Genomic DNA, 72,089 nt, shown 5'->3' with positions numbered 1-72,089 from the left:
AGGGCACACAGAATATTTGGGGCTTTTACAAGCATAAGTGCTTTGGGATGCCAACTCAGCCCTCTGCCTTTCCTAACTTCAGATTTATGGTCAGGAAACCTAGCCACAAATGAAGGTTCTTTCAGCCAGGCAAGTATTCACACCTGATGTCTCAGGACTAAAAAACAGCCATACTTCCAGGCTTGAATTGACTTTTGACCTCAGCTGCACAGGAGTTGCCAGCGCTACAAATCATTGGCCCTTTTGACAAAGGCAGGCTTGGTATTTTCACATTGTATATATCTGTTTTTTCCTTTCAAAAAGCTCTGGTAAAATAAGATGACAACTGAATATTTTACAAGCTGAAGAATAAAGTGAGAATATGGGATTCAAATTATCCACCACAAAACTCTATCACGCTAATAGAAATATAAAATTTACCTATCCTTAGCTGATGTCTTAAGGGAGGCATGGTTCCCAGGTTCATTCAGTCTTCTTCATTTCCTTTCCTACAGTGTTCAAGCCAGTTTTAACCTAATCTGATATTAAGATAAAGATTTCAAAAGATACTAGAATATGTTGCCAGATGTAAGAAAAAAAGATCATTGTATTGTGACTGATGATAGTCAATCTGAATTCTCCAGTGTGTAATAAAGTATAAGCTTTTTTTCCATATAACTTATTGAAACATTTAGTCAGCTGTAAGTGTACAGTGATTGGAACCTGGGCTTTCACAACTCTGGCTATTAAAAAAGAGTGTAGGTTTTTTGAGAAACTGATTAGATCAGGAAGCCATACACATAAGGTGCTGCTACACTGAGAGTTTACAGGCTGTCTGCATAGGAATCTTTGATTAAATATAACACTACTTTTTTCCTAATCCATGGTCTTATCTTATTTTTACTGATGTCCTCTGGTTTTGATCAACACTCCCCATACCATTCAGTTTGGACATGTTTTATCAAGCAAATGTTTACATTTTTCTCTTGCACTTTTCATCAATAACATAATTCAACACCAACTCCAGATTTTGACCTAAAACAATTCCAGCAGCAAACTTAAAATCTGTCATGTAAATCTGATTCCTTAATTTGCACTCTGAAATAAGTAAAAAAAAAACTATTCAGGATTTTGAGAAACAATTTTTCAAATGCAAATAATAACACAGAAACTGGCTACAAGAAGCAGAAAATACAATATAATGTCTTGTTAAAATCTCGTTTTGTTTTTCTAAAATTTTGAACAGCAATATTTGTCAGCAGAAATCTGTGAATAGATGTAGTTAATCCAAACGGTATTTTTAATTGCTAAATATCTCGTACTTTTATAATTAAGGAAGTTAAGGGTAGGAAATATTTTTCCACATTTTAAGGGGCTCATAAGGCTTTGTAATTCACAAAGACTGACAAGAATTTATGCACATTTAATTTTTATTTAGTATTTAGCCCTTTTTTCTCATTCTCCAATGTCATCACATGCTTTTAACAGTTTTTAAATTATATCACATTCTAACATTAAATCAAAGTAAATTCCTGGCCATTATAGTTGTAAACACAGAATTTTCATGACCTGATGCAAACTTAGATAAAGAAGTAGTCACTATGCAAAACTAGGTGTATTATGCCTCAGCCTAAAGATGGTTTGAATCTCTTTGTGCTTATAGTTTATCTTAAAAGCATAATCTGGTAAGTTTTGAAATTTTTTGTTTGATTTTGAAATGTCCTCCTGCTGTCTATGTTATGCAGTGGATTAGTTGCTAATAAAAATGAGTTTGACTCATCCAAGATGGTAGTGAAGTAGTGGCTGTTGAGCTGCCAGTGCAGGCTTTAATTCCCAGGCCTCCAGTCAACTCAGACTAAGCAGATTAAAGAGGTACATTGCTCAGTATTGATGGAAGATGGGGAAAGGTCACCCTATATCTTCTTTCCTCACTCTAACATAAATGCCTCATATGCAATTGATAGGTCTTCAAATGCTGAGAAATACAGTGACAGGACATCACAAACTCTTAGCTCCCCCCTAAACAAATTCATTGTCTATAACCAGGTTATGTGCAACCTTCCACCTTTAGAAGTGGCTCCCTTGTTTAGTGCACAGTATCGGTGCATCAGTCCTGTTTTGTAGGAGTGTACAGTGGCAAGGTGGAGTTTCCAAACTCCATCTGAACCTTTTCAAGCAGGAGAAACCCATGTTTTCCTCAGTGGCAGGCCTAGCATATCCTTGTGAGTACTTGGGGAGCACCAGCGGTACAGCTGTGTTGGCTGCCAACCATCAACTGCCTAATTCACAGGAGAGGCCGGATGAACTCTCTTGGATTCAGTTTAAACATGAGCTTAATCCCAGTAAAGTCAGTGGTGCTTGAACATATACAGAAAGCTTAATGTGTGTTGGCAAAACAAAATGGTTCTCCTTCTTACAGGAGAAGAACCTAATCTTTTCTACTGCCTTCTGCTTTGGCTCCTCAACATTCAATCAGGTGGGTCCAACAATAGCTTCAGAATTTTTGGCCAATCATTCCTCTCTTGGAGAAAGTTAACATTTATTTTGTTTTCATTGCCACATCAGAGTAGTCAAATTTGAAATGGCAAAGTACTACATGAAATGAAATTTCCTTCTTCTGCCGACTTCTAATAGTGACTTAGAGTTAAGTTTAAGTAAAAGACAATTATATTTTTTTAAGCTAAATGAAATTTGTTAACAACACTAAAGAGTCAGACTAGAAATTGTGTTGCTTCATGCTGCCCAAATGGGTAATAAAATGCTATTATTTCCCTTTCAAAATGCTGTGATGACTTTTTTCCCACTCATTTATGTGGTATCTCATTATATGTTCCCTGAATGTGCACAGCAGGGTCATTCTGCTGAAATATTCTTGCCATGAAATTCCATGAAAATTCACACACATAATGTAAGTATTTCTTTCCCTCTTAGCTAAAAATTCGGTATTTAGTGCTCTTCTCTGATGAAAGTAAAGAGGCCTCATGACATGAGGAGAATACGTGGTTGCTGTCGGAAATGTGTTGTCAGTTGAACTTTCCACCCTGATTAAGTAAATATATTTATGAATGAAGGCAGTAGAATAATATAACTGCATTACATTTCTCATCTTAACTGATTAGGTAAATGGTCTTCAAGAACTATTACAAAAAAAGAAAAAATATATATACATTGCTATCAAGCTGTTCTTGATCAGAATAATTTATTATAAGGTAATATTGACTCCTGATCCTCATCTTTTATACCACCCAGAATGAGGTATAGTAGCTCGTGGACTGTAGTGTAATTTAACCCAACCTTTGGTTGTTTAAATTAAGAAAAAGATTGTTCAGATTACAGGATTTTTTGTGGTGAGTGCTTGATCTTCCTTTTGGAGGGAGGGGAGGGAAGAAAGAGGAAAGATTCCTGCAACTCACGCCTTTTCTCTTTCTTCTTAAGCCCCATTGCTGCAAGATACTTTCTACCCTCAGAGCTGAATTGTAGTTAACCCTTTGGGACAGCACAAACCAGCTCCTACGGAAAGTAATGTCATCGTCTTTCTTTGTCATCATCTTCAGAGAAGAACAAACACCCCCTCCCCAACCAACCAAATAAACATAACAAGACCCGTCCTTCCCAGATTTTATATATTCTCATTTTGCCTGATTTTCACACATACGAAGCAGGTTGTTCAGGTCTGTCATGTTTCTGATAGTTCTTGGTGTGCATAAGCAGTTACTTCCTCTAATAGCCCTGCTTAACTATTCATAAGTTTAAATCATTTCTCCCCTCTTCCTTCCTTAAATGCCTTTCCTAAAGGCATTTCCGAACTTTAAAATCTATTTAAAAGTTTCAGTTGGTCACATACAATTGTCTTTTTAATGATTTTTTTGGGTTCACTTTTGTTACATTTGCATTGAGTTATACATACAAACACACATCTTTTGTATCTTATCTTAGTTATTAAAAAAACTCCAAAAATGAAATAAAAATGGAACATCTATACAGGAGAAAAACAGAGGTTATATGCTACAGATTGGTAAGACCCTGATCTCTCTTGTGATACTTAGTACTCTACAGAATTCATTGCTTAAACAACATCACAATCTCGTATTAAATTCTTGCCTAATTTGTTGTACAGGATTATCCCCTATTTCAGTGCTCTCAGTACACCCTTGTGTGTCCTGCCTTTAAGCAAGCATTGGTGTTGTCAGAGGTCTTTTTCCTCAATCACCCCATATGAAGCAGAGATCAGGCTGCTGGCTGGGAAAACACAGGAAAGACACAGCACTTGGTCAGATGGATCTGTGGGAAGGAATGGAAAAGACCAGTTATGTCACCAGCCAGGCTTCAGCTCCCACAGCTGGAACACCTTGTTCAGCTGGGTGTTTTTTCTTGCAAGGGATTTGTGCAGCTAGCACAGGGTGAAAGCTAGTATAATAGCAGGCTTTCTGACAAAGTGGATTTCACTTGGAAAGTGTTGACTCACCCAAAATCAGCTTTGTACAGTGTGTGCCAGATTCAATGAAACAGTGATTGGGAAAGTGTTTTCTGCCCAAGAATGAAATGTATTCTCAAAACTGTAGACAGAGATCCTCCCCCAAATAGCCAAAAACCTAGCTCTCAGAGTGGTCTCCTAAATTGTGGGAGGTCTTGGGATAAAACTCTTGCTCCAGCCCAGGTTCTACTCACCAAGCATGAAGATTTGGCAGGTCCAAAAGCCAGAAAATGATATGACGTCTGAAAGTTGAGCATCTATTTTTATATAGCTTGTCATCATAGCCTACTGTAGAAATTTTTCACCCAATAGGGCCCAATAATTACTTTCACTTGATAATTTATGTAAAATTTAATTTGCCATAACTGCATGTGCACTTGGTTCACTTGAATTAATAGTTTATATATTCATTTGAAATAAAAGTTTATATATTGAAACTATGTATCGAGGCTACAGTGCTAGGACTTGCTTCCTTGCTCAACACTGGAATGCATTGTTAAATATGAGAATGTTTGTAAATAACTGGCATAACCGCAACTACATTAGGCTACTTAAGCACTGCTCCATTTATTTGCTTTAGAGTCTTTAAAGGGATGTAAAACACACTGTGATAGAAAACAAAATCTGAAACCCCACTGTACTTCAATAATCCTGCAGACATATCAAACACAGCAATTTCTGCTAAATGACTGCATGCCTTCCCAGTTGTCAAAAAGCCTCTGGAGGATATTTGTGTGTGATTATAGCCCAGAGTTACAGGCTCTAGGAAGGCAAACCTCTCTCTTGGTACGTCACTACAGCAGTAGTCCCAGCGCTGTGCTCTTACAGAAATTATACCATAGTGGGAGCAAAAGGAAGAGAGACTGGGAAGTCTTGACCTGAAGTCCCAAGAGGCAGCCTGCAGAAGCCTTTTGCTGCAAATCTAAGGTTTGTTGCATCTATTGTTATATACACTGTGAGTTGTGGATAAACTTCCTTCTTTAACATCTTCATACAGTAGAGATAGAAAAATATAATTTGTTACCTTGTATTTGCCCATGAGCCTCAGTCAACCTGATGTAGGTTGGACCATCTCTCTTAGTCAGTTGGGAAGAAAATAGACATATTTGCAGAATATGAAACTTTGATGAGAATGAAGCAATCTGAATGGCTAAGTCTTGGTGGTTTCCATGTAGGCACTACTACCAAAAAGAAGATAAAATCTGTCTCAACCATAGAGCTAATGAGGTTTAGACGTAAAACCCTCACTGCACAGCAATAATGATCTTCTGTCTATAGGCCACCGTTAATCCAGGGATATTCCAATGATGTACACAAAACTGTTTGTGTTTACAGGACTTCACCCAGTGCAAGGCTGCAGGTCCCTCAGGAGTGGAGATCTGCAGTTGTTTAAAAAATGCACAGCAATACCAAGCAGTTCAGAGAGGAAGAGATTTTCAGGCTGATGTTGGAGCAGTAGTTAAGACTCAAGATAATTTAACCCTCCAGAAAGTTCGGTTGCAGAGGTATAGCCAAGTGCCAGCTTCACAAAGGAACTTGAGTGGCAGCACCTTTATCATCTGTCTTGACCTTTCTGTGTCCTGTCTCTGAAATGCAGTAAGGTAGTTCTTACCAATCACTTGGGAGAGCTAGTTTCCTCAGACTAGATTTAACACAGTAGAGTGGCTTTCTAACTTTGCTCTCAAATACCTGGTTGCAGACTGCCAGGTTTGTGTACAGACAAGATAAAACATGTCTGAGGATTAAGGGAATTGCTAACAAAGTATTCCTGCTATCCTACTATAAACTAAATCTCGTAACTATACAAGTAGGACTGGACTACTGAACTCATCAGAGGAAGGAAGAATGGGAGATTAACCCCTGGGGCTCATTCAAGCTAAGGTCCCAATTCTGCAACCAGGTTCTCTAGTGCTAGTAGAGTTTCTGCTTGCGCTTCTGTTAGCAAATGGGGACTTAGTTATACGCTTCTGTTAGAACAAAACAGAATTTGACAGTGCAAACTTTTCCTTATGCTAGAAACCTAAAAATGTGTGCCAAATATGCAAGATAAAAGCATATAATAGAACTGATACAGTATAAAAATAGTTTACAGTAAGCATACATTTTTATAACCACATATTTTTCCAGTTGATCCCACCCAGTCCATCTTTCTTCAAATAATCGTCATTAATCAAATACAAATATAGGCCCTGTGGGTCAAATGCAGATTTAAAGCTAAGCACATGTGTAAGTGTTTGTTGGTCTGGAGTCTTGGTTTTCACTGTTATATTGAAAAACATTCTACAATAGGTTTTTTCCTTCCACATCCCCCTCCTTCCATCCAACAAATCAAATTACAGAGGAAGAGATCTAATCATTTTGAAAAATGTTTTCATAAATGAAATATGGTCTCACCCTCCCCCTGCCAAAAAAAAAAGCCAGAAAAATATCTGCTTTTTCCATTGTCAATAGCATCTACAGTCAAGTCTTGCTGTAAATCTTGTAGGTGGACAGCAGCTTCAGTCATATGCAGAGCAGCAATGGTTACAGAGAAAACAAGTTCGCACAGCATCAGCTCACATAAGTCAGAGAAGGCAGGAACAAAAGTTCAGGTAGGTTGCTGTTCCCTTAGGCAGCTCCCCCAAAGACACCAGAGGTGCAGCAGCCTTCTGACAAACAGCAAGTGCCTGGATTTGAGCTCAGAAAAAAGAGTCAATCTGTACTCTCAGCTGTCAAAATGTACCCCGCGCATCTGCTATTGCTGGAAAAAGGCCCATTGGTTTCAGACATAAGCATGTGGCTGTGCTTTTGCACATCTCAGTATATAAAAGGCTTTATTCCTAAAGAAGTTTTCAGATGTATGTATGTTCATATATTTAGACTCATGCCTATATTCTGGTTCTGTATATACGTACATAAGCAACATTCACATATCCACGTGAATGGATAGAGGAAACTTATTTCTTAAACCACTGCTATAAAAGAACAAACAGAAAGCCCAAAGCCTGATAACCCTTGGCACTCCAAAAAACTCAACCTGAGAAAGCAGAAAGAAACAAGACACCAGTGGCCTTCTGGACCATCATGAGAAGTCTGGACTCTACTATTGCTATGGTCCCAGGCTGTAATCGCATTCTCAAACACAGCTTTTTGTGAAAGCCTCCTTTCTGCAACAGGCTCCAGCATTTCAAATTCCTCCTCTCCACAAAAGAGCCTTTGGATACACAAAACCAACCAGCCCATGTTATTTTTCTTTCCATCTCTAACATCCTGTGACACGTATTTTGTTCCCAGCTCCCTCATGACTTATTGTAGCAGGAATATCTGCCACTTCTTAATATCCCTGTGATAAACCTTTCAGGAACTGCATTTTGGACATCCTGTTTGTACTGAAGTAGGCTTTTAACACTTTGGGGAAAACAAGACACTTTAATGCTACTTTAATTCAATCACACCATGGAAGAAGGATTTGTGCAGGGAGTATTTCAGCATAAACCCTCAGCCTTTCCTTTTAAGGATGCAACATCATATTGAGAGCAGGGATACAGACTTCCAGACAAATAACAAGTGAGTTTTCAGGTTCATGTGATCTATTTTCCACACACCTTGTGTGTAGTCGTGCATTTCTGTACCCGAGCAGGTGTTTCCATATAAGGAAGTGAAGCTAGAATTTTCTATAGCCTGCTCGCTGTAATTGGCTTGGTCCCAACACAGACACAGTGATAGGACTGTAGAAGTGCACCTCAAAGTCTAGTGTCCATCTCATTGGGCCAAGAGCCAAAAAAGCCCACCTAGACCATCGAGTACTAAAGGGCCTGCATAAGGGTACACGAGGCTTTTTGGGAGTGCCTTAGCCTGTGTAGCTGTGTTTGGTACACTGTGCTCGGCTTATCTCTTTTCATTTTGTAACGTTTATTATTTTGCTGTTATTAAAACTTTATTTTACAAAGCATATCCTGGGAAGCCGTCTCGCTATTTTATTAAGCCATTTCTCCGCTGGCTGGACCCTCGGAGTTATCGGGAGAAATCTCGATACTTGTGCAAACCTTGGACATTACTGGAATAGAAGATTAATTACTCACATTCTGTGAGAGCATAGAGCAAGGCCCTCCATAAGGAAAAATTATATAGAGGCTAAGGGTCAAGGTATGCTTCAAATGTTCCCAGTTATCTATTTTACTATGTACAAAAGACAAGAGCAGAAAAGGATTTCTTAATTCCACTCTTCTTCCCCTTTCTTGTAGTAGGGGGATTTGCTTAATTCTTTACAGCTGACCCAGCCCTTCCCTTCTGACAGTCTTTGTGCAGCGTTTACAGCATGCAGCTGCAGTCCTTCTGCTCAGGGCAGGAGTGTTAACCCTTCCCCTGACAATCCTTGAACTGCTTATGATATACAGTTCATCACATGAATCTGATTTGAGACACTGCCAGATGGTTGTCATTTAGGTGAAAGCAGACCCAGAATAAAAGTCTAAAACAGTACAGGGTGAGTTTCTAAACTACTAATTTGTGATCAGAAGTTGGAAGGAAGAAATATGTTGGCATGAGGAAGGGGCATGGATGAGAACTGTATGTTCTTTCAGCCCTTGCCTTCCTACTCTTGAAGAACTTTCAAATTGCAGTTGAGAGTTTTTCTTCCTTTAACTGTGTTGTTTTCAGCCTTGGGTGAGTTTGTTTTTTATTTTGCTGGAGTTTTTGTTGGTGGCTTTTTAAAAATTTTTTTTAAAATTAGTTATTCTGAAACACAAACCTTTTTCAGGAAATATTGAACTTTATGTACTGTGGAGACAGAAGAGAGCCAACCCCCTGCTGGCACTTCTGTGTCTGAAACAGGACAAAAATTGACATCTGGAAATGCTGACATTCTGGAAAACAAATCTTACTCATTTTGAGTACAAGTAGGATGCTGGCAAACAAGAAGACATAGAGGTAGGGGGAATGTAGGAAAACTTACAAAAAAAACCCAAAAAACCAAAACAAACAAACAAAAAAACAACAAAAAAAACCTGAGCAGAGTGTTTAAGAACAAATAAAGAGTAAGTGTGTTGAATTTGTATCACCATATTTCAGGTCATGAAAAGAACCTGATACCCCTTGCTTATCTTTTTCCTCTTAACAGCTGCAGAGATATTAATGCTGATGCCTGAAGCAGCCTATTGAAACTGTTGGATTTATACTGGTATGCCTCAAATGAACATGACAAATTCTGTTAGGGTTTTGCAGCAGGTAGGCCTGGGTGAAGAGAGCCCAAACACTTCCTTCTCTGCAACCTAGTAGAGGATTCCTGTCTATGCTGGCATCCAGGCACTCTCTTACATACTTTCCTTCAGGTACTTTCTTTATTTGGGCTAGTTTATAAGGTGCTCAAGGACTGATTTTTAAATGATAATGGGCTATAATAGATCCATGATACCAATACAAAAAGATGTATTACAACAATGTTTGGAAAGTGAAGGCAAATAAAAAAGGCCCCAGACATTAACATATAGTCGTTCAAGCAGAAGACAGTTGGAATTAATTTAGTTCTTTACTTTACACTTTAATATATCCTATATGTATATAAAAGAAATGCTTGTAAAGCAAAAACAATTTGCAAGAAAAAAACAAAATAGGAACAAACCTGCAGCACTCTGTACACTCATATAGGAGGTGTATTTTTGTCCCGTATCACTAACTTTGGTAGTAAGTGTTTGGGGTTTTTTTGCTGTTTTCCGTATTAGTGTACCTAATTTGTTCTTTTAATAGAAAACTCAAGCAAGTTTGGGTTGTAGGAGGTTTCCCATTGTGGCACACAACAGAAACAGCATCACAGTCATTTGGGGCCTATCAGCTTAAATTCATGCTAGTTATTTTCAAAGCCACTGTTTTTGTAAATAAACTCATATACTGCTAAGGTTTTCAGAGTCTGAGCTTTTGACAATAAGAATCTTTCTCCTGAATCTGTTTTTCTCTATCAGGTTATTGGCTTTTCACCTGACTATTTATGGAAAAAGTAGCCAGAATCCTCCAAGCCATTGGAGACCATTGGAGACCACTTTCCCAACTCAGTTGAAAGGTAGTTCTATCTGCGAGACTGAAACTTCTGCAAGGATAGAGGCTTTGGTTTGTTCCTTAAAAGATGGGATTATAGTGGAAAATAGTGTTACACTAAAGAAATAGCACTGGTGGTATAATTTGGCAGAAAAATAAAGGCCATCCAAACAAAAGGGTTTACATTTCTGGAAAAATAATTTTAGTTTTGTGCCAACACAGTCTGGATAGAGCAAAAATATGATTTACACCTTTCTAAAACCTTGAACCCAGTGCCAGATGTATGTAAAAAAAGTCAAAATCCTAAGGAGTAAATTTCTTGGTCTGACATTTCCAATGAGTAACTTTGATAAATAAAACTTAATTTTTACATCTGCCATAGATTCTGTGGTATGATTAATAGCTTGAACATTGTGGCCAGTAGCCAATGTATGTATGTGATTACAGCAGTCTTAAATATAGTACATTTTGAATAAATATGCCACATAAAGAGTATAAAAAACACTCCATGCCTGCTTGGACAAAATCTTGTCACGGTGTCAAATATGAAATCCTTATGAAAAGTTAAATACCACAGGCATCTTTAGGCGTAATCAGAGAGGCATGGGGTGCCACTGGCATCAGCTCAGCTTTGGGAGCTCAATCATAGAAACCCTATTTCTGTTCATTTTGTTCTCCACATTTAGTTTGTGATAATTTGCTACATATTGAAGTGGGAAAAAAATAAAAGGAAAGAAAACCTGAACGCCCCTGCTTTGCCAAAAGTACCATATTAAAATGCTTATCTTTTAGTTACTTAAAAAAAAAAAAGTTTTTAATTAAAAAGTTATACTATGCTAACTCAGATTCAGGTTTTGTGATCAGCAGGTTTCCCTCTCCTCTGAAAGGGTGTCAGTGACTGAAACGGTTCATGCTTTAAAAGATTGTTTTGAAGGAATTTTGCCCATTATAGCAAAAACTATATAAAGAAGCTAGGACCACCAAAGCCCACCCCTCCCTGAAGATGCCTTTGGACTGTGAGTTAAGCTGCCCAGATAAGATAAAGGAGACACTATTGTTCAGATAAGATAAAGGATTCCCCTGTCAGAGGGGGAATTCCAGGGGGAACCATAGAGGAGATAGAAGGGAGGTACATAGAACAAACTGTTGTACATTATAACTTGGATAAAACATGCATAATATAGCTTGAATAAAACCACACCACAACAGGAGGCCGTAGGACACAGAGGTAAGGTTTGCACAGACTTCCCCCCAACCCCCAACAAAGCAGGAAGGAGCACAGTTTTGGGTGTGTGGCAGAACCTCTGGTCAGAGGCAGTGAACACCCACCCTCCCTTACACAAACCCACCCAGCTGTGAAACCCTCAGCCTCGGCAAGGCCCCATCCACAGGACATTCACCTGAGAGGCAGCTGAGGCAGTGTCAGAATCCATCAAAGATCCGCCTGAGGGGGGAACCTGGCCATTCCCACCTGGCCTGAACATACATTAATGCATTAATCCATGGCATTCTATGTTTTTCAAGGGGACCCTCACCACCAAGAAGACCTGATGGAGAGGATCATCAGGACACTGGTGGGATCCACAGAGTGGTGATATTTTCTTTTATCTGTCTCTGTCATTCTCTTTCTGTTCCCCCTCCACCTCTTTTCTCTTTCTCTCTTACACACACAAACACATTTACTGTTAAATAAAATCCATTCTATTGACTTTGACATATTTGCAAATGATCTAATTTGTAGCTTAATTCGGGCAGAGACATTTCTAATAATTTTAAGAACCAGATCATAACAAAGGGGCATCCTGTTTGCATCTGTGCTGGCAGCACAGGGAGGATCATAGAGATCACTAAACTCTCCTTCACTTGCACCACTCATTTAATGGGATTTTCACCAGGGAGTGTTCACTGGGTTTTCAAAAGAAATATAGGTTATCTCCTAAATCTCTATATCTGCAGGACAGTGAATTTTTATTCCTTCTCTCTCCTTACCTTCATGCAATGGCCTCTCTTGCTTTTGCAGTTGAGCTGCTGTTGGCTCTTCCTTTAGTCCTTCCACCATGCCTCTTCTTTGCAGAGAAAAACTCTGCACCAAGGGATTGGTTTTAGGTAGAAGCAAAAGGTATATGAAGCCTTGGAATTTCAGAACTTAACTAAGGCTTATTCAAGCCAATCAGTAATTTTAGCCATGTGGTTCTAGAATTTTTTTTCTATTAAAATTATTTGGCACCAGGTTTCAAGTACCTGAATTCTGTCTCTCCTTTCTCTAAAAATTGGAAAGTCGTGTTGAACTGATTTCATTTAGAATACTTTATCTATATTTGGTAGAAATTTTAGACTCCAAGTTCTGAATTCTGACAAACACTTCAGGGCAGAAAGCATCATCTATGTGATGGAAGCACAGTGGCAAACTTAACTTTTCAGGGAAGGGAGAAAGCTGTGCCTTTACTATTAAAGGTTGTCTTCTCCCTGCTTCTGAATGGATGAGGTTCAATTGCTATAATTACATTCCTTACCTAATTATGTTCTTAAATGATAATCATACCTAAAAAGAGGACTTGCTCTCTAAGCAGTGAATTTAGAGCCAACATTTTTATTACACAGTATTGACATCCAGTGGAGAGTTAGAACAATTACAGGTCTGCAGATAACTAAGTAAGTGCTACTGTCTGGTTTATATCCTGAGTTCAACTTGAACAGAGCAGTCTACTTGCCTTAATCTATCAATACTATCTTCTTATAAAATATAACTCTTCCTCTTAGAGTGTTCTCTTTGTTAAGAAAAATAGAATAATATTACACAAAGTCTCCTATTTCCCTGTAAAGAGATATTCTTCTGAGTAGAGTTTTCTTCCACTTGTATGTGCTAGTTCAGGCTCCAGTGAATTGTTGAACACCCAGATGTTCCAGTGTAACTGGAGCAGAAGTTACCTGCAGTAGCAGATTTTGGGAAGTTGTGTGTTCTCTCCCAGTGTGTGTTTCAGATAAAAAACTGAGGAAAAAACAACTATTTGAAGAAGCCATGCTCTCTAAAGGTTTTCGTGGTTTCCAGAGCCTCTTGTGACTCAAAGGCCTATGAGGGCCTTAGTCTTGGACAATGCCTTGTGGAATTCATAATAAAATCGTATTGCTGGGAAAGAAAGCTCCGGTTCAGATGCTGAGGTGCCCTCAAGAGTAAGGGTGTCCTGCCTTACACTGTCCATGTGACTCCACCACTAGCAGCTCTCCCCAAGGATGACTTGAGTAAGGCTGTGTTCACCCCAAAGCTCAAGACATTTGGAGAGATTTTTTTTTCAAAGGCTTGATAATACATATGAAGCATGTAGCCACTGTGCTTATGAGACCAAAAGCACTGCTATCAGGAGCACCTGCCTCGCAAGAGGGTCTCATAAAAGGACCTCGTCAAAGAAAAGCTACCTGCAAAGAAGAGTAGAGAGCTGATGTCTAAACTTTTAGCTGTCATGTTTTTCAGATTCTGTGCTGCCTAGGGATTTAGTTCTGAGCCTCATATTAAGTGCCAGTAAGCTCCCTTTGCAGAGTAGGTAGACAAAACAAATTCTTTTTCTGCTGAAGACCAAGGACAACTTTCAGGCCCAAAAGCATAAACAATGGTGGATTGAAGGAAGAAACAAGGATGAGACCTCACAGCCTGAAGCTGTAATTAGACAATTAAACCCCAACATGCAAATGGACCAAAACTTATGAAAATGTTACGCTCTCGTGACCGGTTGGGCCATTTTGTGACCGTTCTAAGTCCACCTTGGGTGTAGCTCTGGTTGGGCTCTGTCCTGACCAAGGTGCACCCTTAAAGGCTTTTCAATAAATACCTGCTTTGTTCTCTAGCTCTGTCCAGTCTCTGTTTCAGGTCAAGGCATCACTACTCTGCTGCAAGGAGACTCTGTGAGCTGATAGGTACAGGTCTAGGGAGACCATGGAGGTGCAGGAGAAAGGCTGACACAGCTGATGTCAAGGTGCTGGGGACTGCTAGCAGGTAGTATAGGCAGCATTTTTCAAATAGGTGAGGAAAGTAGTAAAAAGGGCATTTAAAAATACTGTGGATCTTTTGGGATTCATGTCATACATACTAGAGAGACTCTGAATGTATCACCAAGACTTGAAATGTAGATTACCATGGAAGATCCTCACTGGGGGTTTCTTTAAAAGTGAACTAAGAGAATACTTCTTCATAACATGCTGATATAGCCCAGACCCACTGTTCTTTGAAATAAGGCCAAGTCTGCAAGTTCCTTTGCACAACAGAGGGTGTAATATGTATCTAAATTTATAGATGAGTGTGAAAGGTCACTCTTTTTGTGAAATTCAAGTAACACCACTCAATATTTTCACTCATAATGGTGTACATGCTACAGTTTAGTTCTCATGCAGTCATCTGGTGGGTTAGATCACAGCTTTCAGATAATCATTTGCTTTTTCCAAGCTTTTGTAAATGTAAATGTAAATTTTGTCTGCATAATTTAATTGTTCCATCTACCCTTTACCTTTGCAACCTTTCTCATTGCTGCAAAGAATATCACTAATTTGCCCCTACTCTTAATTGTCTACATTTTGTGCAAGAGAGAAGTATTCAGTTGACTAATATATTCAATATTTGTTGCATAATTACTGTTGGTTTTCCCAGTTTCTCTTGTAACTGTTCTGACTGCTACTGACTTCTCCCAGTTAGTGGATTTCCCTGGGACAGTTCAAAGTGCATGTGACACAAAATACACTAAAAAGAACTGTGTTAATAGACTTTCAGGTCTCTGACTAATGTGTTACATTTTGAAGGAAAAATTGCTACAAATTTCAGGGTTTGTAAAACATGTAAATAAAAATTCATGCACGAGACTGTTTTTAAAAACACAGAGATATTTGGAAATACTAGAAAGCCACAAGATTTTTTTTTTTAATTTCTGAAACCAATTTTAACTGTTATACTATATGTATAAAATGCCAGCTGATTTTTGTGAAACACACACTATTAACTAGCAGAAGCATACTGAGGTCTGACCACCACAAGAGGTCCGTATCACTCATTACAGAGTGCTGTGCTGTCCACCACAATGAATTGTCCTACGTGCTCTGCTTATTTTTCTAATCCTTCCTTCTTCATCAGCCCTGCAGTGTGCCAGAGGTTATGACTGAGGGCTTTGCAGTGGAAGAGACAATAACTGCTTGCATTATGAGAAACCTTTATCTCAGCCAGCATCTGCACAGTGTTGCAGCAGCATGGCTGAAGAACAAGAGACATTGTCTGCTTCCTTACTTTGGAGAGCTGTTAGATCTTAGCTGCACTTCAGTACTAAAAAGCCCTCTGTCTGGTTTTGAGATGTTTCAAATATGAGAGGCCATATTCAGGTATTTATCTCAAGCCACTGAAGAAATATATGCATTTTGTTTTGCTTGCTTTTGTTTTTTTAATAGCAGACTTAAATCCCATTGTCTTTGCAGTTAAACATATATCCAAGGCAAAAAAAGTCCTGCTTGGGTCTATGCAATACATTTTTTCAAAGTACACAGATTGCCACAGTGAGAACTATCTCTTTGCTTTAAATCCTGTGCTTGTGTAACTATTGGGACTGCATACTTTGGAATGGGTGGTCTATTCTGCAACCAATATTTATGTATTTCTTAACCTGTTGGCAGTTGTCAGGGATTTGGTTGTATATGACAATATGATCTAAGTAAATGTAGGAACTCATGCTTTTGTGCTCATTGTAGACAATAATTATCATTATTAATAACTTACTGCTTTGAGTCAAATGGGAGAGTAGAAAGGAATCACAGGATTTCACTTGGTGAAGACAAAGTGTCACAGAATAACTTCCCAATTCTATGTACATAAATTTCACGGTGGATCCCTATGGCAAGTAAGAGACTTGTTCATGAAAGCTAAATTTTAAAATATCCCACAGTAATTCAGAAATTCAGTTTAACCCTAGACACTGGGGAAGTGTTGTGTAGTTTCTGACTGTAGTCCCTCTCTTGTGTCCATTCATCTTCTTTTCAATTCTTTTGAGACTAAGCTAACTCCCTAGCACAATTCCCCTTGCATTGCTAAGAACTAGAGAGAGTTTGTTCACAATGCTGCAGAGTGTGGTTTTGCTCACTGTAGTTCCTTATCCCCTTGAAACTGAGGCCCTCTGACCTGTCTTAGACCTCAGAATTTTAAAGCACTTCACAAAAAGAAGGTTGGAGATTGTATTCTCGACCTCTCCTAGTCTTATCATAAATCCTGATGTTTGATAAATGCTTAGACTGTTTTTTTCCTTCATGAGTCATACAGTTAAAGTACCAGAAAAAAAGGATCATTCTATTCCACTGCTCTCTTGCCAGACTGTTAGAAGTTTCCAGGGCATCTGTGAAATGTATGAGGCACCATCTCTACACACAGAGAAGGATTTGAGACACTGTCAGATAATCTATCTGATATAGCTAAAATAATCAAAACTCATTTGATCAGGCTTCACGTAGAAACATACAGACAATGCAGGTTTTCCTCTGGGGACTTCTCTCAAAGAACAGATGAAATGATATCCATAAATATAGGAAATTGTTTATAAGTCCTCCTAACATAAAAATACCACCTTGACCTACCTGTCGTTTATGAGCCTCTAGTCTTTTGCTGCTAAAATAAGTGTTTTCAGTATTAACTATATCTTTCAGGATAAAGCTTCTTGACTAGGTCTAGTCTAATAAACAAGAAACAGGCAGGGCACACCTCACACCCTGGTTCACAACTGTGAGGAGACAAGCAGCACACTCCCGTCTGTTTCTGGCTGGTGCCTACGAGTGCTGCCCCAGGCCATGCCAAAGCCTGGTGCCTGCCAGGGAGGGACCTGTCCTGCAAAGCTGCCTGACGTTTCTGTTTTGAGAGAGCATGGAGTTCTGGTCTGTGGATGGATCAATGCCATGCCTTTAGTACAGAGAGTGATCTCTGGCTGCCTTTGGTTGGTGGCATAGCCACTGCCTTTCAGACAACACCAAAATATTTATTAAAAGTTACATGGGAATACCTTATGTTCTTCAGATGGGTACACAGCTTGAATAAGTGGGACACTGCAATACCAGCCTCACTTTTTTTTTTTAATAACAGAAAGCATGGACAATTGTTTTCAGCAGATTTGATTACAGCAATCAAATTGTCTTTTCCTAAGCTCCTGAGTTTGGATGAGGTGACCCACTCCCTATGTCAGAGTCCAGGGCATCCCTCTGGCTGCCCTGGATGGTCTAAGACACTGACAGAGTGGTCCAGGACCTCGACAGGGAGGTTTGGGACCCTGGCAGGGAGGACTGAGACCCTGGCACGGGGCCCAAAGTGACATTGTCTTTGATCTGAGTCCATGGGGAAAATTACCAGCACTGCAAGAAGATCTACAGACCCCAAGAGTTTGATGTAAATAGTAGTTTATCACCAGGTGCTAATGGGGAAAGCGAGGTGGAGGAATCAGGGTGTGGCCCTGTTCTTCTTTCTTGTCCTTGTCCTCCATCTTCTGCTGTGGTGGGTCACAAGGTATTGGTATAGAACAGAAGTGACATGTTAGGTAGCAGGTATTGGTAATAGACTGTAAATAAGAAATACGTTGTGGAGAGTGGTTGGGTCAGAGAAAGGGTACAAAAGGTCCAGCGTGCCTGACCTGGGGGTAGTTGCCTCATGCTCCTGCTGCAGCAAGGACCTTTGCTGGGCACAGAAAGAATTTAAGAGATAAGAAACAATAAACAACCTTGAGAAACCTGAGCTGGCGAACGCCGACTCTTTCTTCTGGCACAGGCATTCAAAGGAAAAGACTCTAAACCCATATTTCTTGTGAAAAAAGCCTCCTGAGATCCCTACACATAGTACACATTTCTCTGCACAGAGATAGGAAATAGCTTTGTTTTTGACACCAAGCTAGACACAGCTAGAAAAGGATCTCTGGAGTTTGAAGTTCCTTTTTGTTGAAGTAAGGAAGGAAATCCTGGCATTGATGTTGGTATAAATCTTTTGCAGCAGCTTAGCGATGGCACAATTGTTCACTCAGTGGGCCAAGACTTGATGCTTGATGCTATTGTGATCTTGTTCTGCTTACTTGCTCAAAGCAGCCTAGTAATTTATTAGAATGAGTGGAGTGAGGAAAAGTCTCCTTACACACTCTACTAGAGGTTGCTCAGAACAAAGAGACTTTTGTACTTTTCATATGTGAGGCACCTTGTTAAAATTCTCTTCAAGAACTGCAACTATTACTAATTAAACTTCCTTACCCTCAAAGTAGCTACATAAATCAGCCACACAATAAAGGTTCTATGAAAAATACTTTATCAAGTCTTCTGAACACACTTTAATGCAGTGCAACTGAGGAGTAACAGATCAACAACTTTATTTCCTCTGGTCAAATACTAAACCAACCAACTGAAGTTAAAAGCAATTTATAATTTATGCTGGCAGCTTTGATGCAACCAACAATCTTGAATGACATAAGTATATGCAAAGAGCCTTAACATCAGTCTTATTCCTCTGTAAAAACCATGTCTTGCTTTCAAATGTCACTCTCAGATGTGCTGAGGTACATGGTAGAATGAACTTGCAATGCTAGTGTTATATTAGGTGATATTTTTTGTTCATATTATTCTTTATCATTTCTATCGGTTGTTGTAGACCCCTTTTATCCACCCCTTGATTTTTATTTTTATTCACATTTCCTGAAGACCAAAACTATATGAGTTTTCCATAATACCCATTCCTGCAAAGTTTTGGATTCATAACTACCTGGGAGTGATATACTACTTAAATTAACATTAACCTTGGCTCTGACTCTTCTCTGATTGGCCTGCAGCTCCCTTAATCTTGATCACTATCATTGTCCTGATGTTGATTCCCACTCTTTCTCTTTCTCCCTGTCCTGAGCTATTACATATTGCTGATGTCCCTCATGAGTAGTGGGTATAAATTAAATCAATTAAATTCATTTGAAAACCAGAATAGTTTAAATATGCTCAGAAGTGTTTTACTTACCTCTACTTCAGAGCCGAGTACTAGAATGAGCAAATGAAGACAACTGGGTTTTGGGTTTCTTTTCATTCCAATTAATGCCCTTTCCCATTTGACAGAGATCAAGGCAGCTGGTCTGTTTTCTTGTCTGCAAGACACATAAAGTATCTTAATCTTCTCTGTTACCTATTTTGTGTGGTGCCATTTTCTTTTGGGGATTCCCATATGCACAGTGGTACAGTGACAAAAGCAATACTGTCTTGATTTAAGGCATCTAGACAAATACCATTTAAATGTACAAGGAGGCATCTATTCCCAGCTTGACCCTGTGTAAGAAAGTAGAGGTTGAGAAATTCTCTAGAGAGAAAATTCTTTGAAGATCTACACTCTGGCATAATATTACTGAAGGAAAGCTCAGGTCCTGTGAAGTACATGTCAACATTGTTGCTGATTTCCGTCAGCCCAGAGCTACTTCCAGTGTCTTCACTAGAACAAAGGATATGGGGCTTGGGAGATTTTTTTCTTTAATAATAAAGATGGAATTTTGGCTGCCTCTTCTGCACAGAGACAGTCTTACCAGCAGGTGAAAAGGAAGTCAGAGCTGTTTAGTAAATGGAAAAATTATACACAGAAAACGAGAGGCTGTTTCACAACTTTCAGAGGTGTGCTAGAGCTTTCTTGATGTACATGCAGCTATGGAAAAGTAGCCTTCTTCTTCCTGCCTTTGGATGCCATAGGTGTGTTTTGGCAAGAGAAGCACTGAACAGTGCTTTATACTAGCTGATAGAACTGCTGAAATCAACACCAATCATTTCTGGAAAGCAGACAGACTTGTGGGATGACAGATATAACAGGGATTGCAATGATACTGATTTGATCTCCACCCATCCGGCCTCTGTAACTATAAAATAAACCAAAAGAGAAAACCAAAGCAAATTAGTTGAGAGAGCTGTGGGATTTCTCCTTTAGACCAGTGCCAGCTAACAGACCCCCACAAGAAAACAAAAGAAATTGTTTATAGTTTTAAAAATATTTTCCATTTTTGAAGTTTCTCACAAATGAATTTCCTAAAAGGAAGAAAAAAGGCAGAGAGGAACAGATTAGGCAAGCTAAACTTAAAGTAAAAGAAAAAGCAAAACCTCCAGCTATAGTGAGATACTCCCAGAATAATTTCTGTAACAAGCCCACAGCCAAATCCATAGTATTTTCACCATCCAGCTGTGCTTTGCAGCCATTGGGGTAAATTTGAACATACCTTTGACAGATGGAGTAGTACCTGTATCTCACTTTCCCCCCAGAAGCATAGTCTGACATTCCATCCCGTTAACCAGTACTGGGCTGACGAGGATTTAAAGCAGCAATTCTTTGGCAATGGCCCAAATAATTCTAGCTAATCTGAGACACCAAATAGACAGACCTGATTTAGAGATGTCTAAAGGCAATAACAGCTTTGTAGCAAATACAGAGTCTCAATCCTCTTTACTTTCCTGCTGGTTGAACTTTCAGTAGCCCATTCCCCTCTGAAGTTTCACACTTGAAGTACAAATGTCCACTTTTGCCTTGAGCAATGACCAGAAGTAACAGCACTGACTGATGGTTCTATCCATTACTACTCTCTAAGGCCCCACACATCTCATGAGAAATTCCTCCAGTTCTATCATGCAGTTGACTTGAAATGCAGAAGAAGGAGTATTTAAATTAAAGGAGATCTGAGCTAATGGAGCCTCCTTTTGCTTGTGCCACAGGATTTGTTGGCTCCTGTGTTTATGAAGATGTGGGTTCTGCAGCTTTTTACACATTCAGGGCAGGGATAAGTCTCTCCCTCTGTCTCTCTCTGTCTCTCTCTGTCTCTCTCTGTCTCTCTGTCTCTCTGTCTCTCTGTCTCTCTCTGTCTCTCTGTCTCTCTCTCTCTCTCTCTGTCTCTCTCTATCTTTATGAATTCTCAAAGATATGTAAGCCCTCAATAGCAATGAAATCAACCAAAATATTCAAAAGATAGGGAAAAAACAATGCCCAGTGAGCAAGATTATTAACCTCCTTCCTTCCAAAAACCTGGCTAAAAATGTTTCCCTGTGAATGAATTGAAAAATACATTCAAAGAAGGACTTAATTCTCATTGCAGCACTTTGGTTATTTGTAGATCTGTAGGCTGCAGGTTAGAGCACTACCATGCCTAGGTAGTGCATCCCACAGGCAGTCACAAGTGATTTCAAGCTGTAGGCACCCAAGGGGCTGAAAGCCCCCTTCCTGCTGAGCAACATGTGCTGAGCCTGGCACAACGTGAGACCTGCTGCCAACACTGCCTGCACCCAGCTTCTAAAATGTTCTTGCAGTTTCTCAGATTTCTCTTCAATGGATCTGATTTTTTTCCACCCCAAGGAACAGAGAATGATCAAGGGAATCATGTTTCTTTGAAAATAGATGTGATTAGTCACTCAGAGAGGAAAAAACTCTCATCAGGACTCATTCTGTGCAGAGAAAGAGACTGGGCTGCATGCCAGACTGCTATTAATTCTACCTGGAAACAGATTAAATCCTAGGTCACTGTTATGGACATGGAAACCTTTTGCTTCTTCCATGTTTTCAGCAGGGCTCTGAAGTTTTTGGCAGTGTTTGGAGCATTGTGCTCTGTAAAGCAGTGTTAAATACTGCACATTTATAGTCAGGAAACACCTCAAAGTCCCCTAATGTCAATTAGCTGCTTCCTCTGCAAGGTTGTAAGCAGATGCATGAGAGCAGCTCTACAGGAATATATTTGCTAACAGGTGCACTATTAGGAAGGAAAGAAGATTGTTTATATTAACGGGAAGGAAGTCCCCTTCAAAATTGCTCATCCAGTGTTTTCTGGCTGCTTCTGGCCCTGCTGTTGCCTCTCACTTTTCACCTGCATGTGTTGGGTAATTAGGGGTTCAAACGATGCATGAAGGGCCTCAGCTTCTAGTGACTCATAGCTTCAGGGATTATCCAAGATTACCAAATGGCTTATGATTCCCTTATGATTCCCTTATGGTGTGCATAACACATTGGTCTTCATAGGTGCTATAAGATTAAAATCACAGGAACTCCTGACAATAATCACACCAAGACAGGTCTACCCGTGGTAGAAAATGGGGCAATTTCACTGAAGGCAGCAGAGCTTTGCCAAATTAACCATGCTGATGAACTAGCCCATTGCAAACAACTGCTGCATAATGGTTTCTTTCCTTTCCACCACAATAATACTGTTTCTTTCTCACTGTTCATCTCTCAAGATATAGAGGGTCAGTTACCATTTAACCCCCTGGTTTTAGATCACCAAACTCATAGATTTACACAAACCTAAGTCAGAATGCCCAGCTATATTGACTTGGACTCATTTTTTAGTGACATATATTTTGGCATGGGGCCAACAACCACACATTTGCAATCAACCCTTACATTTTAGTACACAAAATCAGTTGAACTCATAGATGATGTTCTCATGCCAAAAAAATCCTATTTCTAGCTCCACCATCAATGGGTAATAAAGCACTCAAACTTTTAAGGATCCTTTGTTAACACCACACTTGAAAAAACAAACCCTGGGTGAAAACCAGTGTTTGCAAGGAGCTCTTTCCGAACTTGGAGTAAATTGGTGTGAAAAAATGCAGTTTGCCTTGAGAAATGCATTGGCACTATCCTCTGCTCTTCTGAGGAAGAGAGGGACATTATGCCTTGGTCTCATTTCACAGAGGCAGTGAATTAAAACAAATGAAAATGCTTGTACTGGCTTCAAGTTACTCACTGGAGATATCTACACACTCATGCAAGCAATTTGAAGGTGCATTTTGAATTAGAGAATGAGTTCATCTGACAGCTCAGATGATCCAAAAGCCCTTTACAGACAGCCATGGGTGCACAGAACAAGTGCACAGGCACATAATTTGATCCTGTAACCACTTTTGTGCTGCTTTAAACATACTTCAGTTTAGCATGGATGCTATTCTGTTGGATTACTTGCCCCTTTCCCTTTAGGGACAACAAATATATGCTTGATACAGCTTGTATCTCATATATATATGATATAGCTCACCTCATTTGAAGTATCCTAACACATTGCAAGATTAATGAGAAAAGGCACAGTGTGTCAGAACCATATCAGATGAGGGCTTTCCTTCAAGGGAAAACATTTGGTCTTTATGTTTTCCATGGACATTTTGAAAATTTCCCATTAACTCAGGAGACTAAGTACCATTTAAAAACTGATTCACTGTAGATCTACACCACGGAAGAACACACAGTGCCCAGATAACAAAACCAGTACTCTCAAGCTACAGTGCAGAAACGTGTGTGAACACCAGCCCCAGTCTCCAGCATGCTGCAGCCAGGTCAACAGGGTGCAGCTGAGATGAAATGCTCTGCCCTGAGCTGGGGTACAGCACAGATGAGATGCCCAGACTCCTGCTGCTGCTGAAATGGTGTGCTTTCTGCTGTGTCAGGTGTCTGCTCATCATTCTGTGTGACAGAAGTGTCACCTCAGACTTCTGAATTTCAGGCAAGAGGTCCTGGAATCACTACTATGCTTTTGCAAATGTTATTTTTCTGCCTTAATCAGGCAAGCTGTATTACTGCTTCAGGAACAGATATAGGGACTGAGTAAAGGAAGGAATATGGAATTTAGCCCAGAGCCCTTTTAAATGCACTTCCACGTGTAATTTAATAGCTGTATTATAAATGTTAATGTTAGCATAAAAATCTGGGGAATTTCAGGCCCAAACTGGGATAACTTTGTTCTTTAACTTTCCTTCCTCTTGAGAAGCTTGTTTTCTTTTTATTGCATTCCAATAACGAGAGACCATTTCACACAGGTACATCTGCAATATGTTACAGGCAGCATAGAATATTAAAACAACCTGTGCTACTGCTAGTGAAACTAATAAGGGAGGTAAAATTTTTCTCAGGCTGAGAGGAAAAAGGTGCCTATAGCAGGAACTCCATTAGCGAACTCCATTACTGAGGGGACTGCACTGAAGGCTGAAGTAATTTCTAATTTAAAGTCCTGTTTCAAACTGCAGCTCTAATATTCAAAGAGGAAAGCAAGGTTACGGTGAAGTGGTGGTGCTGGTGGCCAGGTAGTTCACATGAGGTTGTGTTTAGATATGGATCAGGGGTTTTAAACAAAATGGCAAGTGAAGATAATAAAACCGAGGAGACTATAAAGCAGAGAGAGAGGAAGCTTATACATTAACCTTACTTACTTCATAAAGAGGGGCAAGCCTGTCTACCCTAATCCTCTGAATCGACACAACTGTGAAAGTTCACCTCCGGTGTTACTGAGTTCACTCTCAGCAAAGGATCAGCTGCGAAATAGATTGCAAAGCCAGGAGAGAGAGAACAGTTCAGTTGAGACATGGAACAGTGAAAGGGGAAAAATGAGCAGAAGAAACAAAAAAGGGGAATGGGAAGGGTAGCTGAGTGAGAGAAGCCAGAGAAACAGAGAGGAAGAGCCAAATGGAAAAATAAACAAATAGTTTCTTCTTTGGTTGTGGCTTAGGAATTCCTGCTCCACAGAAAAATTACGATTTCCAGATTTGATTTATTTTTTATTTCAGATTGGAAGGAAAAGTCAGAAAGACAAAAGACATGTATAATGGGATATATATTGTGGTTCTGGCCACCCACCTGCTTACCAGACTGGCTCCCAGCACAAATTCTGGCAGAATCAACATATTCCACCAAAATGTCACTGTCCATTGGACAGTGGCTCCACTGGAAATCCTCTGTCCAGCTATAGATCCTGTCATTGGTTTTTTAAGCTGTATAGATACCCAAGGGGAGCTTGGATTCAAGAATAATAACACAACATGGTATGCTAGTGCACATAATTTTTCAGTTTAAATTTCAAAAGGGAAGTTACTAATGTGCAGTGGGTCATTCCAAGGACAGAAAAAGAAAATCTGTTTTATTATTGTACCTCCACTGGTGGAGGAAAAGGAGGGTAAATGTGGAGGAAGAGGACAAGACAGACTCATGTTCATGGAAATTATTTGTCTCTGTGTGAGAGGAAATCTGCTGAATTTATTCTGTGGCTTCACAAAAGACTTATAGCTCCATACTTGGTTCTCCCAAACCCAGCTGTCCCAGACATTGGGATATATTTATTGGAAGTTTGGCAACAACTTACTATTACCTATTACTATTACTATTACTACTACTACTACTACTATTACTACTACTACTACTACTACTACTACTACTACTACTACTATTAATAATACTATTAATACTACTACTACTACTACTACTACTACTAGCAATTTATTGGAAGTTTGATGAACAACTACTCATTCTTTGATGGTGGACTCAAGTCTCAGATGATGCATACCCTTGTAACTGGCTCCTACTTCACGTTCGTCCCCCATAAAAATGGACCCGATTTGTTGGGAGAGCCCTGACATCTTCCCAGTTTTTGATCCAAGGCAAAGTCCTGTCTCTCTGCCACACCTTGCACCCTCGTGGTGCAGCTCTGGAAGGCTCTTCATGGCTGCAGACTGCGACCAGGTTCTTGAAATTCCACTCTTTCTCCAGGGACAATCAGGGTATGGAGATGTCATAGCCAGGATGGAAGAGAAGTAATGGATGTGGACAGAGGTGGAGATGGAACAAGTCTAAGGGGAGAGGATGGGATATCATTCCAAAAACAAGCTGACTTTACTCAGGGGACATGCATGGGCAGTAGGAGACCAGCCACAAGGAAGTCTGGAAATACAGATTAGGGTCATTTGCAGATGGGGAGGAGTGAAAGGAGTTGGAGCCCTGCAGACTGAAAAATGCTGAAGGTGTGGGATTGAAAAGGTAAGCAGAAGAGCACTGGGTGAGAAGGGAACTTGTGGTGGGCAGAATTGAGAAATAACATGAGGCAGTTTACCACCACCAACCATCACATCATGTAAGACTCTTTGTTCCTTCTTTTTACTTCATTCCTTTTGTGTTTAATTTTCTGGTAATTAAATGTCAAATCCAGCCGGTCTGATTAATCTTAAATCCGCCAAATTTGCTACTCAAGCCTGAGGTGTCCTAGAGCTGTGGAAAGGCTGTGGCTCAATACTGTAACCTGGACCCCATATTCAGAATCTGTGCCCTTATCATGTGGTTCATCAAAGTACATGTGCCTCCTCACTTAACTCCATGCAGATGTGGCTGGTCTTGGGGAAATTTGTGCTAGTGTACGTGAAACTAGAGGGGAAAAGAGTATCTAGCTAAAAAGAAAGTCACATTACTTTGACTTGGGAACTTATATGTCTACATCCCTGCCTCTGAAAGCAATCCAGGATCTGTGAATCCACTTGCACGTATAGATGTTTGGCAGATGCATCAGAGAAAAATATGTGACTCCACTATACATCATTAGAAGGTTAGTTTATCTAAGGTAAGGGACATAATACTGGCTAAGAAGGCCTTTCCATTCTGTATCAGTTCTTTGAAACTGATTTGAAAGCAATTCAGGTTTTAATTCAGACTCAGTATTCATTTCCAATAAATTTATTTTTCAGTGCCCTTTGTATTTATGCTTCTTTCAGCCTGTTTTCCTTCCATTTGGCAATCTGCGTATGCAAGTCTAGCTGTTAGTTTTTGGACCTGATTGCTGCAATTTGGAACTGGCTGAGGTCTTAAATTATGTTTGAGAGTTTGATCCCACTTGAATAAAATCAAAGAGTGCTTTCCATTAAATTTAACATGAACAACAGAGAAATCAGAAATAAGGAATATTTTGCTTCTTAAAAATATCCAGGAAGTTCCACAGCTCAGAACTTCAGTAGATGTATACAGACAGGATGCAAAGATGGGATATAAAGCTGATTTATCAGAACCCAGGCTTTCAAACTAAATTAGTAGGTATATTACCATCAGCAGGACAAATTCTACACTTTAACACATATTCCTCCTTGCAAGACTATTGCACTCAAATTTTGCACTGTGTGTCAGAGCAAACTATGGTTTGTTAGGTTTCGTCTTCTTATAATTCTTTTTCTCACAGTTCTAGAACTTCTCAGGTGCCATCTCCAAAACAAGCATTTTTGCATAGACAATGGATATGTTCTGGGAAAATTGCCTCTCTGTACTAACAGAACAAGTCAGAGACATCCTAAGAGACATGCTAGTGAAATGCTGTTTTGTAGAATCCTGCTGATTTACACAAAAAATAAAACCCCAAACCTTGGCTGATTCCCTTTGGATTTTTTGACCTTCAGCTGTGAAATCCCTGGAGTTACAGACCCTCTCCTTTTAACTATATGGAAACTTGTTAGCCTAAAATAAATACTACTGTGAGCAAAGGACAATTTTGAAATTTTGTGAAGCTGCAAATGTTAGGTGGCAAAACCTCTCCCTGTGGTGGTGTGTGCTTTCTCACACAAATAGTCCCCCCAAAAGTTGGCTGGACTCCTGCTGAGAATAAATGTGCACCATTGCAAATAAAAGCTGTGATTGAGGTCTTAAAGCTTTACTGTTAGCCAGCCAGACAATAATTTATTTGTACTTGATTTTTCATTAACTCCTTTTTTGCTGTTTAAGAGAATCTTCCCAGGGCTTTTTCTAGCTGTAGTAACCCTAAGATCTTTATCTTCCATGTGCTTTTCTTCTATATGAAGGGAAAAAATGAAACCACATGAAACCGGGCAATGCACCAGAAAATATTTATGAAATTTCTGGTGAAGTGTTTTGGCATAACTACATAACAATAACATACTATTTTCATTAACTTGCACAAACAAACCCAATAGATTATTAAAAAACAAAACGAAGAAGAAAGTACAGATGCGGTGTAACTTTCCGATTTGACAATGCAGAGGACAGATTTACCAGCTTATTTATTGCTTCTCTTGACAAAGGAGAACTAACCCAAAAGCCATAGGCAGGATCTACAGCAAAGAACATGGGGGGAAATGCCAGATGATCTGGGTCTCGCTGGTGGCAGTAAACCAGCAAGATTCACAGCACAGTTAAGGATACTGCATTTGCAATCCTTTAACTGTAATCTAGGTAAGCTTAATGACCATAAAGGTAATGGATGCTCAGCAGATCACTGAGTGCTTCCAAAGAGATAGGAATGTATTCCTCATTTATGCTCCTGCAAGCATGGACTAATAGTTGGTCTATAAGCATTCTTCTCTCATTTCTTTCAGAAATTACATCGTTGCTTAATAGCATAAGCATTATTTTGGTGTCATACAGCACACAGGACCATATGCTCTGTGCAGCATTTGGAGGAACTCACTTGAGTGACTGATCAGTCCAAACATCCTCCGCTGCTGAGCCAAATTTGAGTCATGTAGGTGGTGTCACAGAAATCACTGTCATACAAACAATCTCACTCAAACATAAGCAAGCCAACTTGGACAGTAGAAGCAGTTAAGCCCAATTAATATTGCAGTTTAGGGAGACTATTTTATTGTACTTCTAAGGATAAATTTATCTTCAGGGTGACACTGCAGGCTGATTTATTTTGTAGAGACTGCCTGTTCTTGATAATACAGCTTTCTCAGATCATCTCTTTGCAGGAACATTCTGTGGGACATCACAGAAGTATCCTAAATGTACATGCTCTCTTAGGAAAAGGACACAGCGAACAGGAGGTAGACGAAAGAAGAATGAAGGAAGAAGCATCAGGTCCAGACAGCTTTGGCCCAAAGTTAGAAAAGGAGAGGAACTAGAAAGAAGGATAACCAGGAGTTCAAAACTGTTTAGATTAAGGCTAGTGTGCTAGTTAAATGACAATCAAACTGTTCAGAGATGAATGTCTCACAGTCATGGATAAGGGGAGAAAAGAAACCCTGAGGGTTACAGCTCATCTACTGTTATATGAGGGGCAATGTACCCACCTCAACCCTCCCAGTAAATCCTTCTCAGAGTTTTGAAAGACATTTATTTATGCTTGTTCAGAGCATTGAGTCTCATGAGACAGTTAAAAAAGTCTTACAGAGTGCTTCTAAAAGTCCAACAGCTATTTCAAATATGAAAGAACAAAGGGTAGGCTGCAATTCAGGGATCTCACAGAGTAAGAAAGCATTCACAGCAAAAGAAGGGCAAGTGGGCTGCTTGCTACATTAAAGCAGATCAGTTGTGAAAGAGTGAGGGGTTTTGTGCATTTTTTATTTCTTCTCGTGTGAACTTGTACATCTGTTAGGCATTTGTGTGCTAGTTTATAAGTAGTGGTGCTATTTAAGCTGGTAAGACATACAAATACCCCAAAGGGAACAAGTATGTTAACATATACTGCTGTTATGAAACTGGCATTTTCCATGCTAGGCCAAAGAATTACCATCCTTGTGGCATTTCCACTAATTCGGAATTAATATAAATGTTGAAAATATTGTTTTATTTCTCACACAATAGAGAGTTTTTCTCTTTTAAATAGAGATGGTGTTAAGCTTACCATTGTGCTTCATTCCAGTGGTTCCTCCTGAGCAAAGTCTTATGTCTTGTGGAATACCCTGATTTGATTCAATTCCAACAAATAATTTCCCGTTGTTATGCATGGAGGTATTTTGGAAGAAGTTTTTGTTTTTCTTTTAAATGCAGTCCTGCTGTTCCAGCTCATGTTTTATTTTCCCTATCTGCCCTTTAACTAATTACTGTGTTGCAGAGTTTGGTGATGCTTGACAAGGAGCTGAAGTGAGCTGACTATTGTGAAAGAAAAAAGGCTGACAACAGTAGGCAATGTAAAAAAGTCGTAGTGCCTGAGGGTGAGAGGCAGAAAAAAGCCATGGGCAAACATAATCACCAAAGTCCAGCACAGTGGGTCCTCTGCCCTCTCCTTTCTAACCCCAAGTGCATGCACTTTGCTCAGTGAACTTTAAGAAAGCCTTGCAATACTGTGAAAGAGCAAAACCTGTCCCTTAAAACAGAGGCATGCCTTAGGCTCCTGAGTAGAGCTCTTGGACTCCAAATGCCATCTGTGCAAGCAGAATCCCTCTGCAGGGCCCCGTAGCTGCCACTACCCCACCAGGATGCCACATGGACTGTGGCCATCCATGCCCTTACAGCCCTCATGCTCCACTCAGGGTGCAGCTGACTGGGACCCCTGCCTTGGGTTTATGTGTTGCTCTTCACCCCAGTCCTTGGCATGGCATCCTGATGCTCAGCCCCTCGGTGTACTTGTCCCAAAAGGAATTAGAAAACCTTTTCACAGGAGTGAGATTCAGAGGCAAGTGTAGGAAGACCTGTCCAGTATTTACAAGTTTTATCAGGACTTGTGCTATCTGTGGTGGTCGCCCATCCCAAAGGAAGAGCCTGCTAGCTGGTTACAGAGATTACAGAGAGGCTGATCCTCCCCTGCTGAGGTTTTTCACCTCTCAGCATTCATTTTGTCACCAGCTCAAGACTTCCAAAGGAAAGCCCTGAGCTACTGCCTTCCTCATTAATGGGAAAAGACACACACTTCTGCAGAGAGATTTGGCCCACCTGAGGTTGTGATGGATCTGAGCTGAGCTGTTGCCAAAGCTCCTAGAGCCACATTTTTATTTGACATTTACTCCCAACAACTGTCAGGGAACAGGCAGCAGGGAACACAGGCCACAGGGTAATTGGTCCCTGCCAAGCTAGTTGGAAGTGAGAGATTTTGTGATGGAAAATTTTCTGCTTCCCAGCCATTCCCCAAAAAAATCAGGCCATCCACGTGGAATTTTTTTTCTGTGAGCAGTCAGTGAAGAAATATGTCATTGAATATATTCTGATTTGGCTTTATTTGCAATTTTTTTTTATTTGCAATTTTTTTAAATTTTTTGTTGTTCTGTAACGTAGCTCTTTTGAAAATTAATGAGAATACAGACTTATAAGTCTGATGTGGCCAGGGGGAATGAAGAACTTAAGTGTCTGAGCTTGCCTTTATGACTTATGACTATAGGAGTAGCTGTAACTCCTATAAGGTACTGTGGCCCCCTTTTTCCTATATTTCTGCTTCTGCCATTCCCCATTTCCATCTGTGGACTAACAGATTTCTGGAAGTGGGAGATGCTCATCCTAACCAAAAAAGAGACATCAGAAAGAAACTGGATTAATACTGAGAAGGGGAGGTTTATTTTTTAGAAGATGCTTGTGCTTGTCACAGTGGAATTAAGAAATCTTATTCCTCTCACTTGATATATGGCATATTCCTACTCCTCCACATCTGTCCGGATACATGCCTAAGCAGCACACTTTCAGTGTCCTAAAGAGTGGCTCATCTTTTGTGCACGAGTTACAGGATGATAAAGTCTCTGTAATAATCATTTATTGTTTCCAATTTCCATCTGTATCCGGGTGTAATGTTCACAGATTCAAAAAGCTGGAACAGGCAGGTATTGGCTAAGTAGCCCACCTGGCTCCACTTATCCCCCTTTCAAATTAGAGGCAATGTAACCCGAAACCTCTATCTTCTGCTTTTTAACATTTCACACAAACTCATTTGGGAAATTTATTGTGACTTTAAAAAGATCTGACTTTTTTATTTGGTGTGTCACACTGCAAGAACAGTACAGTACCTGTTAGCCAGATGGTACAGGAATAACATGCCAAAAGGTACCAGATTTCTTATTTAGAGTCTGCTCTGAAACATGCATATCAGATTCAGGTGATATTAATGAAAAAAATAATGTTGGAAAAGTTACGAGCCATTATTCCATACAGAAATGGCATTTTTTCCCTTTTACAAGCACTCTCGAGTTAAATAAGCTTTGAACTTTCAGATCTTTCTGTTTGCGGGGGTTTGCTTATAACCAGTCATGTAGCCAACATGACGACAAGTTTGGAACAGGCCCAGGTATTTTTAATCAGTGAGACCCTGTGCAATGTATGAAACAGATTTAAACTGCTTTTGCCTTTACACGAACAAAATTTTCTCTAACTTAATATAAAATCAATGTAACCGACTGACCAAATTCTCAGAAAACTTATTGCTCCTCAGCAGGCTTGGCTGCATTATAATTTTAATTGTCACTCCTAATATGATCTCACAAGGGTTTTATGAAAACCAGTTTCGTTTTAGAGATTGTAAATGGTATGGTGGCTCTGTCAGTGTGAGCATTATCAAACTGCTTTACTATCATATCAAAATTAATATCCAGTTTTCTTTCTTGTTGGTATTAAACCAGACCAGATGTTTGCTCTGAGTTTGTAAACCCCTGGTAACAGTGACAAACAGGATGAAAGTTATAGGGGAAAACAAGGCCAGCGCCGGCATTTGGAGCCAGTTGGTTCCCACCCCACTTTGCCCCCGCTGTGCTCGAATAAGCCATCCCTCCCACGGGGTTGTTTGCTTGCTCGTTCAGCTGTTTGTTTGCTTGGAGGGAACTGGGTTAGAGTAGCTCAACTTCAAATGAAAAACACATCCTAATCTAGCGGGACCTGCACTGGAAATTATGCATCAGAGCATCCTGGCCCTTTTTGAGTCCTGATCTGTACTAAAGCCTGGCTGCTGGAGCTGTGCTTTAGTTAGGAGTTTCCAGACTTGCTGACAAAGTCGTGCCAGCAGAGCCCTAGCAGTTTCCAAGGATCTGCTTGGAAATAGCTTGTTTTGGTCATCTTGTTAGTTCTTTTGAGGAATGCTCTCTACTTTTCTACTTACAAGGGCTTATTTCTTTAGACGTGCCATCAGATCCTTCGAGGCCCAGGCAGCACCAGGGCTCACCGTGTCCTCATCCACTCTGACTTTTCTCCCCTTCACATTCAGGGTGGCAGTCCCAAGGGATATGACTGCATGCATGGAGTCATGTCTTCTGATGCAGGGTCACACTGAACCCAAGCTTTAAGGAGGTTTCCTACCATGGCCACAGGGTCAATAAGAAAAATGACAAAGGTGCAGGGAAATTTGAAACTAGGAGCTTCCTTTTTAGGTAGATCTGCTCCAAGAGGTTTGATCCTCTCTCATGTCACACTCCCCCAATCCACGTCATGCACCAGGATGTGAATATCTCATAACTACTGGCACTGTTTCTTGCTTCCTTCCTCCTAGGGAAGACCTTTGGTATTCAGACCCCCAGCTCAGTATCACCAATAAGGACCTGATTCCCTGTTGGTGATACTGAGTCCCTCAAAGCCTCCTCCCACTGGAACCTAAGCCCTTCATGGGCAGGTCCTCCCCACCACAGGGCCTGACCAACCCCTCTCAGGCCCTTTCCTTCTCTCACAAGCTCCACACAAACCTTGCTTGTTGGTCTTCAGCAACATTCACCTCCTGAGTGAATTCATCACCGAGGAGGCAGACTGTTGCAGGCGAGGCACAAACATGTGAAAGACTGTGAGATTTTTAGGGCTACCAAAACAAATACAAAATGAAATGAATACAGAAACCTACCCAATACCTCACTCAATTAAAAAGTTGCCTCTAGTGATGGCAGAGGTATGAAAAATAACTGCAAAACTTATCACAGCAGGAGTAAGTATGCAGCTCTCCTGATCTCAGCTGCCATTAAAGTCTGTGTAGGATGGTCTTACTATGAAACATGGAAAATTGTAAATCCTATGATTTTCCTGGTAATTTCAGTAAGGACAAAAGGATATGTCTAACTGTGAATTAATAGTGTTTTGCAAATTTCAGACAGGCCACTTTAAGCATGACCAAAGAAAGAACAAATATGAAAAAGCATGCTTTTCTAACTTAAAATAATATTGACATAATTTTCTTGGATTTTTGCATTATTTTGAGTAGGCTTTCAAAGCAGAACTGTCAAAATGTTATTAATGAGATGTAAAATGTCTTATATGCTAACTTTCTTCACATTTCATTGCAAATTTAAAAACAAGGGAAAAAAAAGAAACCATTTCAACAACATAAATTTAGCCTGAGTGCATTTTTAATTTTTTCAGCAAAGTGGGTCATTGGCATAACCTGTGAACATTTCTTGGTTTGCCATGGTTTGATGAAAATTTGACATATTGCATTAAACTCATGTGATGAATATACAAAATCATTTGAAACACAAAGGAAAAATATCTGAGCAGGCTTTTTGCAACAAGATTTAAACTGTACACAACTTCAGTCAGAAAACTTGAAAGGCATCTTAATTTTTTTGAGCTATGAGACACAAGGGCAAAGTCCTCAGCACAAGAAAATTGCTATTGGTCCACCAAATACATTGAAGCCATGATAATGGCAAAGTAATAATACTGATTGACATCAGATCAGGATTTGGCCTTGTTTTGTCTCCTGGGTAAATAAGATTTTTGGTGCTAAAGAGAACATTATTACTCCACAAATGGCACAGCACTGTTGCCCTAAACACTAACTCGCTTTTGTAATCTGTTGATTCCCAAAGATTCCTTAGTCAGGGTAAATAGAACAAAACAGTTTTCTGTTTTCTAAGATTTTAATGTGATGCTCTTTGTTGCTACCCTGAGCTTGCAAAAGTTCACTGTATCTGTTTGAACCTTGAGTCCTGTCTGTGAATGTTGTCTGCTCACCAGCCTGATACTCTTCAAATTTTTTTTAGAAAAAATAGATATATTTTTCAAAAGCTCGGTAGTTTGGCAATTTAAGAGTTTACAATTAACAAGTACCATCCCCTGCAGAATTCTGCAGTTTCAGCATAGAAGAACAAGATGGTTTTAAAATAACAACGTTGCTTGAAAATCTGTGAAAGCATGCTGTTATTTTATTAGTTCACTGTTGTTCTGCAAATCTAAGTCATCTGCTACCACCTCACCTGCCCCCCAAGAGTCCCTAACTCTTAGTTCTGCTCTCTAACATTTGCAAAATCATAGAGAAAAGTAAAAATTATAAACTGACTGTGACAGCTTATTTTCCATCCACTGTGCTAATCCGTACTCCTCTGGGGTGGATGTTTCTTGGCTGCAGGCAAATGCTAAACTTCAAAGTGTGGCTCAGGTGCTGAGCTGTGTCTTGTGCTTGACAGCAGGCTGCTGACACGGAGGCTGCTGTAACCCATATCCCTAGTCATGCCTTGCACGCTTTTCAGGCATCTGGGCCCTCATAGCTGTATAAATCCTTGCTGGAATTTGTCACGTGCTAGGCTCTGTGTGACCCTCGAGCTCTGCAAAATGTGTAGTCACACATTGGCCAGAGTAATAAGACACATATGACATACAAAATATAAGCTAAACATACTCCCTGGAGAGGCAATGGAAAGTAGTATCCTGGGGGCACAATTTTTGTGTGTTCTGCAGTTCTCATGCCTGAGAAAACTGTCCTCAGCATGTGGACAAGCCTCAGGACAACCCATGAACCTTAATTAAGGCAGTGCTTGCTGCCTTGCTTTCTACTGTCACCTCTGTTTCAGACTGCCCAACATTTTCCTTACCAATATAATTTTGCTCCCAGCAGCATGATGAAGTCTCGGAAGAGGAAGTGTAACTGAACTTCACTTTGCAGCTTTAAAACATTTTAGTTATTCCCTTTGTTGAAGCCTTCTTTTCCTTTCTGTTGCCTATGAAATTAATTTAGTCATAGTGCGTGTGGCTTTGCTGATTCCATGTCACTCCTTCATGTGAACAAAACACTAAGTCCACAAGGTCCGGAAGAGCTTTTTTGTGTCTTTTCCCTCTCAGATCAGCTACTTCAGAATGCAGGCTTTACCCTGTGTCTTATTTCCAGCATGCTTTGAAGTCACTGTAGGCCCATTAGCATTTATAACAGTAGGCTACCTGAATATCTAACCCACAGCAGCATTTTGACATAATCATTCTCTTTGCAGCATAAACCAAACTTTTCTAGATTTCTGCCTTTTCCATGTGGGCAGCCTGTTGCAACAACCCTCATAATTGGTAATCAAGTGATAGAAAATATTTTTTGGAGAGAAAAAGATTGAATCAAGAATATTAAAGTAAATTGTCTCACTTTAGTTCTGCTGAGGTGGAGGAGAAATCCATGGAAGGCTGCCAGATGTAACGAAGGACAGAGAATACACATGGTCTCATCAAGCTGCAGTGGGAGCCCAAGCAGAAGTCTAGAGGACACAAAATACTTTGTTAAGTGACAGAATCTCCCTTAATTTTCCTTAATTTGATAAACAGATCCACTGAAATTCAGAACAGATAATATAGCTTCTATATTTACCCTTTATGGAGACTTTACCATGTTTGTGATGTGATGGTCAGGATCCATAATACGCAGTAGTACATGAAGTTTGCTACCCTGTGAAATACTCTCTAAGTATTCAGTCTGATGGCTTACATTTCTTGAGAAAAATGCCAATATTCATTTCTGTTTTCATCTCTTTGTGCACATTTTAATATCTGCCTACATACTTCCAGCTCTATAACACATTTCTATTCCAATATATCTCAAAATAATAGCCATCAGACAATAGGCATAAATTCATATCATGAATCTGCAAGAGCAGAAGGTTTATACTAACTTTCTCACCTATCATTTCAAGCTTCAGGAATGTCTGCCATATGACCAGAAATACCGCAAGTGTCCCTCTTGGAAGATATAAAATCCATTCCACCTGCAAACAAAATTCTCCACACCAGTAAGAAGTTCATGGCAGTTGTTCCTTTTACATAATATTGTTGTGGTTATTGCAGTTAAAGCCACATATTATTAGAATTGACTTGCATTATTACCATCAACTTATGGTCATTACCATCCAAAGAAAATTAGTCTTTCAAGAACACTTGAAGCAGAGCCAATTTCAGCTTGAAAAAACTGCTCTTGTATCTTTTGTCCACAGCTTTTGTCATCTGTAGCACATCTCATGTTAAAGCCAAAGACAATTCTTTTTCTCAGATGGTTTGTGTAATTTTTGTGTATATATTTTAAAAATTATGTTTAAACAAGTTCATCACAGTGTACTCTAGAATGGCCTCTTTATTCAAATCCTTTTTCCACTGGCTTAAAGACTGAGGAATGAGAATCTGAGGAATATGAGAAAGATAATAGTGGGAGGTTCCCCGTGTCACTGTAAGAGTGCATGTGTAGAAGAGAGCAGAATCTTAAAACACAGACAGAAGGTAATTCATCATAATTTTGCTACAGAGTATTAAGCATATCAGAGATAGCACATCTGGACATTTTGTACCTTTACCACAGTACCCAAACCCATATCTGACAGACAATTTCCTGTACTTAATGTGATGAACACTTTTGCAATCTGGAAGATCTCAGAGCAGAGCACCTTTTTGAAACCCAGTGACTATAAAACAAGCCCTTATTTCCTTCCTCTTTAAGCACACTCTGCCATGTTCAGTAGTCTGTAATTTCTCATTTCTGCTGACAAACATCCCATTCCTTGATCTGTTAGCAAGAAGCTCAGGGATCCATCACTCTTCCAATCAGGCTGGGTTGTAAACATCTGTCTTGTTGCTCCGATTGCACCCCAGTTCATGTAGTACACATTCTGGCTCCCTGAATTCCTCTCACAGTTGTAATTAAGAATGTTGTAGAACCACGGAATAATAGAATCAAAAAATCATTTAGGTTAGAAAATATCTTTAAAGTCATCAAGCCCAATGATAAGACCATACTGCCAACTAAACATCATCCCTGAGCCTACTTGTCTTCTAAATACCTTCAGGGATGATGACTCAGCCACTTCCCTGGACAGACTCTTGTTGCTTGACAACCCTTTCTGTGAATGTTTTTTACTAATATCCAATGTAAATAGCCCCTGGCACAACCTGAGGCCATTCTCTCTCATCCTAAACTATCTCAGCTTTGTGTCTCCCTCTCCCCTTTCAGCTGCTGTTGTTATCATTCACTTTCTTTTCTGATGCTCCGAGCCTTATTTCCACATGATCCTTACTCTTTGCCCCATCTGTTTGACTGTCTGTAGAAATGTACAGAAGTGCAATAGCCAGGATACCAAGGAAATATGCTCCCAACTCCTTTTCTACAGCAATGGGAGAAGTGATTGCAATTCTCTTCCTACATATCAATGCAATGGTGGCATATTGCTTTGGTATATCCATTTCCATCCCGTTCACACCATTGCTATATACTTTCTAGTAAACTACTTCCTCTGTCACTGGCTTTTCTTGGAAGAGTCTATTTTAATCCTATTTCAAAGGATCTCATCTGTCTTTACAACAGTAGACACTCGTCCAAGCAGGAAACAGAAGTAAATATTGGAGGCCCCAATGAACAGGAAACATTCATTTGCATGGCTCCACTTCCTAATATTTTTGCTCTTAATACAGTCCTAATCAATTGTAGAGATAATAAGCTTTGACATTATGTTATCAATGGTTGTGACAGAGACTTTCGGACAATATTAAGTACATTATAAAAGATAGTTTTTTAACAAAGACAGTACAAAGTACTTTCAAATTCTTTCTCTTCCCCAACAAATCAAATCTAAAAAAGATCCTCCCTGGTCTGAATTAAGTGTAATAATAAAGAACTTAATGTCATATTGAAAAATTATAAACTCAATATTTCAGAGAGTTTCTGCTATTTTAACTCCTGAGTATAATGAAATAGGGTTTAGGAAACATTTGTATTAAAGGAAAGTAATATATTCAGCCGAAACGTTAGCAAGAAAACACACTAAAGCAGTGAAATAGTCAGTATTCATAGATCAGCCTGGATTTAGCTGATCTGACAAACCTTTTAGATAACAAAGAGCATAAAAACACAGTTTGAATTAGTTTAGAAACGTATTATCTTCACTTAATAGCAGATGTGAAACAGTATACTGACACTTTGGGCCTTTTACTATAACCCCTGTAAACCACTAATTAATCTTCTTACATTTAGAAGGTCACAGACTTTCAGTGTAAGGGGCTGATGCACTGAAATGCCTTGAAATTGTTCCATGAAGTTATCTGAGAGTGCCCTTTTCTTTGTCCGTAGTTTTTGCCTGGTTGTTTTAACCAGTTTCTCCCATAGCCTTGTGTGTGCAAATCCATTAGCACAGTTTACTTTAATTTTCATGAAAAAAAATGGGAAAGAGTCTTTTCCAGTCTTCCACACGTTAATGCAGATGAAGAAACTGGAGTCTCTCTAATGACTTACATGAGCTGAATTTGAGCTCCTCACAGATTAGGAAAGAAGAGTATTATATGTCTCTTACCCCTCTTAATGCACAAGGACCTTGTTTGCCTCTTATTCCTCCATGCCTTTTCTATGTCTCTGTTTCCTGTCTTTTAAAGAATTCTGGACTGCTCAAGCAAATTTTATAAAGTTAGGAGTAAGTGGAGACTTGTATTTCTCTATAAGGAGAAAAAAAAGTTGGAAGTGGATTTGAGACAGAAAGGAAGAGGAATGATTTTCCCATTTCTCCCCAGTGTCCAAGTTCAGATAGATAAAGGATTCAGCCTTATCAAGTGGTGAATGACATCACCCCTCTATCTCCCCAAGAAACCCAAGCAGGTTAAGCATTCTGCAAAACAATTCAAGGGGTCAGCTTTCAGTTCAAAAAATAAATACTTGAAAAGAACCAAAAGGAATTTAATCCAAACCATTGCAAAAAAAAAAAAAAAGAGTCTTTCAGTGAAATGATGAGAATATTGCCAGTGACAGGGCTGGGGAGAAAATGTACCAGTTTACTGATATTAAGAATAATCAAATTGCCATGTACGAAGCCAAAAGAGATCCAAGCCTCCCTTTGGTCCCTGAATGAAGTCCTAATGTAACATTTCCCCATATCAGCACATCCCAGTTCCCTCCTGCAGGAGCAAGGTCCAGGCAGCTTCCTCAGCCTGAATCTTTGCGGGGGTAGGTTTTGATTCTGGCATGGAGTGACATTAGGTGTTGGCTCTCTTAACTGCCCTCCCCAAACAACCCAAAGTCAAATCTTCTCAGCTGAGGGGGGCTGAATCTAGTCTGAATCAGCTGAGTTTCTCCCATGCCAGAAAACCTTTGGCTAAGCAGTTAGGACAGGTCTTACAGCAGAGCCAAAGAACTGGCTTTTAATTTTGTGGTTTCAATCCTATTTCAAAACTTAAATTGATAACCCTCCATCTTAACTTAAAAATAAACCCTGCTGCCTCACTTAATCATGTCTCTAAAAATACTTTGGCCAGATCCACACTGTCCTAGTGTCCTTTCCAGAGGGAAAGCCAGCTGTTTAACCTCCTTGCTTTCCTTCTCCAGGCACCCCAGAGGCCATACAACTACCACAGCTGTCTCATGGTGTACCCTTTGGCTACCAGCTATGCTCTCATGAGCCCCAGCTTCTCAGAGGCCTGGACAGCCAGACAAATTTGGGGCAGATTTGGCTCTGATTTAAAAACAGGTTGAATTGGCTTTCAACATGACATCCAGGACACAAAGGTGGATTGGGGCCAAATTGCCCTCATGCTGAATTGGTTTCAGCAAATTCTTGGATCTTGATGATGCCTAACTTTTTTTTCTTTCTTTTGACCTGTACTGTTGTGCTCCATTCGTCTTCCATTTTTTAAAAATCATATTTCTTTTTGTCTATTTGCCTCTTTTTCTTCTTTATTTTTTTGTTTCCAATAACAGGCTTCCCTTCATTGTTTCTGACATGGCTTTACTGACTCATATTTTGCCATAAACTATAACTTCTTTTCTATTTGGGCTGTATTTCCCCTCAAATACAACTCTTTCTGAGAAAAACACGTTCCCCCCCAGATCCCTTAAATGATTTAGCAAATCCTTCTTTGAAGACATTTTGACCCAGGCGTCATGCCTTATCTGTTGCCATTAAAAAGATGTTTGGTTTTGACATGATAAATCACAGTGTGTTTTAAATAGACTTGGTTTTAAGGTGGAATTTAGCTTCATTGGCAAAGGCAGGGACACATTGTCTTTCTTCCTACCACTCTTTTTTTATACCATTTAAGACTGTAATGATAAACACCTTTTCTCCCTCTGATATTTTAAAGAATGAAAGTCTTGGACATTTGTCTTTCCTCTGTATGCTTAATTTTATTGGGTAACATTAAGATGAGAATAACCTTGCATGAGATGGTTGTGAAAAACCAAAAAACAACCTTCCCCAGCACCCCACAAAAGCAAATCCTTATGGTTTTATTGTTCTATCAAGAATTTATTGTCAAATTCCACTTCAGCAATTCTAGACATTGTGATGAAAAAGTGTTTGTGGGCTCAGAAAAGTGTCCACTTTCTAATTTGAGTCAATAGCTAAATATAAATGTTCTTTGATATGAATACCGAGAGGATTTCATGAAGGAATGATGCTGGGATATCTGTTACAGCATTGTGCACACCAGATGAATCTTATCCTACCAGCCTAGAGAGTAGGCTGGGCTCATTTCCTAGCAGGCTGGATTATGACTGAGCAAAAATGTCAACTAATTAATGCATAATCAATGCATCATCATGGAATATTATATTAATGCTCTTTCCTGTCTGATCAGTTCTTTTAATGTTTTTAACAAGTTCAGTGTTGTGGGGTGGGATTCATTCACTTCAATTTCACCTATTTGCAATGAAAATCACTCTCCTAACCTCTTTGGACATCTATTTTAGAATGAGAGGGCTCAAATCCTAGATGTGTTTTTTCTCTTCATTGATTATAGAGAGAGTTCAAATTGGTAGCTCAGATATGGCAGTAGGGGTAGACTAGATGGTTTTTAAAGGTACCTTCTGATCCAAACCATTTCATAATTTTATGATATGAGTTTCTACTACATTATTTTGCAAAGGGCCAGAAGAATCTTATCCAGACAAGTTTCTTTTTGTTTTTATGATTAGCATTTTGCTGTTTCCATTTAAAAATCAGGGAGAAAACTTCAGGAGGCTACAGAATATTAGAATTAAAGAAGTTTTGCAACATCCAAGGCAATGGGCATGTTTTAGTGGCAAACCCACTTCACCAGCAAGTTGATAATATTCTGAATTACTTCATTGGCTGAATGGTAAACAGTCATGGTAGGTCATATAATCATAGTGCTTTACTTTTATTCCTTAGAGCTTTAGGTAATAGAGACAAATTGCCTAAATAAACAGAGGAGCTGTTCACCGTAGCTCCAGATAAAACTCCTGTGTCTAAGTTCCTCACTGAAGACAACAATTTGATGCTGATTTTAATGTTTTAATCTCAACAGTTTAAACTGTTTAAACAAAAAGTCTAATGTATCACACATCATTATTTTGACAAAAGATTATTTTGAGGATTATATACAAAACCAGGGAGTTGACAACCCAAATTTAGATGTATTAACAGCTTGGTTTTAGATATCTGGATCCCCAGAGCAGCATACAGGACCAGACTGGTGTCTGAGCTGGTGTACATTGTCAGTCTCATCTCAATGCTCATTACAAATCCATGCCAGTAATACTCAAGTTTACAGCTGCCTGAAGCTGACTCCTCCTGGCAGCAAGGGTGAGATCTAATTTCCCCTTCATGTTCATCCATTAGGCACCCACAGCTCCAAGACCCCTCTCTGTGTGAGTCCTTAATTCAAATAGAACAGTCCTTCAAATGGGAAGGAGGAGGAAGAAGAGGAAGGTTCAATTTTCTCTCCATGTTGCCCTTTTATTCCCAATTTTTTCTGTAGTGATAATCCAGGATTCCAGCTGCCTCACCATGATCTGGGTGATTCAGGCTCAGCTCCCAGGACTTCAGATCATGGATAAGATATGCACAGAAAAAAACACTCTGGGGGGAGGAGGAGGAACTAGAAGCCAGCATTTCTTTTTCCAGTTAGTACATCTGGGTTATGGAGTCATGATTCTTCTTGGGTCCAATAAAGTTTGAATTCTTCTGGCACGGCTTCTGAGGTTCAGCAGAGGGAAGGAAAAGTGCCAGAACTGTCTGGTAGCTAGATGACTTTCCTGGGAGACACGTGAATTACTGAAAGCAGTATCACTGCTTGGCCTAATGGCCCGAGTGCTAGGGAAGGATTGGGAATGGGACAGAAACTTCCTCTAGTTGAGTTTTAAAAAACCCTGGTTGCTGTAGATAAATTTTACCTGAACCCAATTCTGCTGGAATAAGGCATGGACAAAGGTCTCTGCTCAAGGGAAGCTTTTCATGCACTTGTAAGCAACAGTTGCATTAGAGAGCTCTATCAAGATGGGAGCAGTCAGTGTGTGCTTCGAGACAATCAAGGGCACCTGAGGAGTCTTTAACTAGAAGATCACTAGATGTGGTTTTCTCTGAATAGCAGCTGTGAGGTGTTTAAAGTTACTGCTATTATGAAGATGGGGGTCCAGCAGAGCTGGATAAATCAGCTAATCCCAACACAGAGCAGGGAGGCCATCAGCCTACTGTGTAAAACCTCAGCAGGTGCCTGTGGGCATCATTAGATATCCTCATACCTTAAAAATCTTAAAATTTACCTTAAAATGTCCCTGATGCCATTTACTTTCTGTTAGAAGGAGGCTGGGACCACATGGGTTCCACTGGTGTGGCAAGGCAGAGCCTGGCCCATCCCTGGCACTCTGTCCCAGTCAGGAGTGGGGCAGTGCAGGGCACCAGGGCAGCCCCAGCCCCTGGCATCGTGCACTGCCTGGTGATGGGCTGAGGCCACACCAGGACACGTGGGCAGGCCCAGCTTGGTGGGACTGCATGACCAGGCAGGGGAGCTGGAGACCAGCCCAACAGTGACATTGGTGGGGCAGGGACTGACTGGCCCAGGAGGATGATGTGGTGTCCTTGCCATTGGCAGTGTGCAGGGAAACTCAGGTGGTTGGGCAGGGACAGTCAGGGCTGTCAGTACCTCAAGGCCAAACACTTGCATGCACTGGTCAGTCCAAAGGCAGGCAGGCAGGCAGGCTGTATATGGCTGCTGCTGTGCTGCCAGCCATGCCCTGTGCTTGTCCACCCATTTACCTTAGCTGCCCTGGGCAAAGCCTTACCTACATGACTTCTGTTTATGCCTTGCCTCCACATGGGCTTGGATTTCACTGTTGATGCTTATTTGCAAAACACATTCCACTAAATCCAACTTGTTAATGCAACCTAAGCATCATTTGGCCTGAGAACGACCATCTCAGCTGCCAAGATACTGATTTAAACATCTCTGAAAGGACACATGGCTTTCCTATTTGGTAACAAGTTAGTTGCCCTTTTCACAGGTAACAAAGCCCTGACTCACAGCTCTCTTAATGAAAACACCCTGCTCCACAAGCAGAGGTTTCCAGGGGCCTGAGTTCCCTGGAGCAGTCAGCCACTGCATGATGGTTTGCAGCTGTTTATGGTGACTCTGCTGTGGGTGGTTTAACACTCATGAGGGCACACCACATGGTGAACTCAGACTCACAACATGACATAATTGCTGTCTTTGGACAAAATAAACACCTCAGAAATATAAACAAAGATGTTTATTGCAAATAAAAAATCATATTCACATCATTAAGTCTTATGAAATAAAAGAGGTCATTTTGCAAGTTGTCAAGCATCCATGAGCATAAGGGCTGCCGTTTCCATCAAAACAGCTGCCTGGGACATGCATATATTCATCTGACTGTGCCCAGCCAAATCTCTAGCCTTCTTTCTAGAAAGGTCTTGATTTGACTGGTGACATCATACTGACATTTTCACAGTTTCATTTTCTCCCGATCTGGCAGTAGAGGCTCATGGAAAACACCAAACCAAGAATCTGAAAAACAAAGATATTTCTGGTATTACCTGGCAGTTCTGGAAATCCCAGACAACTGAATACAACACAATGGGAATATTTTGTTTGCAAATGTCTTGGAGTTACAAGCAGGCTAAATCTGCTGTGCAGAAAATTTTCTCCAATGTGGCTCTGACAGAATAGAGATACTTTAACAACATCAGTATATACCACAGGTAAGACTGCAGACACCATGGAGAAGTTTCATTTGTTTAAAAGATAGATTGCCTCTGTGCATGAAGACCCCTGTACCTATGTGTGTTTAACATGCAGTTGTTAGCTGTAATGGAGTAGCTATTACGGAGAAATTCAAGAAATTTGGACAAAAATTGAGCATTTTGTTTTCTGACAAAGTTAGAGGAATGTTCACTATGTATTCTAAGGGTTGTCTCCCTTTGAAATCTCTCTTTTCCACTGTCACTTTCTTTTGTGTAACCATATGTGTGAAGTGTATGTATATAGGTCTACACATACGTGTGTATACTGTATACAGGTATACATCTATAAACCTACCTCACTGTTTTGAGTTGCAAATGATCCTGCAACAAGTATTTTATATTTGTCAGTAATGGATTTGGGATAGAAACAATAGTGAGTTCACTGAAGAAGCTGTTACTTGAAATAGAAAATTCAGTATTGGGAATTACTGGGTACAATTCCATGACCCATGGCAGAGAGCTGGTGAGATCAGATCGAAAATCTTCCTTCTGGATTTAAAGTTAACCACTCTGCAAAGGTGTTCCACAACAGTGGAAAGTGCCCAACTGACTCCTTTGAAGCCATGAACACTGACATACTTTATTTACTTAAGGAAGAGACAGAGAAGAGTGTAAGTAGCATAGAGGTACAGCTAAGACAAAGGGATGGACTCACACCTGGAATAAACTGACAGGGCTTCCCTGACATACCACGCCCACATTTGAACTTGCACCCAAATGAATCTGGGCCCTTCTTATCTGTATAATTTTCACTATTAGGGTGAGCTGAAAGCACAGCTCACAAGTGGCATAATGAAGCAGGCAGAGGGGGGAAGAGCACTTTTTTTTCTCTGGGATTTCCTAGAGCAGAAAGGTGGTTAAGCAAGTGACCTTTAATTTGCAATTGCTTGAGTTAATATGGAAAGGCTAAATGTTTATCAAGTGTAAATTGCCATCTGACAATTTGTGCTGAGTCTTATATTGTTTATTCATGTTGTTTTCTAATCCTTTTATGTCTGGGAGAAGCAGCCAGCACAGGAAATACCAGCTGGAAAACAAGCAAGAATGATGGCAAACAAACTAAAAGCTACAACTCACATAACTGCAATTAATAGAGCAAAGTGACTTATAATTTGCCTTAGGGATACAGATGCTATTTTACACTTCTATTATATTTGGAAGGTCATTTAATATCAGTGTATTTCACCTATTTTTCCCTCAAAGTAAACATATGGGTGAGAGACCTGACTGCCCACATATAGCTCCTTAAATACCAGAAAGCCTGTGCTGAGTAAGAAGTTGGTGGCCTGTCCTCTTCCAATGCTGCAGCTACATAATTCTTCCCCACTTACTACTCTTTTCCTGGAAACACAGTTTTGATTTGGAGCTCTTGCCTGCTCCTCTACCACAAGGAGAAATCCTCTGCAGAGAAGTTTTTGCTTTGAATAACAGACTGAACTTTCCACAGCAATCTTTGTCATTTCTGTTTTTCCCTCAAACATCCACTGGTGGAGAGTGAGGGTAGAGGAAAACCAAGGAGGAAGACTGAAAAGAAAAAAAATGACTGAAGAAAGCATCATGATGAAATCCCATTTCTTTATCATTTTCTCCTATTCAAATCAAAATCAAGTAGCTCACTGAATAGCCTCACTTCTTTTCCTCCTCTCTTCAGAGAAAATCGTGCATGTAATTCTTCAGTAAATGGTGAGGAAATTAAAACTGTGTGCACTCAGACACATTCATGCATCATCTTGATGCTTAAAGTTTTAATGCCTCAGAATTATAATTTTGTACCAAAACCTTTTAGTAATAAAAATATGTACTTGACGGGCTATGTTTTCTTAGAAGATGACTTTTTCATCAAGAAAAGATGAGAAAAAGGAGGCAAAATCTGGCTATTATTCCTCATGTCTTCTGGCACTGTTTGTTTGTACATCTCTCTGTACACAGGGCTCAGTGTCAAGGCGCAGCCTGGCTTCAGGACTGGCAATGTTTTTGAAGAAAATGTTCCATGTGATACACTTACATGGGCAGCAGGGTGGTCTGATCTCACCTGAAGTTTGCAGCTCAGCAGCCACATACTTTAATGAAATATGTTTATATGGAATAACAGTACGGTTATAGCTAAGGTGAGAGATGGTTTTCCCTTGTCTATTAATTGAACAAGCCAAGTGTTTTAATCCCATTCCCAATGTATTTCCAAGTAGAACATACTGGTTGTCAGCTACTAAGTATTTTAACAGTGTACACTGGTACCTCAACAACAGCCAGTCCAAAGGCGACCCCCATAATTATGACCAGACTGTCTTTAATTTGTTGCATAATCACTTTTCCACAAGGCTGAAAAAGAAAACAAAATTATTAATTACAGGTAAGCAATATTATCCTATGACTATATAGGAATGCATCCTCTAAAATAACTCTCTCAAACTCTCTCTCTTTCTTTCTCTTTAACTCTGTGCTAAAAAAAGGCTATTTTAATTTACTCTGGCTTGTTGCTAATGAACACAAAAAACACAACTATGTGTACCTTATGCTCTGCAAAATTCTTTGCCTTCCCAAGTATGAAGATTTAGTAGCTGACCATGAAAATGTACTATTTCAAAGGAAGACATACAGCTGTAATGCCTAATGTTTGCATTGTTTTCAGTTAACAAGGAAAGATGTGTTTGTTCTTAATTTCACTTGATAATCACTCACTACTAGGAAAGAGCCAATGCAGCCATGACCAGATCTGAACAGGAACTTCAGTTTCCCACCAATCTAATCTTTGGATTTGAAACTTCAAGGTTTATTATTAGACTTGGGATTAACTAAAAATATTTGGTAATAAAACCTAGCTTCAGAATTAGTTTTGTCCAATGTTTGGTGGTCTTAGACTGGCGCTGGAAGGAAGAGAATAATCAGCATGGCTTCATGAGGGGAAAGTCCTGCTTGTTGAACTTGATTTACTTCTATGACACAGCAACCCACCTAACTGATCTTGGAAAGCCAGTAGATGTAATCTTTTTGGACTTCGCCAAAGATTTTGAAGCTGTCTCTTACAGTATCCTTCTGGACAAAATGTCCAGCATACAGCTAAATAACCGTGTTATGCCATGGCTCAGGCACAAAGAGTTCTAGTAAGTGAGATAACATCAGTTTGGAGTCTGGTTAGTAGCGGGATTCTGCAGGGCTCCATCCTGGGTCCAGTTCTCTTCAACATGTTCTTTAAAAACTTGGGTGCAGGACTTGAAGAAATACCACAGAAGTTTGCCAACAACACTAAACTAGTAGGACCTGTTAACTCCCTTGAGGGAAGAGAGGCCTAGAGAGAGAGCTCAACAAAACAGAGGAATGGGCAATCACCAATCACATGAAGTTTAACAAGGTCAAGTGCCAGATTTTGCAACCCTGGTTATGTTGAGTTTGCCTGGGGAATGAGAGGAGAGCTGAAGAGCAGCCCCTCAGAAAGGGACCTGGGGGTCCTGGTCCATGGCAATTTGAGCACGAGCCAGCAGTGCCCTGGCAGCCAGGAAGGGCCAGCCCTGTCCTGGGAGACATCAGGCACAGCATCACAGCCGGGCAAGGGAGGGGATTGTCCTGCTCTGCTCTGCTCTGGGCTGGGGCAGCCTCACTTCGAGTGCTGGGGGCAGTTCTGGGTGCCACAATATAAAAAAGATATAAAGCTATTAGAGATTGTCCAAAGTAGGGCCATGAGGACACTGAAGGGCTTTGAGGGGAAGCCGTATGAGGAGTGACTGAGGACATTTGCTCTAGTCAACCTGGGGAAGAGGAGACTGAGGGGAGACCTCTTTTGAGTCTTCAGTACCCTCATGAGGAGAAGCAGAGGGGCAGGTATTGATCTCTTCACTCTCATGAACAATGACAGGACTCAAGGCAATGTCATGAAGCTGAGTCAGAGGAGATTTAGCTTGGATATCAGGAAAAGGTTCTTCACTCAGAGGGTGTTTGGGCACTGGAGCAGGCTCCCCCAGGAAGTGGTCACAGCACCAAGCCTAACAGAGTGCAAGAAACATTTGGACAATGCTTTTATACACATGGTGTGATTCTTGGTGTTGTCCTGTGCAGGACAACTGGACTCAGTGATCCTAGTGGATCATTGAGTCATCCAACTCAGCCTAATCTATGATTCTACAACTGAAGTTCTGTGCAGAGCTACTCTCCTTTTGAATATTTGCATACGTCTGTTCTTACAGTGACTATATCTTCTCCAGGCATTGACAATCCTCCTTCTCCAAACAGGAGGGGAAGCCAAGTACAGCTTAAATACATCGAAATTACATTACTGTTACAACACTGCAACTGACTTGCCCCCAAATACAATTGTATTTTTTCACCATATTTCCTCTCTCTCAATAAACACATGGATCTTTTCCTTACAGTTCTAGAAATCTCTCATTTAAGCTGACTCATAACTGCACTGAATTTCAAATCTTTTTTCCCATATCAGAAGAGTTGGAACATCTTACACCACATGAAATCTGTCTGTTCATATGAGTGATATCTTGCACCTGCAGTAATTTCACAGATGGCTTCTCATGTGTCCTTTGAGGGCTTGCCTGAGGCCAAAAAGACATTAACATGAGGCCAAAACAGCCTCTTTGTGTACATCTTATTTCCAGATTGGGTTCTGGTATCCTCTACTTAACTAGACTGTTTCTTTGCTTTAAAATAGTATTTGCTTCTGTGGGACTACATGGAGTGGAAATTACTGCTCAGGCAGGACCTGATTAAGGAGCTGTGCAGTTAGAGAACTATGCAACTAGAATGGACATTTGCTAAAATCTGCTTGGTGCTAGGTGCATACTGACAAACTTTGCATCACCAGCATTCTAGAACTTTAATTACTTTGTGCTATTCAATTATTTTGTGCATTTCTTTTTTAATTTTTTTTCCATATCCATAGAGTCCAGATTTCCTCATAAGGAGACAGACAAACCATGGAATTTGTTATTTGAGATCTCTACTGTCTACTAGATGGTACTACTCTTCTGAGCGTGGTTTTTTTTACCTGTCGCCAGATATTTTCCCTAATTATTATTACATTAATTTTTTTGAGATTTTCAAAAGGCTGCAGTTGTAAGAAATCACTCTTTGAATATTCTGCCATGAATCCCACAATATGTAAGGTTTCCTTGCAGCATATCTTGCAAAATGAGTGTGGGTTTTTATTAAATGATTATAGAACCCCAAAGGTCTTGCATTTAATGTGTTTGATTTTCAATATACCTTAGCATTTTGAAAGTCTCTAAGTCAACGTCTCTACTACCACAATGAGCCTGGGTGGGAGCTTAACCTTCTGAGAGAGGAATGAGAGCCAAAGAGTAGCTGGTGTGCAGCTCTGACCCAGAGTCATACCCTGACCCAAAGTCATAATAATTTTCATCAACAGTAGATGCTAAGGACCTAAACTGGAGACATCTCAAGAAGTGGAAGGAGCAGAGTTATGAACAGTCATTTCTTAACAGATGGCATGGGGATAGTTCTGGCTAAGAAAGAGAAAGCAAAACTTTGTCTTTTCAGAAAGATACAGAGCTGCTGACTATGGGGGTCACCAAAGATTTAACCTTGGGTTAAAACTTGGCCCTTTCGAAAGAGGAGTTAACGTTTTTCTCACCTTTTTATAGATGAATCTGGCTTGATATTTGGTGCAAAGGTCTGATGATGCCTCTTCTAGTTTACACTCACAGATCTTTGAGGAAGGTTTGTTAAAGTTTTCTCCCCAGTCTTCAGGTCCATTCAGCAATCCACAGCATTTCTCCTGCAAGAAAGGAGTAAATGGGGAGAAGAGTTTAGAAAGAGGTCATTTTCATTTTAAAGAGAGTAGGTGAGGGAGCTAAGAGGAATGACAAAAACAAATTTTATTTCATCTTTTTCAATGTGGAAGTTGTCCCAAATTGGTACGTCTCAAATACCATTTACATTTCTATACCAGTTGTAAGAATATAAATGCATAAGTTGTTGGGGTTTTTGGGGGGAAAAAAAAAAAAAAAGAGAGAGAGAGATAGGGGAAAAAAGATGAGATTTTCAGTATAAAATGGCCAAAAAACATTAACATACTATAACGCTAGTAATTATCAGTACCAGAATGGAATAGTATATTACTTGGTATAGTATTTTTTTGAGAATCAAGCCTTCTTTCAGTAGGTTATATTTGCAGAAGGTAAGTTACCAACTCCAGTAACATCCACATTTCACATCTTAAAAAGCCAGGCTGGAAATGTAAAATTCAGGCACATAAAACTCCAAAATCTAGAAAAATAACCACTTTGAATGATAGTTATCTCTTTAAATTAGAAATGAGCTGAAGAGACCAGGACTCCATTTGGGGCTTGTGAAACCTAAACCAGGTGCAGTTGCACTTCATGTTCCACTGTATTCAAGCCACTAAAGCTCAGGGGTGCAAACTCAGGTTTGAGGTCCTCCCTTTATTAAAAAGCAGCTGGAAATATTCACATAATTTTGCAGAAAAGCAAAGGCTGTGGGACACAATATAGCAGTCCTGGTACATTTGAAAATTAATGTAGTAATTATGGGATTTTTAATTTTGCTCATCTCTCCAGAGCGCTCATTATATCAGAAGAAATGTGCTGTCTCAGAAGTAGAGGACAAGGCTGGAGGTGGAATGGGTAAGGAGAAGTAGAAGTAACATAAAACACCTATATTGTTCGCTGTTTCATTTTCTTTCATACAGCAGTCTTTAAAAACATAAAAATTAACTTTATCCATCAAAGTCATCACGCATTAGGGACTAAAAAATCAGAACAGTAGGCATTCTATCCATGTACAGACCCAGGTACTTGTGGAAGGGGGAGGGGTGTATGCTGTTGATGTTATCAATGAGATTCCAGGGTGTTCTCTTTGAGGTACCCAGGAGCAAGCTCGCAACGAGCATCCACCCTCTGCAGTCTTGCAGGATGGGGGCACCAGGAAAAGTTCCCTCTTCTCACAGTAAATCATGGCATTTAATGACTTCATAGCAGTAAAATACTTCAAATTAAATAGACTCCTGATGTTTTCCTAATCGCTGGGGTAATCTTTCCTTAAAAGTACTGGAGACTTCTTATTTGGGATATTGTGAAGGATCAATGTTCCTTCAGAAGGGAAAGCTGTAGGAAAGGGCCATGCAGTCCTCTCATGGAAGAGCTTAGCTAACTGTCAGTCTTACTTGCATGTGGTGTGTCCTTGCTTCATTGCTCTTATAGACAACACTACTGCACAAAGAAATCATCACAGGAAGACCATGTTCTACCAAGAGGACAGAAGTCCCTTCTGTGGTGTTTCAACTTGCCTTTAAGTCAGACCCTTACCCTTTCCCAGGGAATGAAATTCAAATCTGCAGCAGAGTAGTCATAAAATGAAGCAGAGACAGATACTAAAGATGAAACAGATAGCAACAACCCCTTCATTTTCTTACTGTTTAATTACCTTTTCCTGCAACTTCTGGAACTCCTCCTGGTACTCTTTATACTCTCCTGTGGTACTTTGCAGTGCGTTCACACTTGCGCTTAGAGTAAGGTTAAAGGCTTCTTCCACCTGCAAGTTAAAATGTATTACTAAATTTTTTGGGAAGAAACAAAACTATATGAAGACATCAATGAAAATACAGAATAATACAGTACCTGAGGTTTGTACACTGCTCCTAAAATACCTCCTGCAATCTGAAGAATCAGGATCAGAAGCAGTGCAATAAAAAACTGAGAAGAAAACAAAAAGGGTAGAAAACTATATTACTTTTGACCAAGGTGATATAATTTCTTTTAAGTTAACATTCAGCTTTCATGTGCCTGAATAACCATGTAGGTAAATGACTTTCCAGTCAGAGTTGCTCCAACTGTTTCTTCTTTGATGATGAGAAAAAGTGGTGCTCAAGACAGAGAGTGCTCAGCTGGTGATCAAAACAAGGCACACACCAGAATAGTGTCATGATAACAGTGTGTAGGTGGGAGTTGGGGAGGAGGACAGGGAGGACATTCTAGGTGGACCAGCAAAGGGAGCAACTCTGAATTTATAAAACTGAATAGGATAGGTAATGGGTGAAAGTTTATGGAGGTAACTTGATGATGGCTGGATGGACAAAAAGCTAATGACATGCTCAAGTCTCCCTGGACCCTGTCTTCTTGCTGATGAGACCAACTATCATTTTTACTTCAACAGAATTCAGAAGGGGCCCAAACTCAAGGTAAGCAATGAAAACGCAAGATCATAATCATGTTTTTGTTAAATTAAAAGGTTCCCATCCTCATTTGATACTACTTGCAGGAACTCTGTCCATAATGTGTAGCTGTAGCCTGTTGAAGGTAGAAAAATGATTTTCTTTCCTACCAACATCAGCATGCACCGGCTCTCCTTTGCAGCACCACAACACCCCAGGAACCCAAGGACCATAATGATGGCTCCCACAGCTATTAGTAGATTAGCTCCTGGAAGTATGCTGCTTTCTACCTCCTGAAAAGAGAGACGAAAAAAAATCTTTCAGATACAAGAAAGTCCTCCTAAAAACACCTGTATTCCCCAAAACAAGATAATTATTTTGTAACTGATAAATATACTGAATAGCAACTATGGAGAAATTCTGATCCATAAACAAACTCTAATGCTCCCCTCTCAAATGTTGTGGTGGAGAGCTTTGTAAAACCTGGTTTTTCATGGCCTTTGTTTCTGCACAAGATGAAAATCAACTTTACAGAGTAAATGAATAAATAAAGATCTTCTGTCTTTAAAGCAGCTTTCAGTTGGTTTTCAGTCAATAAATCTTTGCTTTTACTGGAAGTAGGAGACTTGATTACCTCAAAACCTCTCCTTCATTAACCCAGTGTTAAAGAAACAAAATCTCTGTTTGTCATTAGAAGGCCAGGAACATACTCTGTGACTGTTCCTTAGAGAACACTACTCAGAGCGATGCTGTATATGTTAGAGAAATAGTTAGATGTATTTTCCAAATAAGCTTTCTTTCTTTCTTTTTCATTTTTTTTCCTCCAGGCTTGATCTCTAATATTACCCTCAGAGATGAGAACTTTATTTTGATGTGTGGGACATTCAACTAAACAATTCATATACCTCAGTATTATTAAATATCAAATTATTCAGTTCCCACAGGACTGACTAAGGCCAAAGGCCAAAAGAGAGAAAAATGTTCAAAGAATATTTTCTGGTGTAACTGGTGCCAAGATTAGCAAAAATGTCTGGAAGTTGTCACATTTATCTTCTGATGGAAATTGCAAAGGTATATAGACAAGTATAATTTGAAGAATGTGTTGTTCTTTCCCTTTCCAAGTTGGACTAAACCTCCTGTTATTTATTCTTAGAAAGCTCTATTCATCCACAGCCAAATCCTTATGGTCTGCTCAATTATTACTGAGGCGAAACATGCATTGGTTTTGAATGGGAAATTTGCCTGCCTGGAGGCAAAAATGTGAGAAAATGCTTTCAATTTTGGTCCTGACTTAATTCATAGGCTTTTGGGGAGCTCTAAGTGTCGCTTCAGGAAAGCAGTTTGAAACACACTTAAATATTCCATTCTGAATAGGAAAGCTATCAAAAAGTAAGATATGGTAGTGGATGTGGTTTTACCCAATGACACTGTGTCTTCTTGAACCAAGTTCTCTTGCATCCATGCTCTGCCAGACATGAGACATCTAGGACTGGCTAAGGGTAAGAGTGCCATCAGCCAAAAGGCAGGGAATACACAAAGCTGTCTTCTTACTTCCACCATATTTTTATTTCCAGGTGGGAAAATACTATTTTAAAATTTAAAATTATTATTCTTAACTGATAGACTATGCTAGAGGAACAGGGGAGTTATCTGAAGAACTGCAGCTTAACCTATACTAAAGGCTCAATCTGAAAGCTGAAAAAAAATGCTTCCATGTGACACCTGGCTTCTTTTTTACTCCTATGGCCAAAAAGTATTTGTAAAAATAGAAGAATGCAAATTAAGCTTTCAAATTAATTTGCATTTCTATGGCCTTCTTTCTATGGAATTCTTCAAATTCATTTGAAGAAATGTCCTGCTTAAACCTTAGAGTCAGTGCCAGTGGGTACACACTGGGCAAAAGGGCCTACAGGATCATGGGTTCTTTGAAACAACAGGACCAATCTCTGCTGCATGTCTGCAAGATAAGGAGCTCCTCAAAACTGTATTTTCCCTAGCTTTGCAAAAAATAAAAGTCATAATATCTGAAGTAATTTAATAACTCATACAAAAATCCAGGAGGGCACCTAAAGGTCTTTTTTCTACCCTCCTGGAGGAATTTTAGGACAATCCTAGATTCCTGGGCTTTTAAAACTCTTTATATATAAATATGAGGGGGAAAGGATAAGGTGTTTTTAAGGAGCTGTTGAAAATGGAAGGAAAAAATCCTCTCTTTCTAACTTGCAGTTACTGGGGGAATGAGAATTGTGTTACTGAAGATAGTGAAAAAGATAAAAATGCTCCCTACAAACGTATGTAGTAACCCTAGGAGTAGATACGACTATACTATTCTAATAGGGAAAATCATTGAAAAGTCTATGAGCTGCATGACTCCACATTATTCTACCACTGAAATCATTAACAAAAACATAATTATTTTTTATTAGAGGTGAGACACATTTTCAAACAAAAATCTGTGTGCATCTGCATAAAACTACATTAATAACACAAGCAGCTGCTTCTCATAGTCACATATCTTTGTTTGCATCAATCACTTTATCTGACTACCTGCACCATGATGTTTAGTTTTAACATCATAAAATGCATTCCTCTCCACCCACAGAAACCACTTCAACAAAAACGTAGTAAATGTGTGGAAATGAAGACGGGGAATTAAAGTGTATGCAGTAGTTTCCACGTTTTACATGGTGCTGTTATGACTGCATGCATTTACCTGCCGAGTACTGCTAACACGCATCCATATAGAGAATCCCAAAATAATGCAACCACAGACCTGTAGGAGAAAATAAAGACAAGTTAGAAAGGTCAGCAACCTTCTTACTGACATTCAGTATCCAAATTACACCATATGCTGTTCAAACTTCTGAAATCATGTGCTTGGCAAAGCAAAAGAAACATGAATTGCTGGAGCAGAGAATATTGATTCATTTCCAGGAAAATTTTTAAGTGTAGTTAAATCTTCAGGTATGCACCAAATCCCTAATGTTTCCACCCCAGAGGACTACACATTTACATGATGATTTATACATGTGTTTGGGAAGAACATAGAAATTCTGTCAGATGATAGAAGAATATATATTCCTATTGTATGTATAAAACGTGTCCATAAAGAATGTTGTTTCTTGTATAATGGAAACATGAGATTTGATAAGGGATGTTTGCATATCTTTTGTTTCTAGACTTATTCAGGACAATTGTCTGGAGACATTCTCTATGATAAAGGTACCAGGAAAAGTTCTAAATAAATTCTTTTTGCTCTTTCAAATGCAGCAATATTTGGCCATGTCCAGTCCCTAGAACAGGTCTCATAAAATGCCTAGAGTAATTTTTCCCATTATATTTCTACAGAAAACAGCCAAGTACATGTGAATGTTTAACCAGCATGACTTTCCTTAAGGTGTTGAAGTCAGGGAAGATGAATCGCAGGTCCAGATATATTCCCTCATCTCTGGTTGTGCTCCTCTTTCATGGATCATTGAGCTCCCCTGTGTGCCAGTCACCCTATTCCTAATCTTGTTGTTGATGATTCTTACACAGTTGCTCTTTATTAAGTGTTGGACATAGGTAACCAAGAGGCTGCTCAGGTGTAAGGGTTGTGCCTACTGAGATGACTGACATGAAAGAGACATCACTGAGGACCAGGGACTAGTCAGATTTAGAATTATCTCCATCTGCCATTAATAGTCAAGTCGTAAATGGTCCTGAAATGTTGTTATGAATTTCCCTTGAAGACTGGGACTATTGAAATTAAAATAGTTATATTTATATGTTTTGGATTTTTTTTCTTTAATAAAGCTTGCCCCATGGAAGATTTCATATAATATTTGACATCAAAGACATTAATGGCCTTAGCAGATTATTGAATATGGAATAGGGCCAGCACATGGGTACCACACATTTTTCTGCTCTAAGTAAAGCTCCTATAAGTACATTTTAGACATGAAAAAGAAAGTTGTACAATCAATGACAACAGTTAACACATTATAAAATTTAACTAGAACTCCTCACTGAAACTTTTTGAATCCTGCTGAATTTGCCTGAAAACTGATGGTATCCTATGATTGTACATTTCAGTCTGGTTCAGCAGCACTGTGTGAGTGATGTGGCATTCACTGGATAACATGGGCTCACTAATGTGGAAGTTTCCACTGAAGCATGTATTGCTACAAATCCAGAGAGTTTGTCACACTGTCTTTTTTGTTACAGAGGACCTCCCATTAAAATACTGCAATGCAGTAGAAGCAAATTTAGCTAAATATATAGGAACTCATGAATCAAATGGAAATGCTACAATATTTCCTTGACATAAAAATAGAAACATCATTTATAAATTGAAATTTTAGTAAGATGTGCACATATTTTAATTTTAAATATAGAGATGTTTGAGGTTGATAAAAATGCTCTGTTTCAGTAAAATCTTAACAGTTTGTTTCTATTTATTTTCACAATATACATAGTGTACGAAAAACACTCTCAAAGGAAAGTTCTGAAATAATAAATAAAAACAGTCAGTTCCCTAAGAGTCCAAGTTGAACACATCAAGTTTGCTGCAATACTCCATCTTAATTTTTAAGTTTTCTTAAAATTAAGTTTCAAGTAAATAAACTTTCATTCCAGGAAATTTCATTTTTAATGAACCACTGGTGGTTTCTGATGGAATAAAATTAGCTTCTTTGAAAATATCTTCACCCATTTTCTTCAAATTAGATGGCTATTGTATTTTTGCCTTAATCCTTGATCAAGAATCTGTGATTTTTATCTCAGTCCCATAAACTGAACAGCAATGGTACTGCTGTCCCTCAGATTTGGTTGCTTCTTCTCAAGCTCTCAGTTCTGGTGTGAGGTGGAAATACAGCCTAGTTAGTTAAATCAATATCACCTCAGAAGTGTCTGACATAGTGTTGAGCCAACAGTATATTAAGACTGCAGTTCTTTTACACACAAATACCAAACTTGGTATGGGGAATTTCTGCCACTGGCACACCCTTTTCAAACATTGAGTTCAAGGATATCAGGAGAAACTTTTACAAGTTGCTTCTGTTAAAGAAAACATTTGACTGGAATACTTCCTTGAGACACCTGAAATTACAGCTGTAGGCAGGTCCTACAGAGAATGTGGTCTCTGGCTCAGCAAACCTGGTAAGATTGTGTTGCTACTTCAGGGACTGAGATGTTCACATTAAGTTCAGGAGGAGGCCACTTTGTTTGTAGATGGGATTCCAAGTCTGGTATTAAAAACTGATCAAAGATGCTCTGTCACTAACCATGTTGCTTTGAACCAGTGTCAGACATCAGTATTCAGTGAAAAAAAAAGGGTAATTCTACAATTTGCATGATGTGGAGTAGCAGTTGACGAAATGAGGACAGAAAGTGAGACTAGATATCCTGCAAACTCCAAAGAACAGACGGAAGAAAAATTTCACATAATGTGTTAGGTTTAATGCACGAAACTGGCAAGGATTTATTTAAGGACTGTTAGAAACTCCACATAGGCACCCAGTTTCAAAGCATAGATCTTCAAGAGCCCACAGTCTGCTATTTTTCACCAAACTGGGAAGATGAAAAACTCTATTTGTGCACTGGAGCCCAGCATGGGCATGTTGATGCCCAGGGGACACACATCATGCAGTGAAGGCACAGTCAATTTACAGAGCTGTCTTAGACTATTCCAGGGCTTACACGCTTAGTGTGATGTGCATGAGCTGCTTAGAAAAGGTCATCAGAAGGCTAGGAAGCAGGTTCCTGAGTCTTCAAAGAGAGGACACTCCCTGAGAGATTGCAAAAGGTGTAAATGAAAGGACAGCTGGTAAATATGCAACCGTCATTCTTATCTATTTAGGTTAAAGTCACCTTCATCTCCCATTATCAGTAATTTTCCACTTGTCAACTGCCTTGTGCACTAGAGAGCGCAGCTGTGGGATAAGCAGCTGTAAAGTCATCTCTGTTCCCTCTACCTTACTATTTATTGATTAATGATTTAATGATTTAATGATTTCCATGAATTAGAGACAGGGATGTGAACTAAAATACTCAGTTTCATTATATTTCTGTCAGCCCATACATCTGTTCTTCCCAATCTTGATTGTGCTAAACTAAACACCTTCCCTAAAACAGTTAACTACAGTTGCATTCCTGTCCTTCTCTGTTCCATCCAGGCAGTCACATGCCCAGCAAATGCTCTCAGTATTTTCTTGCTCAGAATACAGTATAGATTTTCCAGCTTTGGTATAAAAATAGGAAGTTTGTTTCAAGATGCCCCCAGCATCCCACCTTTTTTTTTTTCCTAGGAAATCCATACTGTCACTGAAGGCATGGGACACTATTCCAGTGTTCATTCTAGAAGCAGTTTGGAGCTTTTCTGATGCTAGTCTGAGACATTTGCCCACGTTTTAGATTACAGTTAACACAGATGAATGTGAATAGGTGTGCTGGTTTAGGCTGGGGTGATTTCCTTCACAGTGGCTGGTATAGGGCTCTGGTTTGCATTTGTGCTGAGCACAGGGTTGATAACATGGAGAAGTTTTTGCTGTTGCTGAGTAGGGCTTACATCAAGTTTTCTTTCTTTCTCCTTTCATACCACTACTGTGGTAAGGAGACTGAAGGTGCATGGGATATTGGGAGAAGACACAGCCAGGACAGGTGACCCCAAAGGACCAAAAAGATGTTCCAGACCATTTGACATCATGCTCAGTACATAAAGCTGGGAGAAAGAGGAAGGCAGGGGACGTTTGGAGTGATGGCATTTGTGTCCACAAGGAAACATTTCACATAATGAGCACATCCCCCCCAACCCCGAAGATGGCTGAACACCTGCCTGCCCATGTGAAGCAGGGAATTAATTCCTCATTTTGTTTTGCTTGCATGAATGGCTTTTGCTTTCCCTATTTAACTGTCTATACCTCAAGTCGGGAATTTCGCAGCTTTTCTGCTTTCAATTCTCTCCCTGATCCTGCTGGTGGGGGAGTGAATGAGTGTCTGTGTGGTACTTGGTTGTTGGTTGGGGTTAAACCACAAAAACAGGAAAAACTTCCTGAGGGACAGGAAGTCAAATCCAGAAACTTATGGATTCTTTTAAGCACTCTTGCATAAAAACTTCAACATAAATGTCAAAAATCTTCAATCTGCCTTGATAGAACTGGTAGAAGAAACTGGGAAGACAGTCCAAACCATCACTGGTCTGTCAGGAATTTCTTTGTGAGGTCCATAAGCAGTCAAAGAATTTGTGCTAGCCACAAATTTTCCAAGACTACTGTTTGTGGTCCCTTTTGAACGGCATCACCTTTTCACTTGAAAAAACTCCCTTGAGGCAAAGCCCATAATGTGGTGAGTAGTTCCGCTTCTGGTTTCAGCGAAACCCCGGTGAACCTGACAATGCTATGTCAGGAAATCTGACAGTGAGGTTGAACCACGAGAGGAATGTTCTTTAATTCAAACCTTCCAGAGCTTTCAGGACCTGAAATTCTTGCAACCCAGCTGAGATGTGATAAATAAACAAATACAGTTCAAATATCACCCAGAAACCTGCCTGCTGTGCTGTGCTGTATCGGCCTTGGTACAGCTGTGGCATTGCTGCCAGCACATACATTCTTACAATTTAGTGTCTACCATCAGAAACTAACTATGCACTGAATGTAAAGCAAAGAACCACAAAGAAGGTTATGAAAACCATTTATCAATTAGCAGGCTAAAAATTCAAGTAAATTTTCTGTTGCAACTACATTTTCAAGATCTTACATGCAAACAGCAGCAATAAAAAGAAGAGAACTGTGCACTGTTATTGAAGAGTCTGTTACCTTCTGACTGAGATGAGTGATGTCCCTTTACATGAGGGGCACAAGATGAACAGGGAGACAGATTTCTGGCTTGTCTACTTTTGAATGCAGAGGCAAAAGTGTTTAGATGGAAAAAGACAAAGGGAAAGGCAAAAGTTAAACATATTCTCCCCTCTCTAATTTAGAATCATACTCTGGTTCCACTTATGCTCTATTTTCTTTACAATTCCTCTAACTGCAGCGTTCAGATAATGGGGAACACATTTCATACATCACTAATAATAGTTTTAACACTAACTTACCCAAAACAAAAAGTTGAAGATGAACATGGAGTACTTCATGCATCTGCTTACACCCGCCATTTTCAACAAACTGAGACAAAAACGAGTGTGGCAAAAGAAGCTTTCCTAAGAGTTTGACCTTGATATAAAAGTTGATCTTGTATCTTCAGAAAACCTCTCAAAGCACGTCAAATACACCATACTCTGCTCCTGAAAGCAAAAGTTATAACCAAGTCATCCACAGTCGCTTAAATAGTTCCTTTACCTCAGGTAAATATTAACCCAGCATAGGGGAAGCACTACCAGTTGTTATCACCAAGTCTACAGGCTCTTACTGTGTCTTGTGATTTGTACTTCTCTGTAATCATCTTATGACTTGTCCTACACCTCAAAAGTAAACAATGAAGCAGAATTTCACCATTTCGAGAACCTGTTTTGAGAGGTGAGCATAAAAATATTTTACAGACCTGCTTTTACAAGGAAGTTGAAATGATTGCGTTTCTTAATGCTTTACTTTGCAGGTTTACTCTTTCTCTGCCAGCATTCATTCTGTTGTGTTCACACTTCTGTTTCAGATGTTCAACTGGCATAAAGGGATGAGTCCACTTTATCCCAGGAGAGGAGGGATAAGGAATCTGCCAACATTTTTTCTGAGTGTCTACTTCAGAGCCTTTTCCTCTTCCTCACCAAGTCAGGACCTCAGGAACCTAAGCATTGTGGTGCACAAAAGTCCTACTGTGCAGGTTTCCAGAAGCGTTTTGAAACCCAGCACAGCAACCTCAATTCTGGCATTAGATGCAGGATATCTCTCAGCAGTGGGAGCTAGACTCATTCCAGAAAGCAAGGCAATAAGCCTGTTTCATTGGGTTTGAGCTTTATCTTGTTTGTTTTCTTTTGTGTCCCTCCAACTAGGAATCCTGAAGCAAAAATAGAGGTATTTTTCCTGGTTTTTTTCAATCAGCCTATTTTGTGAACAAGCCGCATACAGCAGTGCTTGTAGGAATGAGGGTCAGATGCAGGTTTCTCTGAGTTTGTCATTAAAAAAGAAGCTTTATTATTAATTTTGGAGGTGGATGCAGTGTGAGAGATTAAGGGCACACTGGTCTGAACTGATATATGAAGTCCACTTGGCCCAAACCCAATTTTCAGTCTTCAATGTCAATTCCTGTTCCTCAATTCTGCTCTCTGTATTTGAAAAGAATGGGAAGCGTTAGTATATAATACACCTATAGATGGTGACAAAAAAATGTAACTTAGAATCTGGCTTCTGTAGGATCCACAAGACAAGCCACCAATACTCTACATTTAAAACAATTCTGTCCAACTTCTCTCTTAACTAGCTTTCCCATTTTTAGGAGTGGATTTACACCTGCCTCTGACTTTCTGATCTCCTTTCTGGAGTAATAATCTTGTTATAACTGTCTGACTACCTTATTTTAAATATTCACATAAATCTGAGAAAGTTCCAAAAAATAATTGTGCTCATGAAATACAGATTTTGTAAAGACTGGGAGAAACAAATCTGTGGTATGGTTTAGACCTAAAACACTCCACTAAGTAAACATACTCCAATAATGGGTGTTTTTATGGAGGGATGCCATAGCCACAGCTGAATCATGAGAAAACTTTAAATGGTCATATAAAAACATATGCAAAGGACTGGAAGGGTAGTAAGGGAATCACAGATGATACAGGATTTGAAAAGATAAGTCTGCAATCAGATGATACGATTGCAGTAAAGTAAGTTTATTATAAGTGGAGTTCAGAGATGGCATTACGTACCAAAAGCTACACTGCTATAAATCTTCACACAGAGTAGACACTGATTAGGGAAGGCTTGAGCTGTAGCACTGTTATCTGTGAGATGCTTAGCCCAGGCACTCTGGTAGAGATGTCTGAAAGAAAATGTGCTGGGGCAATAATAATATAAGAGGCAGGCATGAGCACTCACACTGGCTCTTCAAAAATGGACCTTTCACATGCAAACGCCCAGAACTGCGGCTTCTTGGTTTTGGCTTTGGTGGGTTTTGGGGATGTTTCTTGGCACGGGTTGGGGTTTTGGGGATTTTTAGGGGGTTTTGGGGTTTTGGGGTTTTGGTTTTTTAATAAGCCTATTCAACATAACCACAAGCAAATTCTGGTAAGATCCTAGTTTACAACACGCTAAATTACAGCTGCTGAACAGAAACTCAGTATCTATCTGACTTTACTACAATTCCTACATGTTTCATCTCTATATTTAATGGTATCCAAAGTAAAAGTGTGGAATCTAAGTTTAAAAATAAACAAGTAGTTTCCAATAAGTGACAGATTTTCAGCTTAAATCTTCCATATGATTGCCTTTTTTTTATTTCCTGGCTATACAGTACTTTGTTATGCCTTGGAGAAGGGAAAGGCTACAATTATGGCACAGATTACATTCTTAGTTGTACCTACAAGTACGAAGGTCATGCAGATAATAGGATAGGCTTATAAATCACAGGAATGGCATAAGGAATTTTGCTGCTATTTGTCTGCATATGAAATTGCTTCCACTACCCCTCCACTAACTGTTTAGATAATCGGCTATATCCTACCCTAACAAAGCCTGTGCCACAAACTGCTCAAAAGTTTTTCCCAGCAAAGAGTTTGTGAAAATCCATTTACTTACTGCTCTTCTACAGGTTAGAAGAGGATGGTTATCAGGGCAGAGCCTGGGTGCAGCATAGGGCAGGAGCCTCTGACGCAACACACACAGCTCCCTCCACTACAGAACTTTGACAACATGCTCACCCAAGAAACTAAAAAGAGAGAGACATATTTGGCAAAAAAAAGAATAAGCCAGTATGTCTGTAATGAACCTGGAATAAAGCATCTCAAGCAGCTACAGTTGATTTTGCAATTTTTTCCTTCCTTCACCTCTGAGTCCTCCTCACTCTGAGCCTTTTTTGTCTAGTTTTACAACCTCCCTTTTCTCTTGTGGGGTGCTTCCAGAAGGTCAGGGTGTGACCAAAGCCCCATATCAGATGATTCACTGCACAACCAGTCTTACATTCAGGTTCAGACTTGAAAAACTTATTTGTCTTGGATAGCAGTGAAGTCCTTGGATGGTGGGGCATGAATAGTGGAGAATAAAAGGGATTTTGCCCATTTCAGTGATAAATGCATAACAGAGAAGATGGGTAAGAATCATATTCAGAGTGGAGCTTGAAGCTTCAAAGGGATCAGTAGATCTCAGGATCTGCTGAATCAGTAGATTCAGCTTATATAAGGTGTGCAGAGATGGATTTTAGGCTGTCACTGCATTTGTCTTTCTGCCAAAGGGATACTTCAGCTCTAGCAAGCTTTCTTGTTGCTCTGAGGTCTCTACTCAATCCAAGTTTCTGCATTTCCTTATTAAACTCCTGTCTAAACAGAAGTGCAAGTTACAAGAGCTTTTTCACGCTTTCACAGTAAGTTGTTTACCCATGATGCCATGTGAAGCAAATGTTGAGTGCCATTAGCCTTGTCAGCATTTCAACACTCACCTAAATAGGGTGTGCTGCCTAACAAAGGCATGCTTGCAGTGCAAACAGTAGGACAAACACCTGCAAACCAGTGCAAAATTTTAGTATCTGTTCTTGCCCTTGACCGTACTTGCAACTCAAGGTCTGACTAAGCTTGTACTTAGTCTACTACAATTCAAGTTTTGAGTTACAACCTTAGCAATTACATCTTATTGCAATACTACAAAAGCTTGTAATAACTCAGTTATAAAACTGAAGAATAGTCATGCCTGATTCTTAGCAAAATACTACCAACAGATCTTATTTTTGATATGTGGCACTGTCATGACTGAGTTTATACTCAAATCCCACAGTCAATTACAAGACTCCTTGCCCTCATTTTAAACTATCCTTTGATTTAAGCCTTGAGTTGAAGGATGAGTGGAAAGCATGACAAAAATATACTCCAAAACTCCAAAAGCTGAATTAAAAGTAGAAGAAAGAAGACAGCACTATTACATTTAATCATGCATCTTAATCCATTTCATGACTTTGTGTAGCTGATCTGTGATTTACCATACTATGAGCGCATAAACTTTTTGGAAACTTCCATGCCTCACAGGGCTTAGATAACTGTGGTTGAGTCCAAGGCTAATACTGCAACAGGCCACATGAAAAGCAGTGGGAGTGTTACCAACCAGTGTTAGGCGTAACACTGGCAGCTGTACCAGCTGTCTAGCATGCCTTTACAGCTTCTTCCGGGGAGTGGAGACTGCTAAGGAGACATTAAACTTATCCTAAAACAGGCATAAAAACAGCACAGGTGAACTGTGCCCTTGAACTGCCTGTTTCTAGCCACTGACCAAAAAGTGAATCCACGAATCTGAGATGGGTTTCCCACTGGAGTTTCCTCAACAGGACACCATCTCTATTCCACAGCAGACACTTTTTGCTCTTAAAGTGCTCTAAAGGAAGAGCATGTGTCTTGTTTATAGAACTTCTTTGTTCTGTTAAAATGATGCAAAAAGTGGTGGGGGAAAGACAACAGGAAATGAGGATCTGGTCTCAGTTATGTTGCACTGTAAGCATGTGTGCAGAAGTTTTGGCATGAGATGGATTTGCCCTCACCCAAAGCTATGTAGCTGCCATAGCAAGATTGTAGCCTAAAGCTGCAAGCCCATTCTTTCAGGCATTGATTGATTACACCTCAGCAGTTCTCTGACCCCAGCCTCTCCCCTGTTACAGTTCAGAACAAACTATAATCCACCCAGAAGACTATCTGATGTGACCTCTTTTTGCCAAATACTGCTACTGACTTCCTTTCTTGTCCTCTGCTCTACCACACCCTGAACTGTACAATGATGAGCAGTGTTGTGTCTCAGAACAGGATCTGAAGCTTCTCCACTTCCTGTGGGCTACAAGGGCTAACTGGGCTCCTGTTAGTGTGCCACTGGGAACTGATTTCTTGCCTGTTAGGGCTTTTACTTTCATATTAAAAAATGGGTGGTTGTAACCATTAGCAATGCAAACACTTCTTTCAGGATGACTATGACCTTCTGCACTCCAGCCAAGGGATACACAAATTCTTTATATAAAAGATGCAGCCCAACCTGAGTTGGTGAACAACCCAGCTCACAAGAGGCAGGGGCCTGATCATCCAAACAAACCTGGATGTCCAGTACATGTCCATACACACAGGAGCAGGCATATCCCATTGTCTGCCTTATTAGCCCCAGCTCTGGGCTGGGAAATGTATAGCTGGGTTGCACTGATGCTCTCCTCTGCTCAGAGGCCTAGAGAAAGGCAGTGTGGATGTGTCATAACCCTCATACCAAAAGAGACCCTCAGAGGGCACAGGCATTTCTGTGGACCAGGGTGCTGGTCAGAGATGGGTCATACCTTCCCTCTGACCATATTTTCCACATTAGTCATGTATATCTTGTCCCCAGGGAGAGAGCTTAAATGGGGATATGACTTCACAAAAAGTTTCTATTCTGAGAAAAGTTTCACTGGAAAATCCCCATCCAGCTCTGTGCTAAACTCCTACCCAGGCGCTCCATGGCCTGGTGCCAACAGCACTCATATGTTCCTGTTTTAACAAGGTCTAGTGTCTCAAACACTCTCACTTCCCCTAAAGTAACAACTCTTCCAGAAAACAAACCTCAAGCAGCTTGTGATCCACTCTGCCTCCCAAAGGGCAAAGCCTTCTCTTCCCATACACCACTGGTTTTCTTCTGAGCCTTTCATCTGAAAACTCTCTGAAATACATCTCTTTAAGCTTTGAGTGATACTTGGCTAGTCTTAAAGTGAAATAAGTCCTTAAGTATGAATAAACTTGCATACCTAATCCAAATATTTCTCTTTACACCTCTCTGCCTCTCCACACCTTCTTGTTTACTGCTGCTTTACATAATTTAGCTCATTTTTGTACTTGACAAACTCAGCTCTTCTTTTATGTCAGCGCTTATGTCAGGGTTTTCCTCTTTCCCAGCACCTGGTCAGGATTCATTTAAACAGTATGTCTCCAAGTTTAAAATATTTTGGCGTTTTCAAATTTAATTCATCATGGATTAACATGATAATCAGTGTCAGTAAGGGCCTCACTATCTAGCCTGTATATGTTAAGGTATATTATTAAGTCTAACGTTGTAAAAAAAAAAAATGCTTGTTAAAGAACCCATGCTGAAAAGTTTCTTGTAGGTTTGTATCATATAGGCAGGGCTCCGTGTACAGCAGCTGTGACTTACAAAAGGGGTGGTATTTTTGAACCCTGTCATTTCCAGCATATCTTGAAAATGCGCGTTTCATAAAGAACAGATTGCTGTGAAAAAAGATGCCTTAAAAATGCAGAGAACATCCTCTGTCAATGAAGAATCAAAAGGTTTCACATGCTTCTTTAGAATATTGCCTTCTTTTTCAAGTAGGAGGGAGCTGATCAAGGAGTGTTTTTCCTGGAGAAGACATGCACATTCAGGTCTAAACACCAGGAAATAATTCTAATTTTGTTTATACTATGTAAATCAAAAGAAGTTTATAAGGCTTATTTGCACTGAGTGCAAATTTGAAATAATATAGCTAACCATTCTCCTGACGTATTTTTTCCAAGGAAAAACAACAAACCTGTTAGAGAAATGTGATGCTTTCTCTCTGAATTTTCCCTGCCCTCCCTCCATCCATGAGTGGAAAGTGTCCCAATGAAATGAGGCCCAGACAGGTGTACAGTCATTTTGTGATCCAAAACCAAATACTTACCAGTTAGAAAGTGAGAACTAGGTCATTTTGTTGTTGTTTTATAGACATGAGTTATGCAACTATAATTATATTATTCCCTATAAAGATGCATTCTTAATGCTTTATATGAAAATTCTACTAATACAGGCAGGCAGGCAATGTGGTCACTAGTTATGTTTAGAATTAATACACAGGAAGTCCATAACGTGCTGTGAAATTTTGCTCAAAAAATGCAGATTTGATATTTATTTTGACAAGCGTATTTTTCTATTTCAGGATAACATGACACTCAATCCCCTCTTTCAGTGAGGCATACCTCTGTTTGGCAAAGTAAACAAATACTAAAAACCTTTAAAAATTAAAAACTAACATAAGTAAGTAAGCTTTAGCTTTCAACATTGTTAATTCCATAAGTTTCATTTGAGATAAAACATCCATGCTCTGCAAGTTGAATGGGAGCTTCTTTATTTTTCTGTAGTTGCTGTGGACAAAGTGATGCAATCAAAATAACACAGCACAGCAAGTGAGCTACAGGCTTCACAACCCCCTGGAACTCAGAGATCCTATGGGAGTATCCTACCAGATGTCTATGGTCTTTTCACAGTTCAGAGAGGAGTTTCCATCAACCCTCATCTGCTCACTGACCTTGGCAATCCCACTGACATTAAACTCTGCTTCTCTGCAGCACTTTGTGGACACTGGGGTCTTTTCTGATTCAGACAGTTGTATTGCTTTTTCAGTTTAATCCCCTCACACAAAAACTCTCATTTCTATCCTGTTTTTTACAAAACCTGAATATGAAAATTCTGTCATTTGCAGACTATAAACATTTGTTGAAAAAACTCATATTTCAATTTCCATTCATCTTTGTCCCGCAAGTGCTATTCATTTATCCCCTCTATACATAAAAACACTCTTTTCTTTCCAAATGTTTTTTTCTGTAGCTGAAAGGACAGGAAGAGTACTAAAGAGTATTACTGCAAACTTTATAGTAACTACCAAATAGCAGAGTTAGAGACTTTACCTACTGGCAGTGATCCAGAATTATAACTTGCACATGTGCGATTTACATTTGCACTAAAAACTAATTTCCTTCTGAAGCCATTGAAGAAAGAGGCTGTAAAGAGCCTGTTCCTCTTCAGAAAAGCTAAGAAGCCCATGCTGAGGGACTGTTGGCTTCTTAAGTCTGTAATCAGAGCTGAGAGTGGTGAACTTTCCTTTCAGAGGAATCTCAGAACCATCCAGCACTAAGCTTCAAATGTTAACCACTACTGTAAAAATAGCTCCTCTTTTTTTCATCTTCCACAAATTATCTGGGATTACCTCCCTCTGATCAGACAAACACATGGAACTGGGATAGTACTGGCTGTTGCATAAAGATGAGTCTCTTCAGTGCTACAGATGTCCAAGATGAGATAGAAAGAGAAAAATATACATGCTGGAATAATCCTGGGGCTTCTGTATCTGTAGAAGTTCTTAGATATCTACTCAGGCTTTTGTAGGTCATGATGTGCTTCCTCACTTGCTCTCTGATCCCCTTGACTCATTCTCTGACAAACACTACAACATCACAAGGGAGGAGCATCTGAAGACAAGCCTTTTATTGATGCCATCCATGAAGAATTTCAAAGTTCTGCATACAGCTGGTCTTAGAGCTGACTCTGAAAATTTAAAACCCTCCTCTTCAAGGACAGGCAAGACAATTTTTAGAGAACTACTCTGCCTCAGAGTATTGTTCCAGGGTGGATAGCTGAAATGGTAGAGACCGCTGTCAGTTAGAGAGCTGATGGGAAAACTCAAGACAAATATCACGCACTCCTCATTTTATGTTATCTGAGAACTACTTGCCCCTTTGAAGGTATTTGGCCAAAGCCAAATCTTGAGCAACCATGTTTATATTCATGGCATGAGCCAGAGGAACTTACAGGAAGTGTGAACTAAAATAAATGCAAATTATGAAACTCTAGTTTCAATTTAAAATAGAATCTTTTTCATAGATAACATTTAAAACAGAGGTCTAAAAGGAAAGGGACAAAACTTCACAACTAAAAGTAAAACAGGATCGTTTTCCTGTCGTTCCTCCTTGGAACACAGTTGCTGCAGTTAAGATAATAAAGGACACTCTTCCAATAAGCTATAGGCTTCCCATCACCTTAAGGCTAGGCTTTGTGTCTTCTCTTTGCTAACCCATTCACTCTCTCAAAGTGAAGAATTTCTTTCTTTGTCATGTCCACAGATGATATTAACAAGCACACACACTTTATACACTTCATTAATCCTTGTGATGATTCATGCGCATGGGGGTCAGCCTCTAATCCAAGTCAGACCTCTAAAAATACTTGACCTCCAGATGTCTGTGCTGACTGCTGTAGCTAAAAGCAGAGTTTGGACACACTGTCTTTCTTTTCAGAGCATTGTGGTACAGATTAATCATATTTAAACTATCCTTACAAAAGACATACTTAACAGTGTGCTGACGATACCTGAAATAAAGGACTTTTACACAAGGATTTTGATTTTTGCTTTAGTTCAAAATCTGGCATCAAAGATATTTTGCTTTTGAAAGAGTCTTTGGGTACTAAAAATAAGGCATAACCACAGTGCTGCACACAGTAAGTTTGCTGCTGAAGATGTCAGCAATAGTGTGAACATCCTCCAGGGCACACACTGCTGGGTGTTCCAGGGTGCCTGAGACCTCTAGAATGGGTGTCAGGGAAATACTACCACCAAACAAAAATGTTGCAAGAGAAGAATAACCGTGATTCTAATCACTGCATAACTATGCTTGGATTTAGTTCCATTCTTGGGTTTTGAGGTGCGCAGTTGTCATGAGTCAAATTTATTCACAGATCTGAAAGGGGTTTTCTCCTGCCCTTTCACCCAATCACACAGAAATCAGATGTCTGTTTGCATCTGAGTGATGGTTGATTTAGCATTACCCCTGTACTATTCCAAATTTATTCTGTGACAGACATCCAGAACACCTGTCATGAGGATATTTCTTTTCCATACTTTTTAAATACGATTCCTTTTATTTAATGGCAGCCTCTTAAAAGTGAGTTTTCTAACCTGAAGGTGATCCATTCTAAGTATATAAAACCGGTGAGATTTTTTTTGTTGGCAAAAATACCTTTTTTTTTAGAGATAAATTCTTTAGACTGAATTAGAAGGGTCATATTAGATTATATGCCAAATTTAAGAAGCTAGTATTAAAGAAAATAGGTATTACCCTAAAAGATTTCTATCTGTGCAAGAATTTAAATGTTGTGCATTACACAAATCATACCATAAACCAAAGTCAGCTGGCTTTACTCTGAGATAAGATATATAGCTATATAGCTATAGCTATACATAAGATATAGATAGAAGATACATAGTTTATAGATAAGATATTTTCCATTCTGTTGAGTCACTTAGATAATATTTACTCATCCCAGGAAGTCTGTTAATCATACACATAAAGGATCAAATTATTACCTGGTATATATGGGAATAACTTCACTGATTTTAAAGTAGGTCTTAGTAGCAGAAGAAACATACCACAGGCCATTAACTCCTGAAAATATTGAAAAGGAGTTCATCAGATCGGAATAGATGTAGGAAGTTTAATATCTTCCACAACGATCTGTCTGATGTATTTCCTCACTAAGCCTGTCAACGATGGCAAAAAAAAAGGAAAAAAATCATGAAGGTCAAAAGCTCTTCTCTCAAACCATCTGCAATTGCAGTTTCAATAGAAGTTGCTGTTAAGTGTGGTGGATTCTACCTCACTTGAAGCGCTTAAATTAAATCTGAATACCTTTCTGAAAAGATGTGCTTTAGATCAAAGAGAGGCTTTGAGCCTGGGGCAAAAATGAATGAGTAGGTTTCTATGGGCTGTATTACATTAAATTTCAGAATAGATGATCTTAATGCTCTCTCTTCACCTGAACATAAGAATCCAGCCTCAGCTAGACTGTACTTCACTGCCACAACTACAATGATTTCATGAACTATAAAAATACAGTTTTTAATTTAAGAAATTGGCCTTTGAGCTCAATGAGTACTCTTGAGTCATATAAGGCGTTCTCTTGTTAGTGCAGATATCATATTATATCCTTTTTTATTATCTTC

The 72,089-nt window shown here is 39.6% G+C and overlaps 1 protein-coding gene and 1 long non-coding RNA gene across 2 annotated transcripts; one reads left to right on the top strand and one right to left on the bottom strand.

Moving 5' to 3' along the window:
* Positions 1 to 44,562: 44,562 nt before the first annotated feature.
* On the bottom strand, positions 44,563 to 61,523 carry TSPAN8 (tetraspanin 8). The gene is made up of 8 exons (XM_063396465.1): positions 61,303 to 61,523; positions 55,942 to 56,001; positions 53,399 to 53,521; positions 52,696 to 52,770; positions 52,502 to 52,609; positions 50,691 to 50,834; positions 47,327 to 47,410; positions 44,563 to 44,855 (listed from the first exon to the last, which is right to left on the bottom strand). Exons 1-8 carry the CDS (start codon positions 61,360 to 61,362, stop codon positions 44,802 to 44,804), a joined length of 708 nt encoding a protein of 235 aa, XP_063252535.1. The 5' UTR covers positions 61,363 to 61,523; the 3' UTR covers positions 44,563 to 44,801.
* A 79-nt stretch (positions 61,524 to 61,602) lies between these two features.
* On the top strand, positions 61,603 to 64,135 carry LOC134550125 (uncharacterized). The gene is made up of 3 exons (XR_010080255.1): positions 61,603 to 61,723; positions 61,857 to 62,215; positions 63,945 to 64,135. It is a non-coding gene; the product is annotated as an uncharacterized LOC134550125 (long non-coding RNA).
* Positions 64,136 to 72,089: the final 7,954 nt, after the last annotated feature.

Source organism: Prinia subflava, chromosome 4, assembly GCF_021018805.1.
Source record: "Prinia subflava isolate CZ2003 ecotype Zambia chromosome 4, Cam_Psub_1.2, whole genome shotgun sequence".
In the NCBI taxonomy this organism is placed as follows: Eukaryota; Metazoa; Chordata; class Aves; order Passeriformes; family Cisticolidae; genus Prinia; species Prinia subflava.
This window is presented reverse-complemented; position numbering and strand designations above follow the sequence as displayed.

Bases quoted from the DNA above. Each gene is read 5' to 3' on its own strand.
- TSPAN8 (XM_063396465.1), bottom strand. From the start codon at position 61,362: ATGGCGGGTGTAAGCAGATGCATGAAGTACTCCATGTTCATCTTCAAC. The intron at 53,522-55,941 runs GTAAATGCATGC...CTCTCTTTTCAG, and splicing joins GTGTTAGCAGTACTCGGCAG to GAGGTAGAAAGCAGCATACT. The intron at 52,610-52,695 runs GTACTGTATTAT...TTTAACTTGCAG, and splicing joins GAGCAGTGTACAAACCTCAG to GTGGAAGAAGCCTTTAACCT.